Source organism: Rutidosis leptorrhynchoides, chromosome 4 (genome assembly GCF_046630445.1).
Source record: "Rutidosis leptorrhynchoides isolate AG116_Rl617_1_P2 chromosome 4, CSIRO_AGI_Rlap_v1, whole genome shotgun sequence".
Lineage (NCBI taxonomy): Eukaryota > Viridiplantae > Streptophyta > Magnoliopsida > Asterales > Asteraceae > Rutidosis > Rutidosis leptorrhynchoides.
Window position 1 is genome coordinate 64473280 of NC_092336.1, and position 72089 is coordinate 64545368.

Sequence of the window (72089 nt, forward strand, 5' to 3'; positions counted from 1 at the left end):
CAATGTTTTGATCACCTGCAGACCCTGAATGATCAGACCCTGCATGTGATTCCCCTTCAGACCCTGATTGCTCATGATCTAAAGGTTGATCTGGTTGACCAGGTTGAGCTGGTTGACCATTGTTGATCCATTGAAGCATAGCTGGAGTAAGTCCAATTTCATTGTTGTTGATGTGATTGTGAAACATCCTTGTGCTACACTCAGGAACAGCCGTAAACTCATAAACCCTGAACACCCTCAACCCGTCATACAAATCAGGAGTCATAGCCTGTTCTATCATCAAACTTAAAACCCTTATGAATGGAACATTATGATCCCTGGGTGTTCTTTCAGCTAGCAACAACATCTCATTGAAATACAATCTGGCAAAATCTATATTCCTCCCAGTAACAATAGCATGAAACAAGAAAGCCTCAAAATCATTGATTTCAGTCAAACTACCACTTTTGAAACTCAAACTCCTTACAATATTAGACAATATAAACATCCAACGAGGTGAAAACATACTTGTTTTAACAGTTGAATCGGTCAATTGTTGACCAACCATATTAAAGCTTAACCTAGCAGCTGATTTAGATGTTGTTCTAACATAATCATTTCGCATTGGTAAGTTTAAAGCTAACCTTAGATGATTTTCAGTAAGGACAAGAGTGTTGTTACCATTCCTGTATGTCCCTGTAAGCGTTCTTGCCTCCCTATTACCAACACATGTGTACCAAAACTCAGCTAACAATTCAGGATACATTGTGGTCGTTTTGAAGAAAGCCTCCCTTAGTGGATGATTATGCATGAACTCAATCAACTCTTCATAGCCCTCATTCACAAAATTCTCTGGAATAGTGTCACAAGCAACTCGATTGTTTGCAGATACCATAACATCTTTATTTGCTTTGATCTCCACAGCTCGGATCATGTTTGGGGTGGGAACTAGAACAAAAGAAATGTACTTTGTGCGTGCCATTATGTAAGATCAAAGAAAAATTGCAGTAAAATTGAGGGAATTTTGAAGTTGAAGATCGTAAAGGGGATTTAGGGTTTTAAAAATTGAAATCGATTTGAGAGATGGAGGGATATTTATATCCTAACAAGATTTCAAAAAGTTACTTTTAACCCTCCAACTTATTTACCGTTTACCCCTTTTAAAATAACTCGTTTTCTTTTTAAAACAAAATCAAAATACACTAAAATACATAAGAAAATAAATAACCTCAGACTCTGAAAGATATTACGTCATCCAGACTCTGGAAATCAGACTCTATTTTTTTTTTTTTTTTTTTTTACAACAACATGATTAGAGAGTATCTTCACTTGTCAACATTTCTGTTGATGGATTTATCATACCAAGTTTTTCAAGAAGATAAAAATGCCTCTCTTTAGGAAGTGCCTTTGTGAAAATATCTGCCAGTTGATCCTTAGTGCCAATATGCTTTAAAACCACTTTGCCTTTCTCAACACAATCTCTTATAAAATGATGTCTGATCTCTATGTGCTTGGTTCTGGAATGAAACACTGGATTTTCCGTAATAGCAATAGCACTTTCATTGTCACACATGATTGGAGTTTTGGTTAAAGTTAATCCAAAATCCAATAGTTGATGCTGCATCCAAAGCAATTGAGCACAACAACTCCCTGCAGCTACATATTCAGCTTTTGCTGTTGAAGTAGCCACTGAATTCTACTTTTTACTTGACCAGCTCACCAATTTGCCACCTAACAATTGACAACCACCAGATGTGCTTTTTCTGTCTAACTTACAACCTGCATAGTCTGCATCTGTGTAACCAATTAGATCAAACCCTGAGTCTTTAGCATACCAAAGACCCAGGTTAGGAGTACCTTTCAGGTACCTAAAAATTCTTTTCACAGCCTTATAATGAGACTCTTTAGGATCTGACTGATAACGTGCACACATACATGTAGCAAACATTATATCAGGTCTACTGGCAGTTAAGTATAACAAAGATCCAATCATACCTCTATAGGTTGATTGACAAGTTGGTTTTCCAGATTCATCTTTATCAAGTTTTTCAGAAATACTCATTGGAGTTCTTAAAGAGGAACAATTTTTAAGACCATATTTGGTAAGCATATCAGAAACATAATTACTTTGGTTAATAAAAATACCCTCTTGACTCTGCTTAATTTGTAGCCCAAGAAAATAGTTTAGAGTACACAAATTACTCATCCTATATTCTTTTGACATTATATCTGAAAACCATTTTCTCAAAATTGGATTAGTAGACCCAAAAATAATGTCATCAACATAAATTTGAACCAGTAACACATCACCTTTCTCCTTTTTGATGAATAGAGTCTTGTCAATAGCTCCTCTAGAAAATTTCTTTTCTAGAAGAAATGTTGACAAACTATCATACCAGGCTCTGGGAGCTTGTTTCAGACCATACAGTGCTTTCTTCAACCTGTAGACATGCTTGGGAAACTTCTTATTTTTGAAACCAGGAGGTTGCTTTACATACACCTCTTCTTGCAATATACCATTCAGAAAAGCACTCTTTACATCCATTTGAAACACCACAAAATCTTTATCTGAAGCATATGCTAGAAACAATCTGATTGCTTCAATTCTAGCAACAGGAGCAAAAGTCTCATCATAATCTATACCTTCTTCTTGTCTGTACCCTTGAGCCACTAGTCTTGCTTTATTTCTAACCACAATACCATCTTTATCAACCTTGTTTCTGTAAACCCATTTAGTACCAATTGCAGTTTTACCTTCAGGTTTTGGAACTAATTCCCACATATCATTTCTTTCAAACTCAGTTAATTCTTCAGTCATAGCTTCAACCCAATCATTAAAAGCCAATGATTCATCTACTTCTTTGGGTTCAATGAGTGACAGAAAATTTGAGAAGAAACAATAATTTGCAATAGCAAAATCAGACACAGGTGTCTGAGATGAAGAACCAGTTTTAGGTAAACCAGTAGGATCTACAACATAATCTTCAAGATGCTTTGGTGAAACAATATTTCTAGAAGATTTTCTGATTGGAACAACAGGATTAGAAGGTTGATTATCTTCTTGAGTAGCAATTGGCTCATCTTCTTGTTGAACTTCTTCAGTGAGAGCATTATCTGCAGAATTATTTTTCAATCCAGACAAATTAAATTCATCTGTCTCAGACTCTGAATCTAGAGTCTGAACACTGTTACCAGAAATTAAATTTGACAATTCACCAAATGCAGAATGCTCAGAACTAGATGATTGATCCATTTCAATGGGACTTTCATCAAAAGAAACATTAACGGATTCTTCAATTTTCATTCTCCTCTTATTATACACTCTATAAGCTTTAGATACAGAAGAATAACCAATGAACACACCTTCATCAGATTTTGGCCTCATCTTTTCAAGCTGATCCCTTTGATTCAAAATATAGCACTTACATCCAAATACATGAAAGTAATGAATGGTAGGCACCTTTTTATGATATAATTCATAGGGAGTTTTGCCATGTCTCTTAACAATCAATGACCTGTTTTGAGTATAACAAGCTGTATTGACAGCTTCTGCCCAGAATCTGAGTGCAACATTTGATTGGCATAACATAGTTCTGGCTGCTTCAATAAGTGTTCTATTTCTTCTTTCAGCAACTCCATTTTGTTGTGGAGTTCTAACAGCAGAGAAATTTTGACCAATTCCAGACTCTTCACAAAATTCAATTAGAGTAACATTTTTGAACTCAGTGCCATGATCACTCATCAATTGTTTAACAAGAACACCTTTTTGAACCTGCTCTTTCTTGATCAAATTAATGATTTCTTCAGGAGCATCACTTTTTGCAGCTAAAAAGATAACCCAGGTAAACCTAGAATACTCATCAACAACAACCAAAGTATATCTTTTCCCACCTAGACTACTAGTGTTCATTGGACCAAAAAGATCCATATGAAGCATATGAAGTGGATCACTAATAGTAGCTAGGGATTTTGAGGGAAACTTTGTTTTGGTTTGTTTACCCATAATGCAAGCAGAACAAGGTTTATCTTTCTTGAAAGGTTGCTGAGGCAAGCCTCTAACAAGCTTCTTTTTGGAAAGCTCATTAATATTTTTAAAATTCAGATGAGATAACCTTTTATGCCAAAGCCAATTAAGTTCTGGAACAGTCTGAGAATACAAGCATGTTTCAATTTCAGAATCAACAGAATCCAAATCCAGCATATACACATTTTGAAATCTCCAGGCAACAAGAGTTGGTCTTCCTTTTGGATCATAAATAATTCCAGCTTTCTTTCTTATTCTGATTTCACAATCTTCATCAGCAATTTGACTCACACTTAGCAGATTATGCTTTAACCCTTCAACTAAAGCAACTTTCTTGAATGAAACACTTCCAGCAATAACAGTACCATAACCAATAGTCTTTGCAACAGAATTGTCACCATATCTCACAGAAGGACCCTTTTCTTCTACAAACCCTACAAGATGCTCTTTGCATCCAGTCATGTGTCTTGAGCAACCACTGTCCAAATACCATTTATTACCCTGCTACACAAGACACAAGCAAAAGAAAAATGATTAAATCTTAGGGGGAACCCACTTTGCAGTGGGTTCAGATGGAGTGCATTTAACCCTCCAGACAAAAGCTTTATTACCAATCCAGATCAACTTATCCACAACTGTTTTTAAAACACCTTTATTTTCACAAACTTTAGGTTTCCATACCTTTTTAAAATTTTCAGGAAAACAAGATGATTTTGAGAATTTTTCTTGACCCATCAATCTTTCATTAAGCTTTGAAATTCTCCTTTTCAGTTTTTTAATAGTCTTAGCTTGTTTTGACTCTGACTTTCTTTTAGTTGACCTTTTAGGATCTGGACAAGTGTCACTATCAGAAGATGATTCAGTATCACTTTTGCTACTTGATTCATGGGTGTCAGATTCTAGGTCAGAACAAACATTTTCACTATTAGAGACTAAACTGTTAGAGTCTGAAGGTTTCAAAAGTTCAGACTCTGAGGGATTTATGCAGTCTAATATTATAGTCTCTGAAGGTTTAACAGGATCTAATGATTTTACAAAATCTGATGATCTTACAAAAGCATTGGTTAAAATCTTTTTATCACCATCAAATTTAACAAAAGTGTTAGGTAAGATATCAGGTTTAAATATACTAGGATCAACTTCCACATTATTATCTAATATGTAATTTTCTCCTAATATAGCTTTGACATCATTTGGAACCTGTTTGGCAATAGCATCTGAATTCTTTTTGGAAGAAACACACCAAGATTTGCAAATATTTTCATAATGGTTTGCCTTTTTAATTGATCTTCCTAATTCAGTATTTAACCTTTTAGTTTCTTCTGAATATGCCATTTTATATGTGTCAAGTTTTACCTCACACTCTTTTAATACTTTAATTTCAGCATCTTTATCTTTGATGGTGTTCTTAAGTTCAAAGATTTGTGTTCTTAACCTGTCACTATCCTCTAAGCACCAATTGAAATCAAGCAACAAATACTGAAACATTCTCACTTTTTCATTATCAAGATAGTTTACAAAGTTTTGTACCTTATAGGCAGAAACTTTATTACAAGTAGAGTCTTTATCCATCTTCTCAATAGCTTTCAAATCTTCCTCAAACTTGCTAGAACCACTATCCTTTTCAATTATAGCCATCAGACACTTATCCTCTTCATCATCAGATGATGAATCTTCATCTTCCCATGTTTCTGTGTACAATGCTTTCTCCTGTTCTTTATTCTTTAACTTTTCTGCTTCACTTTTCATCTTCTTGTACTTGAGCTTATACTTTCTTGCTTTGTCAACAGGCTTATTAAAGTTTGAACCTCCTTCACTCTTGGACCAGCAGTCAGCAGCTATATGACCTATCTTGCCACACTTGAAACATTTAGCTTTCTTTGGATCAAATGTACTCTTGCCTTTACCCTTCTTAAAACCAAACTTCTTCTGCTCAATCCTTTGTGTCAAAAGAGCCACTTGACTTTCCAGATCCTGAATCTCCTCATCTTCATCAGAATCACCATCATCAGAAGTTTCATCACTTTCAGAATCAACCTTACTAGAATAACTTGAGAATAATTGCTTATTCTTCTTAGTAGTAGCTATTAATGCAGCTTCTGGATCTTTAACCACCTTCTTAACATTGATCTTGTTCTTCAATTGTGATTCTTCAAAGTTTGACAGTATGCCAAACAATTCACTCAATTCATAATTGTCTATCTTCTCACTGATTACCATGGATGTAATCACAGATTCAAAGTTTGAAGGTAGCAATTCAATGAACTTTTGACACAACACTTGTTGTGTTTTCTCTACACCAACACTTTCAAGATCATTAATCAGAACCTGAAATCTTGAATGAAGATCACTCAAGGATTCTTTAGGCTGAGCAGCAAAATTTTCATAACACCTTATCAGATTCTTCTTCTTCTGAGTCTTAACAACTGTGACTCCTTCATAGTCATTAAGCAAGAGATCCCACATAGCTTTTGCAGTTTTAGCATGACTGATCTTCTTGAGAATTGGAACAGTAACACCATTACCTATAATACTCCTTATCTTGCTATCAAGCTTGAACTTTATGGCTTCTGCTTCTGTCCACTTATCTCTTGGTTTTTCACGAAGATAAGCAGGTTGAGCAGCAGCAGTACTTGTAGCAGGAACAGCTTCAACCATTGTACCAGGTATAATAGGTCCTACTGTAAGAACTTGTTCAGCATCTTCATGAATCGAACCAAGAAACCATAGAACTTTTAGCTTCCAAGTTGCAAAGTCTGTGCCATCGAAAATTGGCACACCTTTTCCATCCATAACTGGAGTTGGGATGGTACTGGAAGACATCTTAGATCAAAGTATGGATCGTTTTAAGATTACCAAGTTGGATTTACACCAAACCCGCTCTGATACCAGTTATTGATTCACAATCCTTGATTATGAACACAAGACTCTCAATAAACAATAAGTAAGAATTATATAAACAAGAAATTGAGAGAACACGAATTGATAATATAAGATAGACAAAGTATTCGTGATCAAGAGATACAATACACAGAATCATCATACCCCTATTTATACAAGGTTAAACCAAATCTCCAAGATTTGGTTTCCAAAACTACCTAGCTATAACTTAGGAAAAGATAAACTCAAAACTATTAAATATTCAAAACAATGCAACGTTTATCTTCTAGAGATAATATCAAATCAAAACGTGATCTTCTAATCAATTATCTAGATCTCCAGAATTCCCATAGCTTTATTAACAAGAAATCAAAACGTTGACCAGAACAGAATCTGCATCTTCAGACTCTAACTCCCAGACTCTAAACTCCTGCAAAACATTTTGACTCATCAGATCATATTCCAACAGGTAGTGCTAGTTACTTGTTGCTACTTGCATGGCATTCTTGCTAGCTAACTATCAGGTACAACAAAAGGATGATCCTAGTGAAATGTCCCGTTCTTATTGATTAAAAACGTTCCATATTAATTGATTTCGTTGCGAGGTTTTGACCTCTATATGAGACGTTTTTCAAAGACTGCATTCATTTTAAAACAAACCATAACCTTTATTTCATCAATAAAGGTTTAAAAAGCTTTACGTAGATTATCAAATAATGATAATCTAAAATATCCTGTTTACACACGACCATTACATAATGGTTTACAATACAAATATGTTACAACAAAATAAGTTTCTTGAATGCAGTTTTTACACAATATCATACAAGCATGGACTCCAAATCTCGTCCTTATTTAAGTATGCGACAGCGGAAGCTCTTAATAATCACCTGAGAATAAACATGCTTAAAACGTCAACAAAAATGTTGGTGAGTTATAGGTTTAACCTATATATATCAAATCATAATAATAGACCACAAGATTTCATATTTCAATACACATCCCATACATAGAGATAAAAATCATTCATATGGTGAACACCTGGTAACCGACATTAACAAGATGCATATATAAGAATATCCCCATCATTCCGGGACACCCTTCGAATATGATATAAATTTCGAAGTACTAAAGCATCCGGTACTTTGGATGGGGTTTGTTAAGCCCAATAGATCTATCTTTAGGATTCGCGTCAATTAGGGTGTCTGTTCCCTAATTCTTAGATTACCAGACTTAATAACAAGGGGCATATTCGGTTTCGATAATTCAACCATAGAATGTAGTTTCACGTACTTGTGTCTATTTTGTAAATCATTTATAAAACCTGCATGTATTCTCATCCCAAAAATATTAGATTTTAAAAGTGGGACTATAACTCACTTTCACAGATTTTTACTTCGTCGGGAAGTAAGACTTGGCCACTGGTTGATTCACGAACCTATAACAATATATACATATATATCAAAGTATGTTCAAAATATATTTACAACACTTTTAATATATTTTGATGTTTTAAGTTAATTAAGTCAGCTGTCCTCGTTAGTAACCTACAACTAGTTGTCCACAATTAGATGTACAGAAATAAATCGATAAATATTATCTTGAATCAATCCACGACCCAGTGTATACGTATCTCAGTATTGATCACAACTCAAACTATATATATTTTGGAATCAACCTCAACCCTGTATAGCTAACTCCAACATTCACATATAGAGTGTCTATGGTTGTTCCGAAATATATATAGATGTGTCGACATGATAGGTCGAAACATTGTATACGTGTCTATGGTATCTCAAGATTACATAATATACAATACAAGTTGATTAAGTTATTGTTGGAATAGATTTGTTACCAATTTTCACGTAGCTAAAATGAGAAAAATTATCCAATCTTGTTTTACCCATAACTTCTTCATTTTAAATCCGTTTTGAGTGAATCAAATTGCTATGGTTTCATATTGAACTCTATTTTATGAATCTAAACATAAAAAGTATAGGTTTATAGTCGGAAAAATAAGTTACAAGTCGTTTTTGTAAAGGTAGTCATTTCAGTCGAAAGAACGACGTCTAGATGACCATTTTAGAAAACATACTTCCACTTTGAGTTTAACCATAATTTTTGGATATAGTTTCATGTTCATAATAAAAATCATTTTCTCAGAATAACAACTTTTAAATCAAAGTTTATCATAGTTTTTAATTAACTAACCCAAAACAGCCCGCGGTGTTACTACGACGGCGTAAATCCGGTTTTACGGTGTTTTTCGTGTTTCCAGGTTTTAAATCATTAAGTTAGCATATCATATAGATATAGAACATGTGTTTAGTTGATTTTAAAAGTCAAGTTAGAAGGATTAACTTTTGTTTGCGAACAAGTTTAGAATTAACTAAACTATGTTCTAGTGATTACAAGTTTAAACCTTCGAATAAGATAGCTTTATATGTATGAATCGAATGATGTTATGAACATCATTACTACCTTAAGTTCCTTGGATAAACCTACTGGAAAAGAGAAAAATGGATCTAGCTTCAACGGATCCTTGGATGGCTCGAAGTTCTTGAAGTAGAATCATGACACGAAAACAAGTTCAAGTAAGATCATCACTTGAAATAAGATTGTTATAGTTATAGAAATTGAACCAAAGTTTGAATATGATTATTACCTTGTATTAGAATGATAACCTACTGTAAGAAACAAAGATTTCTTGAGGTTGGATGATCACCTTACAAGATTGGAAGTGAGCTAGCAAACTTGAAAGTATTCTTGATTTTATGAAACTAGAACTTTTGGAATTTATGAAGAACACTTAGAACTTGAAGATAGAACTTGAGAGAGATCAATTAGATGAAGAAAATTGAAGAATGAAAGTGTTTATAGGTGTTTTTGGTCGTTGGTGTATGGATTAGATATAAAGGATATGTAATTTTGTTTTCATGTAAATAAGTCATGAATGATTACTCATATTTTTGTAATTTTATGAGATATTTCATGCTAGTTGCCAAATGATGGTTCCCACATGTGTTAGGTGACTCACATGGGCTGCTAAGAGCTGATCATTGGAGTGTATATACCAATAGTACATACATCTAAAAGCTGTGTATTGTACGAGTACGAATACGGGTGCATACGAGTAGAATTGTTGATGAAACTGAATGAGGATGTAATTGTAAGCATTTTTGTTAAGTAGAAGTATTTTGATAAGTGTCTTGAAGTCTTTCAAAAGTGTATGAATACATATTAAAACACTACATGTATATACATTTTAACTGAGTCGTTAAGTCATCGTTAGTCGTTACATGTAAATGTTGTTTTGAAACCTTTAGGTTAACGATCTTGTTGAATGTTGTTAACCCATTGTTTATTATAACAAATGAGATGTTAAATTATTATATTATCATGATATTATGATATATAATATATCTTAGTATGATGTATATACAGTTAAATGTCGTTACAACGATAATCGTTACATATATGTCTCGTTTCGAAATCATTAAGTTAGTAGTCTTATTTTTACATATGTATTTCATTATTAATACACTTAATAATATATTTACTTATCATTTAACATAAATAACCAAGTGTATCAATATATTAATATGATTCATATGTACCTAGTAAGACGTTGTTATAACGATAATCGTTATATATATCGTTTTCGAGTTTCTTAAATTAATAGTCTCATTTTTATGTATATAACTCATTGTTAAAATACCTAATGAGATACATACTTATAATAAAAAGATGTTAACTATATATATAACCATATATATGTCATCGTATAGTTTTTACAAGTTTTAACGTTCGTGAATCACCGGTCAACTTGGGTGGTCAATTGTCTATATGAAACATATTTCAATTAATCAAGTCTTAACAAGTTTGATTGCTTAACATGTTGGAAACATTTAATCATGTAAATATCAATCTCAATTAATATATAATAACATGGAAAAGTTCGGGTCACTACAGTACCTACCCGTTAAATAAATTTCGTCCCGAAATTTTAAGCTGTTGAAGGTGTTGACGAATCTTCTGGAAATAGATGCGGGTATTTCTTCTTCATCTGATCTTCACGCTCCCAGGTGAACTCGGGTCCTCTACGAGCATTCCATCGAACCTTAACAATTGGTATCTTGTTTTGCTTAAGTCTTTTAACCTCACGATCCATTATTTCGACGGGTTCTTCGATGAATTGAAGTTTTTCGTTGATTTGGATTTCATCTAACGGAATAGTGAGATCTTCTTTAGAAAAACATTTCTTCAAATTCGAGACGTGGAAAGTGTTATGTACAGCCGCGAGTTGTTGAGGTAACTCAAGTCGGTAAGCTACTGGTCCGACACGATCAATAATCTTGAATGGTCCAATATACCTTGGATTTAATTTCCCTCGTTTACCAAATCGAACAACGCCTTTCCAAGGTGCAACTTTAAGCATGACCATCTCTCCAATTTCAAATTCTATATCTTTTCTTTTAATGTCAGCGTAGCTCTTTTGTCGACTTTGGGCGGTTTTCAACCGTTGTTGAATTTGGATGATCTTCTCGGTAGTTTCTTGTATAATCTCCGGACCCATAATCTGTCTATCCCCCACTTCACTCCAACAAATCGGAGACCTGCACTTTCTACCATAAAGTGCTTCAAACGGCGCCATCTCAATGCTTGAATGGTAGCTGTTGTTGTAGGAAAATTCTGCTAACGGTAGATGTCGATCCCAACTGTTTCCAAAATCAATAACACATGCTCGTAGCATGTCTTCAAGCGTTTGTATCGTCCTTTCGCTCTGCCCATCAGTTTGTGGATGATAGGCAGTACTCATGTCTAGACGAGTTCCTAATGCTTGCTGTAATGTCTGCCAGAATCTTGAAATAAATCTGCCATCCCTATCAGAGATAATAGAGATTGGTATTCCATGTCTGGAGACGACTTCCTTCAAATACAGTCGTGCTAACTTCTCCATCTTGTCATCTTCTCTTATTGGTAGGAAGTGTGCTGATTTGGTGAGACGATCAACTATTACCCAAATAGTATCAAAACCACTTGCAGTCCTTGGCAATTTAGTGATGAAATCCATGGTAATGTTTTCCCATTTCCATTCCGGGATTTCGGGTTGTTGAAGTAGACCTGATGGTTTCTGATGCTCAGCTTTGACCTTAGAACACGTCAAACATTCTCCTACGTATTTAGCAACATCGGCTTTCGTACCCGGCCACCAAAAATGTTTCTTGAGATCCTTGTACATCTTCCCCGTTCCCGGATGTATTGAGTATCTGGTTTTATGAGCTTCTCTGAGTACCATTTCTCTCATATCTCCAAATTTTGGTACCCAAATCCTTTCAGCCCTGTACCGGGTTCCGTCTTCCCGAATATTAAGATGCTTCTCCGATCCTTTGGGTATTTCATCCTTTAAATTTCCCTCTTTTAAAACTCCTTGTTGCGCCTCCTTTATTTGAGTAGTAAGGTTATTATGAATCATTATATTCATAGATTTTACTCGAATGGGTTCTCTGTCCTTCCTGCTCAAGGCATCGGCTACCACATTTGCCTTCCCCGGGTGGTAACGAATCTCAAAGTCGTAATCATTCAATAATTCAATCCACCTACGCTGCCTCATATTCAGTTGTTTCTGATTAAATATGTGTTGAAGACTTTTGTGGTCGGTATATATAATACTTTTGACCCCATATAAGTAGTGCCTCCAAGTCTTTAATGCAAAAATAACCGCGCCTAATTCCAAATCATGCGTCGTATAATTTGTTCGTGAATCTTCAATTGTCTAGACGCATAAGCAATCACCTTCGTTCGTTGCATTAATACACAACCGAGACCTTGCTTTGATGCGTCACAATAAATCACAAAATCATCATTCCCTTCAGGCAATGACAATATAGGTGCCGTAGTTAGCTTTTTCTTCAATAACTGAAACGCTTTCTCTTGTTCATCATTCCATTCAAATTTCTTCCCTTTATGCGTTAATGCAGTCAAGGGTTTTGCTATTCTGGAAAAGTCTTGGATGAACCTTCTGTAGTAACCAGCTAGTCCTAAAAACTGGCGTATGTGTTTCGGAGTTTTCGGGGTTTCCCACTTTTCAACAGTTTCTATCTTTGCCGGATCCACCTTAATACCTTCTTTGTTCACTATGTGACCGAGGAATTGAACTTCTTCCAACCAAAATGCACACTTTGAAAACTTAGCGTACAATTCTTCCTTCCTCAATACTTCTAACACCTTTCTCAAATGTTCACCGTGTTCTTGGTCATTCTTTGAGTAAATAAGTATGTCATCAATGAAAACAATGACAAACTTGTCAAGGTATGGTCCACACACTCGGTTCATAAGGTCCATGAACACAGCTGGTGCATTAGTTAAACCAAACGGCATGACCATAAACTCGTAATAACCGTAACGTGTTCTGAAAGCAGTCTTTGGAATATCATCTTCTTTCACCCGCATTTGATGATACCCGGAACGTAAGTCAATCTTTGAATAAACAGACGAGCCTTGTAGTTGATCAAATAAGTCATCGATTCTCGGTAGTGGGTAGCGGTTCTTGATGGTAAGTTTGTTCAACTCTCGGTAGTCGATACACAACCTGAATGTACCATCTTTCTTCTTGACAAACAAAACAGGAGCTCCCCACGGTGATGTGCTTGGTCGAATGAAACCACGCTCTAAAAGTTCTTGTAATTGGCTTTGCAGTTCTTTCATCTCACTGGGTGCGAGTCTGTAAGGAGCACGAGCTATTGGTGCAGCTCCTGGTACAAGATCTATTTGAAATTCAACGGATCGATGTGGGGGTAATCCCGGTAATTCTTTCGGAAATACATCGGGAAATTCTTTTGCAATGGGAACATCATTGATGCTCTTTTCTTCAGTTTGTACTTTCTCGACGTGTGCTAGAACAGCATAGCAACCTTTTCTTATTAGTTTTTGTGCCTTCAAATTACTAATAAGATGTAGCTTCGTGTTGCCCTTTTCTCCGTACACCATTAAGGGTTTTCCTTTTTCTCGTATAATGCGAATTGCATTTTTGTAACAAACGATCTCTGCTTTCACTTCTTTCAACCAGTCCATACCGATTATCACATCAAAACTCCCTAACTCTACTGGTATCAAATCAATCTTAAATGTTTCGCTAACCAGTTTAATTTCTCGATTCCGACATATATTATCTGCTGAAATTAATTTACCATTTGCTAATTCGAGTAAAAATTTACTATCCAAAGGCGTCAATGGACAACTTAATTTAGCACAAAAATCTCTACTCATATAGCTTCTATCCGCACCCGAATCAAATAAGACGTAAGCAGATTTATTGTCAATAAGAAACGTACCCGTAACAAGCTCCGGGTCTTCCTGTGCCTCTGCCACATTAATATTGAAAACTCTTCCGCGGCCTTGTCCATTCGTGTTCTCCTGGTTCGGGCAATTTCTAATAATGTGGCCCGGTTTTCCACATTTATAACAAACTACATTGGCATAACTTGCTCCGACACTACTTGCTCCGCCATTACTCGTTCTGACACCATTTGTTCCTTTCGTTCTGTTAACCCCTGGTCCGTAGACATCACACTTCGCCGCGCTATGACAATTTCTTTTACACTTGTTGCAAAATTTGGTGCAGAACCCCGAGTGATACTTTTCACACCTTTGGCATAGCGGCTTCTGATTGTTGTTGTTATTGCGGTTATTATTGTTGTTAAGATGATTGTTGTGGTTGCTGTTGTTGTTGTTGTTGTTGTTGTTTGGCCGTTTGTTGTAGTTGCGATTGATGTTGCGATTGTTAGGATAGTTGTTGCGATTATTGTTATAATTGCTGTTGTTGTTGTATTGGTGATTCTTATCACCGTTTTCCTCCCACTTTCTTTTGACTTGCTTCACATTGGCCTCTTCAGCAGTCTGTTCTTTAATTCTTTCTTCAATCTGGTTCACTAGTTTGTGAGCCATTCTACATGCCTGTTGTATGGAGGCGGGCTCGTGTGAACTTATATCTTCTTAGATTCTTTCCGGTAATCCTTTCACAAACGCGTCGATCTTCTCTTCCTCATCTTCGAATGCTCCCGGACACAATAGGCACAATTCTGTGAATCGTCTTTCGTACGTGGTAATATCAAATCCTTGGGTTCGTAACCCTCTAAGTTCTGTCTTGAGCTTATTGACCTCGGTTCTGGGACGGTACTTCTCGTTCATCAAGTGCTTGAATGCTGACCACGGTAGTGCGTACGCATCGTCTTGTCCTACTTGCTCTAGATAGGTATTCCACCATGTTAACGCAGAACCTGTGAAGGTATGCGTAGCGTACTTCACTTTGTCCTCTTCAGTACACTTACTTATGGCAAACACCGATTCAACCTTCTCGGTCCACCGTTTCAATCCGATCGGTCCTTCGGTTCCATCAAATTCCAAAGGTTTGCAGGCAGTGAATTCTTTGTAGGTGCATCCTACACGATTTCCTGTACTGCTAGATCCAAGGTTATTGTTGGTATGTAGCGCAGCCTGTACTGCGGCTATGTTTGAAGCTAGAAAAGTACGGAATTCCTCTTCATTCATATTCACGGTGTGTCGAGTAGTCGGTGCCATTTCCTTCAAAATAGTTAAATGGAACAAGTTAATCATACAGAATATTAAGAGTAGTTAATAGTATTTCGTAGCATAATATGAACTCATTTATAAAAGCTTTTTCTTCATATTAGCGTTTTATAAGTTTAAATTCGGGTAGTACCTACCCGTTAAGTTCATACTTAGTAGCTAATATACAATTCAACTACTACAATTCTATATGAAAAACTGATTATAATAATATTTCGCGTTCAAACTTTTATACAATATTTTACAAACTTACAATACCGCTTATTTTACATAAAGCATGAAATATAGCACACAATAACTTTGATACAAGATAGTTGTGAAGATAATTCTAGCTAGTACACAAGTCGTTCAGCAAAGGCAATAAAGACACGTAATTCATACGTCCAGAAACAAGTCATGCATTCTGGTTTTACTAGGACTACTTCCCATCCTTGGTCTTGTGCAACATAACCGTTATGGCCGTTGATAAGACAGCGTGTTGTAACGTCGTCAAAGGGACGAGGGTTACGTAATGTCCAACAGTCCCGTAACAATCTAAAAACCTCATTTCTTACCCCAATTACCGACTCCGTCACTTGTGGGAACGTTTTGTTTAATAGTTGTAGCCCGATGTTCTTGTTCTCACTTTGGTGAGAAGCGAACATTACTAATCCGTAAGCATAACATGCTTCTTTATGTTGCATGTTAGCCGCTTTTTCTAAATCACGAAGTCCAATATTCGGATATATTGAGTCAAAATAATTTCTTAACCCATTGCGTAAAATAGCATTTGGGTTCCCTGCAATATATGCGTCAAAGTAAACACATCGTAACTTATGGGTTTCCCAATGTGATATCCCCCATCTTTCAAACGAAAGTCTCTTATAAACCAAGACATTCTTGGAACGTTCTTCGAATGTCTTACAAACTGATCTCGCCTTAAATAGTTGTGCCGAGGAATTCTGACCGACTCTAGACAAGATTTCATCAATCATGTCTCCGGGTAGGTCTCTTAAAATATTGGGTTGTCTATCCATTTTGCGTTTTTATACTGTAAAATAGACAAGAGTTAGATTCATAAAAAAAAATACTTATTAATACAAGCAATTTTTACATATATCATAAAGCATAAGCACACTACATTACATATATTACACCACATGAATACAACTATCTTATTCCGACTCGCTTGTTTCTTCTTCTTCGGTTTTGGTTCGTTTTGCCAAGTTTCTAGGGATATATGATTTTCCCCTAATACGAGCCGTCGTTATCCACATTGGTTTAGAAAAACCTGGTGGTTTAGAGGTTCCCGGGTCATTGTTACAACTTAAGGACTTCGGGGGTTGACGATACATATAAAGTTCATCGGGGTTGGAATTAGATTTCTCTATTTTTATGCCCTTTCCCTTATTATTTTCTTTTGCCTTTTTAAATTCAGTTGGGGTAATTTCTATAACATCATCGGAATTCTCGTCGGAATCCGATTCATCTGAGAATTGGTAATCCTCCCAATATTTTGCTTCCTTGGCGGAAACACCATTGACCATAATTAACCTTGGTCGGTTGGTTGAGGATTTTCTTTTACTTAACCGTTTTATTATTTCCCCCACCGGTTCTATTTCTTCATCCGGTTCCGATTCTTCTTCCGGTTCCGATTCTTCTTCCGGTTCCGACTCTTCTTCCGGTTCCTCTTCGGGAACTTGTGAATCAGTCCACGAATCATTCCAATTTACATTTGACTCTTCATTATTATTAGGTGAGTCAATGGGACTTGTTCTAGAGGTAGACATCTATCACATAATATCAAACGCGTTAAGAGATTAATATATCACATAATATTCACATGTTAAAAATATATAGTTTCCAACAAAATTTGTTAAGCAATCATTTTTCAAGTAAACACGGTCGAAGTCCAGACTCACTAATGCATCCTAACAAACTCGATAAGACACACTAATGCAAAATTCTGGTTCTCTAAGACCAACGCTCTGATACCAACTGAAATGTCCCGTTCTTATTGATTAAAAACGTTCCATATTAATTGATTTCGTTGCGAGGTTTTGACCTCTATATGAGACGTTTTTCAAAGACTGCATTCATTTTAAAACAAACCATAACCTTTATTTCATCAATAAAGGTTTAAAAAGCTTTACGTAGATTATCAAATAATGATAATCTAAAATATCCTGTTTACACACGACCATTACATAATGGTTTACAATACAAATATGTTACAACAAAATAAGTTTCTTGAATGCAGTTTTTACACAATATCATACAAGCATGGACTCCAAATCTCGTCCTTATTTAAGTATGCGACAGCGGAAGCTCTTAATAATCACCTGAGAATAAACATGCTTAAAACGTCAACAAAAATGTTGGTGAGTTATAGGTTTAACCTATATATATCAAATCATAATAATAGACCACAAGATTTCATATTTCAATACACATCCCATACATAGAGATAAAAATCATTCATATGGTGAACACCTGGTAACCGACATTAACAAGATGCATATATAAGAATATCCCCATCATTCCGGGACACCCTTCGGATATGATATAAATTTCGAAGTACTAAAGCATCCGGTACTTTGGATGGGGTTTGTTAAGCCCAATAGATCTATCTTTAGGATTCGCGTCAATTAGGGTGTCTGTTCCCTAATTCTTAGATTACCAGACTTAATAACAAGGGGCATATTCGGTTTCGATAATTCAACCATAGAATGTAGTTTCACGTACTTGTGTCTATTTTGTAAATCATTTATAAAACCTGCATGTATTCTCATCCCAAAAATATTAGATTTTAAAAGTGGGACTAAAACTCACTTTCACAGATTTTTACTTCGTCGGGAAGTAAGACTTGGCCACTGGTTGATTCACGAACCTATAACAATATATACATATATATCAAAGTATGTTCAAAATATATTTACAACACTTTTAATATATTTTGATGTTTTAAGTTAATTAAGTCAGCTGTCCTCGTTAGTAACCTACAACTAGTTGTCCACAATTAGATGTACAGAAATAAATCGATAAATATTATCTTGAATCAATCCACGACCCAGTGTATACGTATCTCAGTATTGATCACAACTCAAACTATATATATTTTGGAATCAACCTCAACCCTGTATAGCTAACTCCAACATTCACATATAGAGTGTCTATGGTTGTTCCGAAATATATATAGATGTGTCGACATGATAGGTCGAAACATTGTATACGTGTCTATGGTATCTCAAGATTACATAATATACAATACAAGTTGATTAAGTTATTGTTGGAATAGATTTGTTACCAATTTTCACGTAGCTAAAATGAGAAAAATTATCCAATCTTGTTTTACCCATAACTTCTTCATTTTAAATCCGTTTTGAGTGAATCAAATTGCTATGGTTTCATATTGAACTCTATTTTATGAATCTAAACATAAAAAGTATAGGTTTATAGTCGGAAAAATAAGTTACAAGTCGTTTTTGTAAAGGTAGTCATTTCAGTCGAAAGAACGACGTCTAGATGACCATTTTAGAAAACATACTTCCACTTTGAGTTTAACCATAATTTTTGGATATAGTTTCATGTTCATAATAAAAATCATTTTCTCAAAATAACAACTTTTAAATCAAAGTTTATCATAGTTTTTAATTAACTAACCCAAAACAGCCCGCGGTGTTACTACGACGGCGTAAATCCGGTTTTACGGTGTTTTTCGTGTTTCCAGGTTTTAAATCATTAAGTTAGCATATCATATAGATATAGAACATGTGTTTAGTTGATTTTAAAAGTCAAGTTAGAAGGATTAACTTTTGTTTGCGAACAAGTTTAGAATTAACTAAACTATGTTCTAGTGATTACAAGTTTAAACCTTCGAATAAGATAGCTTTATATGTATGAATCGAATGATGTTATGAACATCATTACTACCTTAAGTTCCTTGGATAAACCTACTGGAAAAGAGAAAAATGGATCTAGCTTCAACGGATCCTTGGATGGCTCGAAGTTCTTGAAGTAGAATCATGACACGAAAACAAGTTCAAGTAAGATCATCACTTGAAATAAGATTGTTATAGTTATAGAAATTGAACCAAAGTTTGAATATGATTATTACCTTGTATTAGAATGATAACCTACTGTAAGAAACAAAGATTTCTTGAGGTTGGATGATCACCTTACAAGATTGGAAGTGAGCTAGCAAACTTGAAAGTATTCTTGATTTTATGAAACTAGAACTTTTGGAATTTATGAAGAACACTTAGAACTTGAAGATAGAACTTGAGAGAGATCAATTAGATGAAGAAAATTGAAGAATGAAAGTGTTTGTAGGTGTTTTTGGTCGTTGGTGTATGGATTAGATATAAAGGATATGTAATTTTGTTTTCATGTAAATAAGTCATGAATGATTACTCATATTTTTGTAATTTTATGAGATATTTCATGCTAGTTGCCAAATGATGGTTCCCACATGTGTTAGGTGACTCACATGGGCTGCTAAGAGCTGATCATTGGAGTGTATATACCAATAGTACATACATCTAAAAGCTGTGTATTGTACGAGTACGAATACGGGTGCATACGAGTAGAATTGTTGATGAAACTGAATGAGGATGTAATTGTAAGCATTTTTGTTAAGTAGAAGTATTTTGATAAGTGTCTTGAAGTCTTTCAAAAGTGTATGAATACATATTAAAACACTACATGTATATACATTTTAACTGAGTCGTTAAGTCATCGTTAGTCGTTACATGTAAATGTTGTTTTGAAACCTTTAGGTTAACGATCTTGTTGAATGTTGTTAACCCATTGTTTATTATAACAAATGAGATGTTAAATTATTATATTATCATGATATTATGATATATAATATATCTTAGTATGATGTATATACAGTTAAATGTCGTTACAACGATAATCGTTACATATATGTCTCGTTTCGAAATCATTAAGTTAGTAGTCTTATTTTTACATATGTATTTCATTATTAATACACTTAATAATATATTTACTTATCATTTAACATAAATAACCAAGTGTATCAATATATTAATATGATTCATATGTACCTAGTAAGACGTTGTTATAACGATAATCGTTATATATATCGTTTTCGAGTTTCTTAAATTAATAGTCTCATTTTTATGTATATAACTCATTGTTAAAATACCTAATGAGATACATACTTATAATAAAAACATGTTAACTATATATATAACCATATATATGTCATCGTATAGTTTTTACAAGTTTTAACGTTCGTGAATCACCGGTCAACTTGGGTGGTCAATTGTCTATATGAAACATATTTCAATTAATCAAGTCTTAACAAGTTTGATTGCTTAACATGTTGGAAACATTTAATCATGTAAATATCAATCTCAATTAATATATAATAACATGGAAAAGTTCGGGTCACTACACCTAGTTGCAGTGGCGGAACTAGAATTTTTTCTCACCGTGGGCAAAAAAAAAATTAAAACCGTAGCAATTTTTTGGGACAAAATATGGAGGTTTTGGGGCAAAAATTGAGGTTTTTAGGCAAATTATGAAGGTTTTTGGGCAAAAGTTGAAGGTTTTTGGGCAAAAGTTGAAGGTTTATGGGCAAAATTTGAAGGGTTTGGGGCAAAATATGTAGGTCTTGGGGGTAAAAAAAAAATCCACCGGGGGCAAAGTCGAAAGACTCAAATTTTTACACTGAGAAAAATCCAACGGGGGGGGGGGGGGGGGCGGGGGCGGAGGGGCGCCTATGCCTAGAGTTGCGCTTCTTTTTTGCTTCCGTTTCCTGCGTATCTACCAAAGAAACATGTTTTACAACTAGTTTTGAACAAATTGATGGAACACAGTCAACAATCATTTTTTTTTTTTTTTGTATTAGTCTTTTACTGTAGAACAAATTGAAGTAATTATTTTATTACGTTTATCTTTTGATTGGAATAGTGTCCTTTTGGATGTGGTGTGTTCCTGGCTGCTGGTTGTCACTGTGTTTGGTCTTCGCTGGTCAAGTTTTTGAGGTGTCTGAGGTTCTAGAATGTCTGAGCTGGTTCCTGTAACAGGTTAGTTTGTTATTTTGGGGTGTTGTTTAGGCAAATGCCAAAGACGGTAAATATAATACTGTCATTTAAAGATTAAGCATTCCTAAAGTGAGCAAAAATAACTCTCATTCAGAAATTAAACGTTCTTAAGTCCACTGATACTGAAAATGGAATAGTTTTATAGAACAACTGTGTGTACCTGGATTGGTAGCTGGTGTGGGTGTTGCGGTGGTGGTTATGTCAAATGTGTGTTCGACGAACTCTGGTGGTGCTTTTTTGGATGTGGTGTATTTAAATTGAAGTATATTTTTTTTTCAATTGCTTTGACAATATCTGGTAGTTGATATGCGTTTTTCTGTCTCATCTCTTCAACCACTGTTTGGCAGACTGTTTTAACTATGTCGTTTCCTGTTTTTGAGAAGAACGTGAAGGTACCTGTAGCGGTCTCCTCGTAGGCGGTTGCTGTGAAGCAAACCATTTAAATAACATAATGAGACCATTAATTCACTTCTTTGTCTATTGCTGTGCACGTTTTGCTTTTTGTTTTATTGCCTTAATTATATTCACACTGTCACGTTCGGTTTAACACCTGCATGAACACAAAGATATAACCTTTAGAAAAAAACTATAACAAACAAAGAAGTGAATGAACGGTCTGATTGGTGGGATTATTATTTTGATGAATAAAAGATTGTTTGTGGGCTTGAGGATGTTTATAATGGTCACTATAGTATTATTGGGATATTGCTTGGATATGCAATTACAATTGACCTGTAGTAGGAATGAGACAATGATTGGTTTCTACAAAGGAAGTACTTTACTAACCATTTGTATTAAATTGGATTAATAAAGCAACTTAAAAATCTTTGTTCTTGAGTTCCTCTAATTAGAAGTGGCAAGATGGAGGCGTAGGGTAACGTGTCAAAATAGGTCATATTTTAGTGGGTCAAATCAAGTCACATTTTGGTGTGGGTTAAAACAGGCCCGTTGTCTAAACTGTCACATTTTGGTGTGGGTCAAAACAGGCCCGTTGTCTAAACTGGTAACATATGCGCACACTATTACTCTAGTACAGTCGAATTGCATCTTCATAAGATGAATAGCTAGTAGTAAATGTATTTTCTTTGATGAAGGATTAATTACATTCCTAGTTGAGTGGCTACAGAAATAAGTTCTCAGATTTCAGGTAATTTATCAATAAACATATAGTGTGTAATGATTGTACAGAAACTATACTTAGTTCTTTCTAAATGTGTAACTCATAATAAGGTGTCATCTCGAAAGCTGAGTGATGCTATCTAAATAATTACCACAGCTTAATACATAATTGGTTAGACACCACGATCGCAAATCCATTTGTACAACATTTAATACTTTGAAATACTTAAACAACAAAACAGTCACTTCATTTAAAACGAAAATAGCATATATAAGAAACATAAAAACATAGTATTGAAACACTTAAAGAACAAAACAACCACTTCATCTTAAACAAAAGAGTACAAGAAACACAAAAACTAACATAGTAACAAACCTGTGGGTACCACACTACCACGCTGGAGACTGTACGTTTGTGTTGTAAATTCGGATAGATAAAGCTTGTGTAAGTCCAGTCCGTTTACTCTTGTAATGGTTGAATTTTCACTGATTTGTGAAAATTCTTTATTAATTTAATCTATGTTTTTTTGCCAAAAACAAAAAAGAAAAAAAAAGTAGTACTCATGTCATTATTGTTTGTACTTATTTTATCAAATGACCCACTCCTACACCCAAACTAGATAATCATTCTGGGACATTACAAGAAGTCGCTACATATCATGAATAAACATTTTAAACAATATTTCTATCTTAAAACTAACAACAACATGTTCCTTTTAAAATGGATTGATCAGGTGCACTACAAGTCTACAACCCAGAGAAACTCTGAATTGAAGGGAAAGCAACAATTGTGACTAGCAATTCCAGTCTGATCAATTTATACGTGTTTGGCGTTTACAGGACAACCCAAAATGCCTCTCGATCATCGTTTGCTTTTAAGGGCTAAACATCAAGTGCACATATACCTTACAGACCATATATATCTGATACATACATGGACACAATAGCCTCCTTTGAAATTAAAATACTTCACTAATCATACTACTTACACGTTGATGCATGACGATTGTTTGAAACGTCATATCTATCAAGCATAAAATATTAAAATCCAGCAAGTTATTGGATTATTTGGGTACGTTTTAGCATAAGTTTAATATAATAACGCTTAATTTTGTGAGCTATTGATAATAGTTTCTACATAACTAATGAGTCACCCAATCTGACATAGGCATAACCCTATTCGAAATAAAGAGACTGCTTTAGCAAAGAACCTCCGATCGACCCAACTTGATAATAATTTCTGACGGTAGAGAATAACTGGATACATTTTCAAGAGCAATGTTAGGCTTACATAATTTTTTTTTTTTTAAATGTTAGGACCAACCATGTAAATAGAGAGAATTAATGAAGAGACCAAAACATATTTTTTTTCAGAGTTAATCATCACACACAACTTTTTGATCCATGTACACCTAATTACCTATTATATCTTTAGTTATACTTAGAATAATAATATAAGTTCAACTTCCTAGTTAATTCAGGGGTATAACTGTAAATTTATAAAATAAAAGTGTACATGGATCAAAAAGTGATGTGTGAGAATTACCTCCCATATTTTTTGATTGGTGAAAATTTTATAGACAAAATTAGACGGATAGTCCTTGTTTGCAAAAAAATCACACAGATAGTCCACTTTGATTCTTTAACATTTTTAGTCTTTTAGTATACATTTTCTTCACGGATAGTCCAAATTGCTCACTGGCGTTAAATTGATTCTGTTAACCTAGGCATATGCAATGTACACGAGGATATTTTTGTCATTTTATCCAAGGTTGGACTATCCATACACTTTTTTTTCTTTCCTAAACTTTTCCTTTTAATTACATCAATCAACAACCTGCAATTTAATTTTTAACATCATAATCACCTAATCTTTAGCTAATAAATATTTTATTTTATTTTTAGACAAAATTACACAACATAACTGAACACCACCCTCACCTATCCTCACCTAATTGAAATCGGCGCTAAAATTACACCAAATATATGTACATGCTTTATGTTCATGTCTATGCTAAAATGAACACCGCCCTCACCTAATTGAAATCGATCGTTGTTACAAAAGAAGTAGTTCTTGTTTCTCTGATGAACCTACAAAGCTTAGATCTGTTCATCATCGCAACCACCGTCGGCTGGATTCACAACCGCCGTCGGTAATGGAAAATGCACGTAAGTACGTAACCATCCCTGTTATTTTCTGCAATTACACCAAATTAGATCTAACTTTCACAAATCACCATCATTGTCATCTTCATTGCACGAAATAAGCAGACGAAGAAAGGTATTTTCGGTAGATTCGGCCATTGCAAGTTCCATCTAGTCTCAGATTCGAACATTGGTGCCATCTCCGATCACCGAACATTTCGTCGCTGCGGTTTTCATTTCCGTCACCAGTCTCTAAAATAACCATTGCAGCTTTAGATGATTTAAGGGTTTGTGTTGCATTTAATATTCTTTGCAAACACATGTATGCAAAATGTAAAGAATATAAGATGCTGTATTTATTTAAACGCATGTTTCGAACCTGTTGACTTCATTTCCAAGTTAAAGTTTTGGTGCTTCGTATCTGTTCTTTGTATTGGGTGTTTTTATTAATACTAGTTTAAGGACTCGTGAATTCACGAATTTGTTGAAAAAAATTACTTATTTATATATACGTGCATAGCTACCATTGTTGTTAAAGAGATATGTGATTTAATATAATAGAAACTAATGATCTAAACTGAATTTTAGTTTAATTTTAAAGATAGATTGAGAATAAAACAAATAAAGAGGATCACAGATATAATGTTGATTATAATTCTATTTTTAATTTAATAAAAAGTTTATAGATGTGATGAATTTATTACATCTGACTTTATTTAAATTTATTATTTTATCTAATATAATAAAGTTTTAACATATATGAACATAGATATAGATACTTGTTTGTTATGAAAGATTAATTCTTTTATAAAAGATATATATCATATTTTTAAGGAATAAAATCATACTTGACAGAATCTTTGATAAAGAATTAAAAATATAACTATTGAAATGTTAAAAAAAAATCCAGTATAAAGTTACAAACATGTATCTTATGTTGAACGTAGAATGAAAAAAGTCTCTCACCTGCAAAAATATGAAAAAAGTTGTGATACATAATGACCAATAAAATATATAATGGCAGCAAAATTTAAGAAATGATTTTAATTCTCAAGGTTTTTTTAACCGTATTTAATTATTCCAAGGTTTTTTTTTTGTTTAAATTTCGTGAATTAGTTAAGAAAAAGTTTGTTGATTGTATTGCCTTATTTGAATTCAGAAGTAAAAACAATTAAAGTCATTTAAATTAGGCGGAAGTTATTTATCTATTTTTATAAATTTTCTAATTAAAAATTATAGTAATTAATTAATATATATAGGTGATATATGACATCAGCACAAGTCCTCATATTGCGACACGTGTCAAGCCCTTTGTTTAAGATGACATCATTAAGTTAGCATTTTAATATATAGTATAGATAATCCTCGATTGCTTTTTTAGAAAATTTATTTGGGGCAAAATCTCTTTTGTTGAGTGTTGATCTTTTTAGTTTATGTAATTGGGTTGCAAGGTAATTTTGTCTTTGATTCACGTGAATGTAAATTGTTATTGTTGATGTAATGAGAAAAAAACAAAAAATAACTATGTGATAGATGAGAAAAAAAATAAAGAAAAAAAAATATAGTAAATGTTATGTGGGGGTGGAGATTCAGACCAATAAGGGACGTAGGAATTGCCCTTAACTGTCCGGAATGCTAAAATAGCTTTCTCGAGTGCAGTGGCTTGGAAGCAAGCTACCTTGAGCATCTTCTGAAGTCTAAATAATCTACTGATCAAAGGCTGTAAGGATAGACTACTCTACAGAATGAAGGGTTGAGTTGCAGGTTACTCCTTAAGAAAGAAAGGGAAAAGAGAGAAAAGGACGAAAATACTCTCATGTGCATGTCTTGTGATGCGAGAAAATCGGGCAATTTAACGTCTGTGAGTTTTTTGGACTATCTGTGAAGAAAGTACATACTAAAAGACTAAAATGTTAAAAAAAAAAAAAAAAACAAATCAAGTTTGGACTATCCGTGTGATTTCTTGCAAACCACAAGGACTATTCGTGTAATTTGGTCAATTTTATATATAATTATAGGTCAGCTAAATCGGTGGTGGTTGTGATTTATTTCAAAGTAAGAATAATTAAGTTATACCTTATAATGTATTTGGACTCCCTCCTCCTTCTATGATTAACCGTCAAAAACTAAATCTAAGTCAATTATATATAGATCTGAATTGAGAAAGTCCATATCAATTCTACACGAAGTATTAACTAGATTGTCGGATATACCACTAAGGTATTTTCTGAGTGGTTTCCAATCCTTAGTAGGGGAACCCGCGATTAGTTGTCAAGCAACCCGGGTCCAATTCAGATAAGGGGATGTTTTATTCAGGATTTCGCGATTAGTTGCCAAGCAACCCGGAACCCGCGATTAGTTGCTAAGCAACTCGGGTCAATCCTTGGAGTTTCCTACCTAGCGTGTGTGGGTCGCAAATGAGAGTATTCGATGCTAAAATTTGTCGTTAAAAAAACAAGATTTTCGGATCCTTTCAAGTTTCATTCCCATTCCATTATTCATCAAAGACTCAAATTATGGGTGCATTTGAATGAAACTAGCTGGAGCTGGAGCTTATAGATGGAGCTTATGAGCTAGAGTTGGACTTGGAGCTTATTATTTTTTTATAAGTGTTTGGTAAACTAGCTGGAACTTATTTTTTACTTCATAAGCTCTACGTTTTTTCATAAGCTACTAGAAATTTGGTGTGTTTGGATGAAATTAGCTGGAGCTGGAGCTTATGGGTTAGAGCTGAAGCTGGAGTTTATTTTTAAAACTGGTACCTGGAGCTTATTATTTTTTATAAGTGTTTGTTAAAGTAGCTGGAGCTTATTTTTCAGTTCATAAGCTCTACTCTTTTTCATAAGCTACTAGAAGTCGCTTATTTTTTAAGAGCTTATGATTTTCATAAGCTCTACTTTTTATGTCTACCAAACAAAGCTTTTGACTTGGAGCTTATTAAAATCATAAGCTCAAGCTCTAATAAGCTCACATAAGCTTCAAGAAGCTTGTGTGCCAAACACACTCATAGCTTATTTTTTAAGAGCTTATGATTTTCATAAGCTCCTTATATTTGGCACGCGAGCTTGTGGGAGCTTATGAGAGCTTATAGGAACTTGAGCTCATGATTTTAATAAGCTCCAAGTCATATAAGTTTATGAGGATTCACTTTAAAATTAGTTGGTGTTCATCAAATTTATATATTATCCTTTAAATTTTTCTTAAACCAATTTGTGATTGAGTTTACCCCCTATAAATTATTTGAGATAAAGTTGAAGGTGATGTTAATCCAAATCCCACACTCTTAATTACAGTTTGGTATACTTATATTATGATGAGATATATTGATTAATATCGTATATTAATTATTAACTAATATTAAAATATTAATATAACATTGCAATTGCAAGGAGACATATAAGCCAAAACACAATAATAACCATCTCATGCCATAAAATTAATACATTTGTTTAGTGAACAATTGCATGCTTCTAGCTCCTTGGTCATTAATCCAACAATGGTACCAATATTACCGAAGTATTCAAGTGAACCTAAAGTATACTCTTAATTAATTAGTATAAAACGCCCACTAACCCAGAAACTGATGGAAAATCGTGTGTACTTTTACCAAATCAGATTAGCGCAGCGGATAGTTAAAATAATAATCTTTAATTATTTTATGAACAAAATTTATACAAGATTAAATTTTCACTTATTTAATGAAACATGCACACAATTAATCTTTCCCAATGATCCAGTTACACCATAATAATTGTCATGAATATAAAATAAAAGAGGAGTTAACGATATACCTTTCTTGGAGAAATTGATGAGACGGAGAGAAACTTACGATAAAAAATATGACCGTCTCTTAGGATAGTCCACACTACACTTCAAACAACGTCAATGGATGCTAGTCCAAACCCAAGTAATAATTAATCAACCTTTGATTAATATTATGAACTCAAAATAATATTCTTACTTACTCTCTTTTTAATTCTCTCGTATCCTCTTATGAAGGCAAAAGAAAGGAATATATATTACACTTTAGAAACACCCGTGAACCTTATATCAATCCGTGAATATTTTACTTTTTGAAAGAATCTTTACTTTTTGAAAGAATCCAATTTAGGATATTGAATTTGATTTACGTAATATCATAAAGTCGTATTTCTCAAATACTTCAGGGGTAGTTTATGAAACTTATAATTAATAATTTCTATCATGTCACTTTCATGTGAATAGTAAATTAATTAATTTCGTTTCATTTACTATTCATATGAATAGTAAATGAATTAATTTCGATTTACTATTTTGTTACTTGAGTAATATATATACATCATATATATATTTATTTGACGTCTCGGTGTATATGTGTGTGACCCCGAAGGATCAAATGAATTTGGCCATATAGTTATATGTTGTACCTTGCACATTAATCCTTCAGACTCCCACTTGTGCATGGCACAACACCAAGTAACTATACAAACAATGGTAAGCGTCTAGCAACACGCCATTGTCCCCAAATTCACGTGAGGGTAGTTTCTCGAAACTGTTTATGGTAAGTGTTAAATGTCATTCGTCCTTTTGTTTCAGATACTTTAGTTAAACTTGAGATATGGATCATCGGTCATTCTCATTTGTTTAACAATTTTGTTTCTCGATCTTAGAACTGAATTAGATCACCAAATTAATTAAGTATAATCTTAATCACATCTGGGTGCGGCCACAGAAATATCTTATTCATTCATCGAGGAGCTCAAAAAGTATCTAACTCCAAACATTTTAAAGGAACAAATCCTATATTGCATACACGTGTCTATCACGAGCTTTACATTATACCCAATAATGGCCTTTATAACAGCCTTATTCAGGACAGCGTTTAACCATATCAAAATACAATGCTACACTCATCAAGACGGTCGCGCATCTCAAGTCTAAGGACACAAAGACATAATCACTAAAAGATTCACTACTGACTACGATCCATGTAGTGACATCTCATGGTTGGGTCATTCCAATATTCATCATCAATGAATATATATGAATTTTGGTCTCAACAAGTTAACTATTCATCATCAACGAATATAACCAAACTTCACATTAATCTTAATTCATGTTATTCCCATAACATGACCGATTATGGAGATTTTGAATAATCAACAATTATTCATGAATTAAACATACTAATATAGAACACAGTGATATAAATGAAACTGATCATACCAACTATATATCAATTTATTAAGATAAAACTGCTTAATGTTCCAAAAATATCCAAATACTAAATTACAAATTAAAAAGATCAGCAGCATAACGAAGTCCAATACTACTAGCATGATCATCATGCTTGTTGTGTGTCATGGGCTTCGTGAACGGGTCAGCCACATTATCATCTGTATGAACCTTAAGAATACTAATATCATTCCTCTCAACGACTTCTTGAATGTAGTCAAATTTTCAAAGAATATGTCTGCTACCTTTACGTACACGTGATTCTTTCGCTAGTATAATAGCACTTGAATTATCACAATACATTTCCATAGGGGATTCAATGCTGGGAACTACTCCAAGTTCAGCAATAAACTTCCTAATCCAGACAGCTTCTTGAGCAGCTTCTGAGGCAGCAATGTATTCTGCTTCTGTTGTAGACTGTGCAACTGTGCTCTGCTTTGAGCTTCTCCAATCAACTGCCCCGCCATTCATGACAAAGACATACCCTGACTGGGATCGAGAATCATCTCGATCAATTTGGAAACTAGCATCTGTATAACATCTAATACTCAACTCTTCTTCCAAACCACCGTAAACCAAGAACATATCTTTAGTTCTCCGCAAATACTTAAGAATGCTCTTAACAGCAATCCAATGTTCTTCACCTGGATTCTGTTGATAACGACTCGTCAAACTCAAAGCTAACGAGACATCAGGTCTAGTACATAACACGGCATACATAATGGATCCTATAGCCGAAGCATACGGAACACATTTCATTCGTCTTATCTCATCAGGTGTGATAGGACTTTGAGACTTGCTCAAGGTTATGCCCTTTTGCATGGGCAATGCTCCGCGCTTGGAGTTTTGCATGTTAAATCTTCGCAAGATTTTGTCAATGTATGTACTTTGACTCAAACCAATAAGCCTTTTGGATCTATTTCTATAGATCCTGATTCCAAGAATATACTTAGCTTCTCCAAGATCTTTCATGGCAAAACATTTTCCAAGCCAAGATTTGACATCTTGCAAAGTTGGAATGTCATTTCCAATAAGTAGTATGTCATCAACATACAAGATCAAGAAGACAACTTTGCTCCCACTAGCTCTAATGTAAACACAGGGCTCATCTTGGTTTTGAGAAAAACCAAACTCTTTGATTTTCTAATCAAACTTAAGATTTCAGCTCATGGATGCTTGCTTTAATCCATAAATGGATTTTAGAAGCTTGCATACTTTAGTAGGATGCTTAGGATTCACAAACCCTTCCGGCTGAACCATATATACGTCCTCGCTTAGGTCGCCATTTAGGAAAGCGGTTTTGACATCCATTTGCCATATTTCATAATCATGAAAAGCAGCTATGGCAATAAGTATCCTAATTGATTTAATGCTCGCAACTGGTGAATAAGTTTCCTCATAATCAATTCCCTGAGTTTGAGTATAACCTTTTGCCACCAATAGAGCCTTAAAAGTGTTTACATTACCGTCCATGTCTGTCTTCTTCTTAAAGACCCATTTACACCCCACTGGTTTACAGTTGGGTGGAAGATCAATCAAGTCCCATACTTGATTATCTTTCATGGACTGCATCTCTGCATTCATAGCATCTCGCCATTTGTCAGATTCTGGATCTGATATGGCCTCACGGTAGCTAGAGGGTTCATCATAATCCCCTAGATGAGGTTCATCTGAATTAATCAGAAGATTCAACTTCTCAGGTCGATGAGAAGTTCTACTAGATCTACGAATTACAGGTGCAACACGTTCTGGCTCACCAACAATGTGTTCAGTTTCAATGTGCGGTTGGCTAGTGCCTTCAGAAGGTATGTTACTTTGTGATTCTTGAATTTCTTCAAGATCTACTTTACTCCCACTGACTTCTTGTAAGAGAAGATCTCTTTCAAAGAATTCAGCAAATCGAGCAGTAAACACTTTGTTTTCAGCTTGGTAGTAAAAATAGTAACCCATTGTTTCCTTTGGGTATCCCACAAAGTGACATTTGATACCTCTGGGTTCTAACTTGTTTGAAGTGTCACGTTTCACATACGCTTCACAACCCCAGACTTTCAAATAAGACAATTTAGGACTCTTTCCATGCCATAACTCATATGGTGTCTTTTCTACCTTCTTGGTTGGAACCATATTGAGTATGCGTGCAGCAGACTCTAATGCGTAACCCCAAAAAGACATTGGTAGAGTAGTTAGACTCATCATAGATCGAACCATATCAAGCAAAGTTCGATTCCTCCGTTCCGACACACCATTGTGCTGTGGTGTGTAAGGTGGAGTGAATTGTGAGACAATCCCACGATTCTTCAGGTGGTCTAAAAACTCTTGACTCATATATTCCCCTCCCCTATCAGAGCGAAGGGCTTTAATGGTCTTTCCAAGTTGATTCTCTACCTCATTTTGGAAGATTTTGAATGTATCAAAAACTTCATGTTTATGTTTCAGCAAGTAAACATAACCATATCTACTATAATCATCAGTAAATGTAACGAAGTATGATTCAACATATCTAGACATAGTTCTAAAAGGGCCACACACATCAGTATGTATTAGTCCTAAAAGATCTTCAGCTCTCTCACCTAAACCGGAGAAAGGAGCCTTTGTCATCTTTCCACATAAACATGACTTGCATACATCAAATGACTCAGAGTCAGTTGATTCCAAAAGCCCATCCGATTGGAGTTTTGAAATGCGTTGTTTATTTATATGACCAAGACGACAATGCCATAGATAGGTCTTGTTCAAGTCTTGCTTGAATCGTTTGGCAGTACAGGTATATACATAATTATTATTTGAAATCACGCCATGCATATCAATTTCAAAAATACCATCACGTGGAATAGCATTAAAATAAAATACATTATTCTTAGAAACTGAAATACCAAAGTGCGTAAATGTAAGTTCAAAACCAACATTTTTCAAAACAGAAACTGAAATTACATTGCTCGTAATACTTGGAGCATAATGACATTGCTCCAACAAAACAATAAGACCACTAGGTAGAGTAAGCTCATAGGTGCCAATAGCTTCAACAGCAGCTCGAGCCCCATTGCCCACTCTTAAGTCTAGTGTGTCTTTCTTCAGTCTCTTACTTCTTCTCATTCCCTGCATATTGTTACAGATGTGAGTACCACAACCAGTATCAAAAATCCAGGAATCACTAGAAAAAGTATATAACTGTATATGAAATATACCTGACTTGCTGGTCTGGCCAGCTTTGCCTTTTCTCAACTCAGATAGGTATGAAGGACAGTTTCTCCTCCAGTGGCCAACCTTTCCACAGTGGAAACAGTCGGCGTCTTTAGCTGGGTTTTCTTTCTTGGGGGGTGGTGGAATTTTCTTCTTAGCAATTGACTTGCCTTTGCCTTTTCCTTTTCCCCAAGTTTTCGGCTTATTCTTTTTCACCTTACCATCCCTAATCATCAGGACACCCGGATTGGAAACCTTAGATGGAATATTCTGTTCAGCAGTTTTAAGCATCGAATGCACCTCTGCCAGAGATTTCTCCCAACCTTGCATATTGTAATTCATCACAAATTGGTCATACGATTTTGGTAGTGAATTCAAAACCGTGTTCACAGCCAAGTTAGGCGGCAAGGTAGTTCCAAGTTTTTCCAATCGGTCAATGTAGCTTTTCATTTTCAAGACATGAGAGCTCACTGACTGACCCTCCTCCATTTTACATGTTTGAAGAAGCTTATAAGTTTCATACAACTCTTGACTAGCTTGTTTCTGAAACATATTTTTCAGCTCAGTCATCATATCATATGCTGTACGATCTTCCATTTCCTTTTGGAGGTCAGGAGTCATACTAGCAAGCATGATTAAAGCTATCTTCTCTTGCTCATCGAACAACTTCCGATAAGCATTTTGTTGAGCAGCAGTAGCTGTCTCAGGAGGAGCATCGGGTAAGGGTTCTTCAATTTTGTTCAACTTCCCTTCATATTTGAGAACGATTCTCAAGTTGCGCTGCCAGTCTAGGAAGTTTGAACCATTGAGTTTCTCCTTCTCTAACAAAGAACGGAGATTGTTTTGGTTTACGTTTTGATTGTTTGACATCTACAAAAGAACAAGATTCAATTTAGTATTTTTGATATAAAACTTTAATAAATTAACTACCCAAGTTTTTATATATTTTAAAAACAATTAATTTACGAAAGCCTAAGATCCACATAGAGGTTCCATAACTACATCTGTTGATCAGCTAGTAGTTATAGAGTCTATTGGTAGGTAGCGGTTACCAATTGCATTACAAGTGCAACTCTTAGATCTTTATGGGACTCAGAAATATGTGTAGTTCAACAAACCACTATTATCTACTAGCATGTTTGTCCCATCCTTGCCTCGAACTCAGGTCTCACCGTGAATACGATTAAGTCGTCCAATTTGAAAACAGTGGAAATTCAGCCTAGTCTCACTCGTAACTGAAAATCCACCTCGTGGCTATAATTCGATTAGGTCTCACCGTAACCAAAAAATAACGAGGAGTGTTTGCAAGCTCATTGGATGGCATGACTTAAATTTGACGGGTATTTTGAAAATGTTTGTGTAAACGAATAATGCATGCACACAAGATTCGCTACACTATTTGTTAAAAAACATTTTAACCATTTTATATATGTCGAACGTGTTTATGCGTCTAGTTTGTTATTTTATTTTATATATAAAAGTTACAAATACACAAACGTGTATCGTTTTAAAACAATTTTAAAAGATTTCGATCATATATAATTTGTGTTTCAAAAATCATTTAACTTTAAACTCGTTAGAGTTTAACTTTTTAAAATCATCAATTTTAATCTTAAAACTCGTTACCGGTTTTATTTGATGTTTTCATCAAAAACATTTAGCATATATTCTAATCAACAATTATGTATAATGCAAAAATAAAACACAACCATATCATGCATCACACACACATAGCCTAGCCCAAAAATCCTATGCTTGATCCCATGAGCCGACATGGGATCAAGAGGTCAAACTAAGGGTAATATCGTAGCTCCCACTTAATTCAAGAATTAAGTGAAAACTTAACAAAACGCCATCGTTGCCAATTTGACCTGTTCGCCATCTTCTAAGCCAAAAGCATGTTGTATTGTATCTTCAATCTTCATCTTGTTACATTTATTTAAATTTGAAATTACAACTAAACTAATACTTTTACAAATTGAAATAAACTTAAATACAATACTATGAAAAAGAAAAATAAATATAATACAACTTTGGCTTCAAAATGGCCTTTCTAATAATACAAATAATCAACATGACATAATATTGTCGTAATCAACAATCACAACAATCATACATAGGTCGGGGCAATATGGCTATGTGTGCAATCACAATTTTAATAACTACATTATTAAAACATACATATGGCTTGTCCATGGTTACAATGCATGTGTACAACCATGGAATATAACAATCAACAATTATAATAAATATTCAAGCCATAACAATTAAATCTACAATTTAAAATAGTGATATTCTTTCAATCATATTTGTGCGTCATGAGGTTAAGTCTAAATCAACCGTGTTGACTTTAAAAACCAAAAAGGTTTCGACTTTTACCAATTCACCACAAAGCTAAATTTAAAGAAAATCACGCGACAATTAAGATGGTGTAAAAGCGGCTCGGATACCACTGTTGGAAAATCGTGTGTACTTTTACCAAATCAGATTAGCGCAGCGGATAGTTAAAATAATAATCTTTAATTATTTTATGAACAAAATTTATACAAGATTAAATTTTCACTTATTTAATGAAACATGCACACAATTAATCTTTCCCAATGATCCAGTTACACCATAATAATTGTCATGAATATAAAATAAAAGAGGAGTTAACGATATACCTTTCTTGGAGAAATTGATGAGATGGAGAGAAACTTACGATCAAAAATATGACCGTCTCTTAGGATAGTCCACACTACACTTCAAACAACGTCAATGGATGCTAGTCCAAACCCAAGTAATAATTAATCAACCTTTGATTAATATTATGAACTCAAAATAATATTCTTACTTACTCTCTTTTTAATTCTCTCGTATCCTCTTATGAAGGCAAAAGAAAGGAATATATATTACACTTTAGAAACACCCGTGAACCTTATATCAATCCGTGAATATTTTACTTTTTGAAAGAATCTTTACTTTTTGAAAGAATCCAATTTAGGATATTGAATTTGATTTACGTAATATCTATTTCTCAAATACTTCAGGGGTAGTTTATGAAACTTATAATTAATAATTTCTATCATGTCACTTTCATGTGAATAGTAAATTAATTAATTTCGTTTCATTTACTATTCATATGAATAGTAAATGAATTAATTTCGATTTACTATTTTGTTACTTGAGTAATATATATACATCATATATATATTTATTTGACGTCTCGGTGTATATGTGTGTGACCCCGAAGGCTCAAATGAATTTGGCCATATAGTTATATGTTGTACCTTGCACATTAATCCTTCAGAAACTGACTTAATAACCCTATAAAATTTTCTACATTCCACATGGCATCTATTGAATTAACACCATCTCTCACCCTCGCTCTACGAACCAACCCTGTAACGAAATTTGACAAAATTTAAGTAGTTAACAAAATTTGACTAACGTTCATTAATAAGTTGGATAATATTACTTCAATTTCACACTTTTAAAATAATAATCATTTTTGGAAATGAAATAAAATATATGATCCTTTTAGGACATTAGAAAAAGCATATTACCTTGATTGGTAATTTTAGACACTTATGTTACTCTTTTAGACCATTTGCCCTTTCAAGAACTTGCATACATATTTCACTCAAATTCGATAGAACTAGAATGTTGTACTCTTTGGAGGTCTGCATATTTTGAATCATGTTATAAAGTCTTTTAGGAAGTGAGATGATGATTGTCAAGTCGTATTTTTTGTGAAGTCATCATATTTGTTCGAGTTATGATTAAAAATTGTTGTAATGACTAATTTCTCTTTACAATTTTTGACTGAGTCAATCAGTGAAGACACACAATTAACCTAGGTAACCACTTTTCCCCGTGCTCTTATGTTGGTGTCCGTGTCGATTTTTCAGTGTCAATTTCAGTGTCCATTTTTGACACTGAAATTGACTGACAGTGTGTAAGGTGGAGGTGTCCACAGTGTCGATTTCAGTGTTGATTTCAGTGTCCATTTTTTATTTTTTATTTTTTAAATTGAAATTTAAATATTGTATTTAACTAATTTAATATAAAAACAAAATAATCGATTAAAATTCTTAAAATAAACTAATACATTAATTAAAATTCATAAAATAAACCATTACATTTATTAAAATTCATAAAATAAACTAATACGTAATAAAATTCATAGGTCGTCACGAAGATCCCACAAACGTTCAACCAAATCAGATCGTATGCCTTCATGCACTTCTCTATAACGTAACTCCCTCGTTCTTCTTGCTCGAGCGTCGCACCTATCGATTCACGTACGTTGTATATGTTGGACGGGCTCAACTACCCAATCATTCTCAGCAAGGTTGCATCCATTGTCTTCGATAATGATGTTGTGTATCACGATGCATGTGTACATTAGTTGTCTCATTATATTCACCTCGTAAGCTCGTGCGGGTTGCTGAAGAATATGCCAACGGCCTTGAAGGATCCCAAACGTTCTTTCAACATCTTTGTGAGCACTCGCTTGTTTCTTTGTAAAGTAAGTACGTTTTTCGTCAACGGCACTTGAAAATCCCTTAACAAATGCCGCCCAAGTTGGGTAAATGCCGTCAGCTAAATAATACCACCTGCTATAATGAACCCCGTTTATTTCATAAGGAACGTCCGGCATTTCCTCATTAAGCATTGAGTTGAACAAATCACTAGTGTTTAGCACATTAATATCGTTATTTGAACCCGCTACACCAAAATACGCATGCCAAATCCAATTATCATACGAGGCGACCGCTTCAACCATGAATCCTTTCATGACCTTCATACAAACGATGAATGTCGTGCAAAGTAGGCTCTCTTAGGTACACGTTAGCATACAAATCAATGATACACCTACAAAAGTTATGTAGAGATTCCCGAGCAACTCGTTCGGACATTTGAAGATACTCATCCAACGCATCCGGTGTATAACCGTATGCTAGCTGACGTAGCGCGGCTGTCATCTTCAAATGTGGCCTAATACTCCACTTACCACATGAATCTTTTCTTCGATGAAACCATCTAAAATAATACGGCAATGGATTTGCTGCGTAGCTTAGGATATCATTCATAATCCTAAGAAAAACACGTCGCCGCATTCGAAATCTTCGTTTGAAATTATCAGCCGAATATTTGCAACCCTCGTTAAAATAATCGTCCATCAAACGATCATGTGCTTCATAATGATTTCGACGTATATAACGACGTGAGTTAACTTCTTCTTCATCGGATAAATTTTCAATTACGTTTATTGTGTACTTCGTGAACGAGTCGCCGGAAGAACTCGAAGAAGACGACATATTTTGGGAAAAAGATAAAAAAAATTGATGAATAAAGATATAAAGTGGTGAAAGGTGAATAATGAGTGTGTGTCTGTTAAAATGTAGTGTTATTTATAGTGTAAAAAGGAAAGAAGAAAAAAAACCCAAAACTAGCCGTTAAACGGCTAGTTTTTTCAAAAAATCAAACATTTCATCCGTTGCCACCAGCGTCGGTTTGTGGAGGTTGAAAATCGACGGCAGGATCGACGCCGTGCCGGTGTCGACCGACCGTCGATCCCGGCGTCGATTTGGGGTTGACGGTCGATTTTAACATGGACACCGAGAGCTCTAAATGGTGGCATTCCCTTGCCAATTTTTTTTTACTATGTATTAATCAATTAATTAAGGTGGGTCCATGTAATGGTGAGGAGTTATTTCATGGACATTATTGAAATGTGATAAGTTAGTGATAAAGATAACATACTCAGATGATGCTGATGATCCCGGGTACCGTCGATCGGGTTCAGGTTTTCGTTCGAACGTGTGTGTTACGTGCAAATGATGAAGGTTTTGAAATAGATGATCTACTGATGCCCAAAATCGCCGTTAAAAAAATTGAAATTAAAAGAAAAACCCAAATCTTCACGGATACATTCTTTTTGGTCGGGTGGGTGTCCTTTAAGTGTGATCCCATGGCGTCACATTCTTAAACCTCACCTCGATCTGTCTCTTTCTATTCTATCTCTAATCTCTCGGGTCATGACCTAATCACCTAAAAAGCATGGAGAAAATATTACTAGTATATATGTGTCATTTATATATACACTAAATAAATTATTACTAATTATACATATATAATTATATATTGATCTCATGTGGTCTCTATCAGTAGCTGGTGGCGGATGGTGGAGCATTAGTATTAGAAAATATTAATTAATTAATAATTAATACTTTAATACTATTAATATAATAATATGACCACCACCTTTTTCCGCATCATCTTCCTCCATTTTTTTAGCAGGAAGCTTTTACAGCAATCTAGCTAGCTCTTCATATCTTCACATTTACAAAAATATAACTACTCTATATTAAGTAAGATATACGAGTATATTATATACCATATATTATAATCATCATCATCATTTTGCTTTATGTTCTTCAAACAAAATATAAACATTAGTTTTTTGTGACTTTTTTTTTTTGTCATTAGGTTTAATTTCAGTGGGATCTGATGTCATTTGAGACAGCAAAAGAACAAACTTCTTTTCACTTCAATTCCCAAGGAGATTAAAATTCTTTTGGGTCCCAAACATTCCTTTTGCTATTTGCTTTTTATTTCTTTTTTTGTCTCCTTTGCTTGCTTATTAATTGAACAAGCTAAGAAGGGATCTTATATTAAAAGAAAACTCTCTCTCTCTCTCTCTCTCTCTCTCTCTCTCTCTCTCTCTCTCTCTCTCTCACACACACACACACACACACTACTCTGTCTCTGATCATCTTCCACTTGTTGAAGAACTACAAGATCCATTGGGATCAAAAAGAAACAATCTCAAAGGTCTAACTAATTTTCTATGTTTTATCTTCTTCCTAACCTTCTTTATAGTACGTGTTTTGTTTTGGTTAAGGTTTGGTAATATAATTTAAGCTTTTTCATGGTTATATATCAATCACATGATCTGATATATTCTTTCACTTTATGTTTCAGTTAGTTATTGGTTTACATACATATATTAAACAAGCAAACAGATTTGATTGATATTAGTATATGTTTAAACCTAAACAACTTTGTAGTTGGACATTTTATGCATCACAAGATAATGATATTTGTTTTTTCTTTTACTTTTTCTATTTTCTATTTTCTGGTGCTTCTTTTCTTCATTGAGCTTATTCTTTTGTAATTCTGTGATGAGATTTAATTTTTAGCTACATCATTAAAGGCGGACGATGATGAAATGAATTGAAGGACTTTGATCTTGATTGCCTCCTTGCAGTTGTATATGTGTTTATTTTGATGCCTTTTGTATATATGTCAAGGACACCAAGTTGTATTCTTTTAATTATGCATCATCATCATCATCATCATCATCATAAGGTATTTGCTTTTGTTGAGTGGTTCAAAACTTGAGTGACTTTCATCCAGAAAAAGCAAACTTGAGTAGTTTTTATCTTGATCATCAAGGCACAAAAATGGTGCTTCTCTCTAGCTCGAGAATGCATGGCAAAAACATAATCCACAAATTGTATTTCATTTTTTTTTTCACATCATTCGCATTCTATCCTGCACATTTTTTCCCCCTCCTATCTTGTTTTTCTATTTCTTCTTATAGATTAGCAATATTTTTTGCATAAAAAAGAATGCACCAATTAAACCAATTTTGTGCCTTTTTAACAGATAAAAATACCTATTTGAATTCTGATGATTAGAATTATATGAAACCTCCTTTGAAATCCATGAAGAAATTGTATGCAAAGATTTTGTTTTTTCAACCCCGGCAAAAAAATGACATCCTTAATCATGTGTATTAAAATCTATATGCCAAATATGTGGCTTGATGTTAGTGTGAAGAGTAATGACTTTTTGAGTTATATTCAATTCCCCAAGGGGCTAAATTAGAGTTCAAATTGAGAACTGTTTTATGCAGACTATGTTAAGGTTTATATTGAAAATTCGTAAATTATAGACTATTAGATTCTCTTCAATTCTCTTCATAAAATTACCTTTTCTAAACATGTTTCTTGGGTCTGTCCATGCATTATATTTAGAAATGCCTCTATTAACAAGAATTTTTTTAGCTAACTTTTGTGTGTTGATTTAAGCTAATTGTGAAATTGATACATGTTTGATATTCATTATATGCCATTAGCTAGTCCAAGAACACTAACTGAATAATTTTAAAATGGTTACTTCTTATGGAACTCATATAAATCAGGATTTGCAGTGGCTGTTACCTAAATGTTAATTAAGTTGCTAGAATGATGAGACAACATATGTTACTGTCACTCTAGCATCTAACACATTTCCCAAAAGGAGTAAGCATTCATACATGGTTAATTGTTAGGAATGATTTTGTAATCTTCAAGCTTCTTACTTAAATAGTCTTTTGCTATTCAAAGAAAAGGAAAAAAAATAAAGAAGGTATAGGGAACGCTTTAAGACGAATCTGCTGAATCTCCTTCCATATCTTCACCTCCATGCAGTACATAAGATATGTATTGGTCCATTTTCAGTTGAGTTTGCAATGTAGTGATTGATAGATACAGATACTATGCATGTACTATATATATGCAAATGGAACAAATAGGAAGTGTTTAATTGCTTTTATCTCTATGCCCTTCTAGCTATTTAAGTGAGAAGTTTTATCTCATACTAGTTGAAAATTTGGCATTAAAGCAACTGCAATATTGTCTTTTTATTCTACTTGTATGACATATCAATATTGCGAATCAGACGAGCTTTTCGATACATGCTAATTGAGACTATATATATCGACCGAATACATAACCTATCTTTTTTCAATTGTATATGTACAATTACTGACAATTATACATTTGAATATGTATTGCAGATTGTAGATCATCCTAACTTTGAGAGTATGGATACTCTTACACATGTTCCCCCTGGTTTTAGATTCCACCCAACGGATGAAGAACTCGTAGATTACTACCTAAGGAAAAAGATTGCATCCAAAAGAATCGATCTTGATGTTATTAAAGATGTTGATCTCTACAGAATTGAACCATGGGATCTTCAAGGTATAAAATAAAGCTCTGAAATTTGCATTGATTAACTTAAGAATGCATTACTCATCTCATGTATTCATGGATGTAACATTTAACTGCAATGTCTTAGTCACTTATGCTATCATGATTAACCTAAAATAATTTTTATTTAATTAAAGTATCTTTTTTTTTTTTGTCTGTTTTTATGTTATCTTGACAGAATTATGCAAGCTAGGAACTGAAGAGCAAAATGAGTGGTACTTTTTTAGCCACAAGGACAAAAAATATCCAACGGGAACTCGAACTAATAGGGCTACAAAAGTTGGCTTTTGGAAAGCTACCGGAAGAGACAAGTCCATATACTCGAAGCATAATCTTGTTGGTATGAGAAAGACGTTGGTCTTTTATAAGGGCCGAGCTCCTAATGGACAGAAATCCGATTGGATCATGCATGAGTATAGGCTAGAAACAAATGAAAATGCGATGACTCAGGCAAGTACATAGCATCTTTTGTCACCTTAGTCTAGTATCAAAGAAACAAATTTGTTCTTATATTATTTAAAGGATTTTTGCTAACGACGGCCCTAGGACTATACTGACGCTAACATGAAGAAAAAACATGTATCTGGTGGTTACTTGGTGGTTACTGTTGACTTTTTTATCCTAGTTATCAAGCTGTACAAACATTTTTGCACGTTAACGACAACCATAAGGGATGTCGTTAGGAAAATCCTCATTTAAATTATTATTTTTATCGATCTTTTTCTTCTTATATATAAAAAGAAAGTCATAAATATGTCATCTTTTGTGAAGATATTAAATATTGAGCTAATTTTAATGAGTCCGTAACTCTGATTTTAATTTTTGATTTGAATAACGATGTTATAATTTTTTTATTTTGCTCTAAACGCATGAAATAAATTTTATTGATGCATAAACGTGAGTACTACTTAGGCCTTTCGAGATATAGTGTGCTTTGGTACGTCAGCTAGCTAATTCACGTTTTACGTTTAATTTATTCGCTATAGGAAGAAGGATGGGTAGTATGCAGAGTATTCAAGAAGCGAATAACAAGTGTACGTAGAATGGATGAACACGATTCTATGTGTAACTGGTACGAAGATCAAGTTTCTTTCATGCCTGATAATTATGAATCCCCAACTGATCAAGTTTCTCATCCTTACACTTCAAATACTTCATACCACCATCAACTGAATCGAAAAGCAGAACTAGATCAAATTATGCATTACAACTTGCCTCATGAGCACTCATTCCTTCAGCTTCCTCACTTAGAATCTCTCAAATATCAACAGTCGCACATCAACTTGCTTTATGGTAATAATAATAATAGTGACATTAATAATAATAATGATGGTGAACAAGATCTTCAAGTGACTGATTGGCGAGTGCTCGATAAATTTGTTGCTTCTCAGCTTAGTAATGATCAAGATGCAGTAGTAGCCAAGGAAAACAATTATTTGAATCCTTCTACATCATCAATTCAAATGGGTGATCAACAGATGAACATGCTTTTAAGTGATTCTAAGAGCGAGGAAATCGCTTCAGAAGGCGCCTCAATATCCACATCCACTTGCCAGAATGATATGTGGAAGTAATTAATCAATTCATTAAGGGAAAAATGAGACATACCATTATGATGAATAGATTCTATTGTAATAATATTAAATTGTTGAACTAATTTTTGTACATAATAAAACTTATAATGATAATGATGAAGCAGTTTTATCAATTTGTTGTGATAAGTTATGCTATAGATAGAAAATAATTTCCAAATTTATTTTTCAAGACAAACTAACAAGGGAAAGAATGCCTTTTTAGCTTCCCCGCCGAGCTTGATGTTTGTGTGTTATTCCTATCTATGGATAAAACCGATAATAAAACTGTAACAGAAGTTGGTTAGCTTCATGTTTCAACCGGCCAGTTATGCGTAAGTAGTCATATTTTTTATGTAATATGTCTCCTGTAACTTATCTTCCTTATTCTAAACCTATACTCAGTTTTTAAGACAGTATTGCCATTAAAATATAAAACATAAGACAACATCAAGATCCAGAATAAGTACTTAAATATTAATTAAATTAATTAACCAAGAACTTCAATTATGGCATCTTCTTGGTGTTGTAGATCGATTAACCCATGCAACATGTCCTACATATAAGGACATGAGTTCCCTAAGGGAGGTTCCTTAATTATATGCATACATAATTTTTTCTACTTTTGATGTGGGATGGTTTGTATCTTTTTATAACCGATTAACTCCAACAGGTGTGGATTAAAAGAACCTGGAAGCAATATTTTATAATCTTTAAAACCTATAGATTGGTTTACACTACAAGAAAATGATGAATTAGAGACGACACTTTTAGGGACGACATCCAGTCGTCCCCAAAAGAAAGGAAAACGACAAAAAATGTCCCAGCTTTTTCTGAAACGTTTGACCAGTTTTGTTGGGACGACATTTAGGGACGACATGTCGTCCCCAAAGAAATTACCTTTTTTATTTATTTTATTTCGTCAAAACTGGCTCCAAAAAGTGAAAAAATTCCCGCCAAAACTTTTAGGGACGACATGTCGTCCCTAATAGTCGTCCCAAGGAAAAAATTATTATTTAATTGTTTTTTGGAGCAGAAATATTTTAGCTCCAAAAGTGAGAAATTTTTGCGCCGTTTCTTTGGGGACGACATGTCGTCCCGAAAACTTTTAGGGACGACAATTTGGTCAGATTTTCTCTTATTTAAGCACATAATTATCTCAAACATTACTCACACTTTTAACACACTAAAAACACATCGAAAATGTTGACCCTTGCACCGATGATCGTCTCATTGGAAGTGTATTACGGAAGTGAATTCCGTAATGAAATTAGAGTTTACGATTATGCCCGTAGTTCTCAGTCTATATTCAGAGAAATTGACGTTCGCCACGCAAGTTTAGAGGACCTGTTTTGCTTTTTGAAAGAAATGGTTCCGTTCGAACACACGAACGTGTTGTATTACGAAGATGACTATGTTCCGGAATTGTCCGCTACATATCTCCGCAGCGAAGAGCAGTAGAACGGTATAAAAGAGACACTGAACTGGCGTTCCAATCGCATTTCTCTTTATTTAGTTTTCGAAGATTAAGAAATGTATTTTAATTTCCGTCAACTAAACTGTTAAGTTTAGTTAAGTTTGGTATTATTAGTATCGTTTTTATGTTGTATCGTTTGTGTTATTGTCATTTTCTAGTTTTCAAGTATTGATTGTATCGTTTTATAAGATATGTTGAATGAAATTGTCATTTTTTTAAGTTTACTATAGTTAACATCGGACAAACGACAAACATTCAATCGAATATTATACAAATATTGTGAATTAAAACACTCCAAATGACAAACATTAAATAAAGGTCATACAATGTTACTGAATTAAACACAAACTTCAACGGAAATTATTAAATGATGATCTTAAAAAGCTACCCAAACTAGATCACACTACTAACGGCGACGACGAGGATGGCTACAAGCATCCGACCTAGTAAACGATTCATAAACGCTCCATATGGAAGAGATCTTTTTGAGTTATAAAGACCATTCATTCGGGAAGCGACTAAATGAGCATTATTAACTCTACCGTACTTAACGTACTATGGTCCTATATGGAACAGCAGTACGGCATAGAAGTGCCCTACTTTCATATTTTGGAATAAATTCAGGAAGAGCTTGAAGTTCAAAACCGGGATGATATATATTTCTACCATCAAATGGAACGCCCAATGGTGTAATGTTGGTTTCCCGCCCAAAGGTTTCACGCCCAAAGTTTTCCCGCCCAAAGGGTCCCATCAAATGTAATAACGTTTAAGCTTTAATTATAATTTTGTTTTTAAATTTAAGTGACCTTATGGTTATGTTTGTATTTAAGCTTTAATTAAGGTTTCGTATTACTATTTTGATGATGAGGTGTTAAATATCGAATTGTATTAATGACTGGAGAGATGCTACCATAATTAATTTGAGCAGAGTAACATTAATGCATCAAGTGTTGTGAAATAAATGATCTTGTCTACGTATTTATAGATGTTATGAGGGAATGGTGATGTGGCATATGTCCCTTTCATTGTTGTAACAAACTTTTTCAATCCCGAGGGGTGACGTGGCACATGTCCCTTTCATGGGAATAATCGAGCAGATCTTAACAAACTTTCCTAGATTCATGAGCTGATGTGGCATGCACCTTGTTTGTGTGTTTGTTCCGGGATCAAGTACTCGTTCTGGGACAGTGCACTCATTTCAGTGTGAAGTGTCTGCTCCGGGACATCGCACTTGCCCCGGGACAGGTTTTTGTCTCGGGACATTATCCTTGGTCGGAATACTAAGCCGGGAAGTTGTGATAATTCCGGCAGTGTGGTGGCCCCGACTAGGTCATTACGGGTGAATGCCTTGATTAGTCGGGAGGGGTTTTGCTTCGTATTCACTCCGAGTATTTCTTCACAGTGTCTGCCATGATCTGGGCAGAATAGTTGTCGGGGGGCTTATTTGTGTTAATATAGTTTGTCTTCTTAATGCCCTTTGCATTCGCCTAGATGATGCCGGTAGCGTGTACGCTTAACCGAGCTGGATTTTATATGGTATTCCCATCTAGCCGTTGTCCGACGTGGTCCCTCCCAGGTACATGCATAAGTAACCTTGTATGGAACACAAGTACGGCATATAAGTATGGTCATTTCATGTGGTACGATACCCTCGGAAAGATCTTGAATGTCTTCACCGGGATAATAGATATTTATACCATCAAATGGAACGCCCAATAGTGCACCGAATTCTTGAAGAGTATACTCATATGGAACGTCAAAGATTCGAAACCTCACTGTTTGTTCATTAATGAATTGAAAGTTTGAATAGAAGTGATAGACGAGTAGAGGAAACGAGTACTTATTAACCCGAATGAAAGGAAGTCAACCCATTCTTTCAAATTCTTGCTCGATTTCTGGAAGATCTTGTAGATTGAACTCACAACCTTCACTAATAGGTCTGGTTGGATTTCTTGGTGGTGCATATGGATTATGAGGGTGTGATATTGCTCCAACTATATATGCTTTATTCCGCAATATTGCCCTCATTTTATTCGGTTTTGATGATAGTTGGGCCCAAAAGTTGTTTTTCTTGCGCCAAAGTGTCGACTCAAGGCAAAAAGCCTAACTTGGTGTAAAATTGACCAAGTCTTGCTCAAAAGTTGCAAAGAAAATGTCAAGCGTAGGAATCAGCTTAAAAAGCGCCGCTCCTTGTAAAGGAGCGCCGCTATCGAAGGTCCAAAACGTCGTTCCTAATGGAAAAGCGGCACTCTCATGCATGATTTGGCTCCATTTTTCATCAGTGAGCAGAAGCGCCGTTCCTATCTGCCAAATGCGTCGCTCCTGCCAAGCCAAAAGCGCCGCACCAAATCTAAAAGTGATATCAAATTGGGTAAAACAAGGGCAATCCAAGTATAGAGAGGATTAGATAAGTGAACACTCTTTGTCTTATTGATTAAATCTCAATTTCTTAGTTATTTGTTACTTGTGCTAGTTAAGTTTAAGTTTGTTTAATTGAAAAGGTTTAGCTGTTAGTTAAAAGCTCTCGCAGAACCCCCAATCAAACAAACCCCTAGGATAACTATTAATTTCAAGTATTCAACTTACACCGCTCTCTTGGGACGAACTTGATAAGAATACTTACATTAAGAGCTATAATAACCGGGTTTTAAGTGCTCGATAGTTGTGCGTGCTTATTTGTAATATTTGAATCTTGTATAAATTTTGAGGGTTAAAGATGTATTGTTCCCCATACACATCAGGGTGATTCATGGTGTTAATATTAAGAAAGACTTACTTGAATGTGTAAATAGAAGAAACAAAACTGGGTATAAATGGAAGGTGATTTCTCACCAAAAGTTAATTAGCGCCAAAAAATTGCCCGCCCAAAGTTTCCCACCAAATATAACGGGGTTTAATTAGGGTGTAATTAGGGTTTATAGTTTAATTAGCGCTTGATAGTTTAATTATGTCTTGATAGTTTAATTAGGGCTAAAGTTTTTCGCCAAACCGGATCATTTAGGGGTTGTTGCAGTCACGACTTAGATTATGATTTAATTAGGGTTTAATTATGATTTAATTTGTATAATTTATAAGTAATTACAAAAAATATTTAAGTGATTAAAAAATTTGAATGTTAAATTAATAATTATATATGTTAAATAATAAATATATAAAATTAATAATTATAAATAGAGTTTTAAATAATAAATATTTATAGAAGTAAATATAAATAAAATTGTATATAATTAAATATTTTATAAAATATTAAGTTTATAAAAATTTTAAAAAGTAAAATTAATAAACATATATGTTAAATAATAAATATATATGTTAAATAATATATATATATGTTAAAAAATAAACAAATGTTAAAAAATTCAAAAAATTCGTGAAAAAAATGGCGGAACCCAAAATTTTCCCTCCACACTAATCAGGGACGACATGTCGTCCCTGTATGTCGTCCCTAATGAACTAACCTGCTAAAACCAGATCCATCCACCACTTTACTCATTTTACACCGCATCTCTCTCAAATATAGCGAAACTTCGGCGATTTGCAGTGATTTCAGGTATAAAAACACCAAATTAAAGCTTTTCTTCCATCTTTAATCACTAACAATTATGTTCTTCATATTTTTCTTTCAAAATTAAAGTTTATTGTTTTGAGTTTGTTAAGATCCGAATTTAATTGCTGCGATTTCAGGTTCAAAGAACACCAATTCCAACCATTTCTTGCATCTTTAAACACTAAAAAGGTATGTTCTTCATTTATTTTTCAAATTAAAATTTTGGTATTTTGGTTGCTTTAAATCCAATAATTGTGGTTGTGTTTTGGAAGATTGTTGTATTTGATTATGTTTAGGTAAATGATTTTCATGCTTTAATTATTATTTTGCTGTTGTTTGATGATTTTATGAAATTTTTGTTGATTAAATCCGAATTTTGTTATAAAAGTTGTAGTTTTTGTTATGAAATTATCAAGAACATGTTGATTAAGCTTTGTTGATTAAATCCGAATTTTGTTATAAAGTTGTATAAGTATAAATGTTATTGTTTATGTTTATGTTTATGCTTATGCTTATTGTTTTATGTGTATACGAAGGTTTGGAACACTTAAACTAGGTTGCATTTGATGTTCAAATTGTAGTATTTCCTTTTATGCAAAGTGGGTATTGTCCTCTGCTTCAAAATTTGCCATTTGGGGAAACATTAACATACATACATGAACTTTGAATCAATTGTATGTATGTTTATGACTAATTAGCACATGGTCAACACTTTCTTTCTCACAAGAATAAATTGAACATAAGTGATTCACCATTCAAACAGAACATATCTCACTATTGACACTAATACTTTTTGCTATTATTGTTTCTTTCTAGATAAGAATTATGGAAAGTGATAAACATTCAATTAATCATCTTAAGTATAATTTTGAATATGTATACCAAAAACGCTACTGTGTCTATACATGTGCTATCTTAGAACGATGAAGTTGAACCAACAAAATAAAATTAAGATGCATTGCATCGTTCTGAAGATACATGTTCATGAAAGGCAAAAGCAATCATACTTGTATGTAAATAAATATTTATGTGGGGCTTGCACAATATTGTATGAAATTGGCATTTTTAAATGTTTCAAAATTCATGCATTTATTTAGATCGTTAAAAAGAAAAAAAGAAAAAAAATCATTCACATACATTTGTTGCTGTATTTGTGAAACATCAATTGGGAATTTAACATTTTACTCTTCGTAAATATGTATATAAGTATACTTATGTATGTTTATGTACGTAACTATAAGTATACTTATGTATGTTTATGTTTCTATACTTGTCATTGTCATATATACACATACATACAGTGTATAGTTGTTAAAAAAAGAAAAAAATATAAGTATATATATATATATATATATATATATATATATATATATATATATCAATATCAATGTTCTATTGACTTATTTGTATTTATGCAGATGTATAAGTTTTAGCTCGCTTCTTATGATGCTCGGTTCAACTAGCCATATTTACATATATACACATACATATAGTGTATAGTTGTTAAAAAAAGAAAAGAAAAGTATAAGTATATATATATATATATATATATATATATATATATATATATATATATATATATATATATATATATATATATATATATATATATGTATATATATATATATATATAGTTGTTAAAAAAAGAAAAGAAAAGTATATATATATATATATATATATATATATATATATATATATATATATATATAATATCAATGTTCTATTGACTTATTTGTATTTATGCAGATGCTCGGTGCAACTAGCCACCATAGGGACGGGGACAATGACCCCCCTCGACGTAATAATAACCTAGAGCGTGGGCACAACATTTGTAAGAAATTAAATAATTAATACCTTGTACCTCGTGATCATATTATTTATTCATTTTGTTTATTATTTAATGTGTAATTTATTGGTTTGAATATGCAGCTCAACCTTCCCGAAAGGGTGGTCGTGGCCCAACAACAAACAATAGACTACGTAAAATGGTGGCTGAAAGGGGTCCATTGTCGATTGAGTTTGACATTGATGATGAGGGTAACGTTGACCCCAGTGAAGATGATGACGGTGAAGATGATGAAGATGAATATGATGAGGGTGAAGAAGAAAATGATGGGTAAGTATGTAGTTAGACTTGTTTGCTACTTGGATAATATTTAATGTTATGGTTGTAAACTCGGATTTGTTATTTCGAATTTGTTAACTTTTGGATTTGTAAACTCGGATTTTTTATGGTTGTAAACTATGGTTATGGTTGTGTTTATGTTATGGTTGTACAGCATGTTTAGATTATATTGAATTGACCCGTTTTACGGATGGTACGTACATCAGAATCAAAACTACAAAAAAACTTACAGTACCTTTTAGGGACGACATGTCGTCCCTAAATGTCGTCCCAATCCTAATTTGGCATTCTATTTATTAAATAAATATTTATAGCATTATTTTAATATTATTTATTTAGGGACGACATGTCGTCCCTAAATGTCGTCCATATATGTCGTCCCCAGTCCATTTTTATATTTTATTTAATAAATTAATTTTTGTATCATTATTTTAATATTATTTCTTTAGAGACGACATGTCGTCTCTAAATGTCGTCTGGAATTGACCCATTCGTTCGACAGCAGAAAGTCAAAGTGGGGCCCATAGTCGTCTCCAAAGAAATTGATGTCGTTGCGAAAGAGTTTTAGCGACGGCGTATCCGGGACGACAAAAGGGGACGACATGTCGTCCCCAAAAGTTTTTAGGGACGACTTGTCGTCTCTAATTCCAGTTTCATGTCGTCCCTAAAGGTCCGGTTTCTAGTAGTGTTAGGTAAGAAGTTTACGATATGTGTCATATATACGCAATTAGCATGAATACAGTGTAAGTCTCTCAGTACGAGTTACACAAAGTTTTTTGATTCAATAATTAGGTTCACACAATTGTGGCTGTCAAGCTATAACATACGGAGTATAACAAACAACTATTAAATGAAACCGATAATTTTTCTTTGTTCGGCCTACGTACCTGGGGAAGAGGAGTATTGTTTACTTAGATCTACGCGACTTAATCGTGATATCCTGTAACTGTTTTTGACTATTAAATTGAATCTTAAGTGAAAATTGAAAAGGGCAGCCCCTAAATTAAACTGCACTGTATAGCAGATAAGGTTTCGGCCTATAGCTAGAATCCATATATATGTAAATATATATGGCAAACAACGTAATATCTTATGACATGGGCAAACGTATATAGTTGTGTAAAATCATAAAGATGGATAAGACTGATTATTCCTGTTATTCCGAACCAATGGCTCACAGAAATACCGTCTAGTTTACAAAAACAAATGGCTAACGTAATAACATGACCAATAGTCGCTTCTTATGGGCAAATATTATCTACCTTTAGAGACAACATATCACAAACTTGTCAAAAAGTAGCAAAAAATGTGGAGCCTTAATTAATGCATGGCAGCAGTCTAATCTGTTAATATGTTTTACTAAAATGTAGAAAAGCTTACAGAAACATCCCATAAATAACCAGAACAGGACTTAAAGTGGGAAATGGTGTGACAGTAAGTTTGACTTAAAATGGAAATTAAGTGCATAACTTACCATAAATTTAAATCAAGATAAGAATAACCGAAGAATTCTTGGAAGAATTGAAACTAATCTTCACGCATATGTTATATGTATAGTAATAGATAATAAAGGCTCAAGGTATATATGTATGGAGGTGGTATCATGTTTATGAAAATATGTGGAAAAAAAAAATAGAAGACAAAGAATGGCATGAGTTGATGATTCTGTAATGAATCTAAGAAACAAAGAATAATAATGTAAAATGTTTACTTTGTTTGAGGTCAATATAAGAGGTTGGTTGTGTTTTCACAATTTGTTTTCCCTTTTAAGCGATGCCATCTTCTCAGCAGACATAATCATGAGGCGTGCTCATCTTGTTGTACTCATATTTTTACATAGAATAGCTAGAACATATGTATGAATGTATCCACACACAATTATACATATAATTACAAAAAAAAAAAAAATTAAATAAATAAATAAAAAATCAATCGCCACAAATGAACGGCTAACCCAGCTACCTTACAGTGTTCCACCCTTGCACACCCTCTTGTGAGGTTTTAGGGATAACGCCTCTATTAGGGTCTGATATAGGATCGTATAGCTTAACAACATGTTCTACAATCTAAGCTCAAGAGTCTCTCTTTTCTCATGTCTAACATTTGTTTTGTCCCGTGACCGATGTGGAATTTTGGTTTGCACCCTTACACAAAGGGACATGCATTGACTGCTCACCAGGTTCAATGAAGTCGAAATTAAAATTAGACACGTACTAAGAGATGCAAAAAAGATACCGACTAAATTACTATATTTCATGTTCAATTAAAAGTCCATGAGTAAAGGAGGCGCACCCCTTCTGTGATCCTGGGCAATGGCGAAGCTCAAACAAAATTTTTAGGGCGAAAAGTGCTAAATTTAATATGCAAACGGGTAGATGAATAAGGTTTTCTTTCTTCAAATTACTCGGGAGACATGAAGTATATTTATTTAGATATACACATCCAAACCTGGTTATTAAATAACCATTTCCGACCATTTACCTTGGCGCACCAAGATATGCTTCTCGTGAGGTTTAACCTAATAAATCTTGTGAAGTAAATTGTTGATAATGCAAATTATGTGACACTTTTTTCATACGGACTCCAATTTAGTTGATTTAATTAAAAGTCCAAACGTAAGTAACTCAAAGGGCTACTAGTTTCACTACTTTATCAAATTTTATGGGGGCTAGGACCCTTCTAGCCCATGTAAAAGCTCTGCCTCTACTACTAGGTATGACGCTCCTAGGGGGTCCAAGAAGTAAATCCCTTATTGCTGACCAGATTCAATGAAGCCAAAAAACAGTTTTAGACATAAATGTTTAGATAATCATTATGTGGGTGACATTCGTTCATTTGCATAGTTCCATACGCACAAACCACCACGGAAACACATCCGAAATCTGATTTGTGTGCCCAAAACATATTCAATATGTGTAGCTCAATCTCATAGCGAATTTCGTGATTCCATGTATCCACATGATCGAATAAACACTTCCGAAAAGATATCCTTACACAATTCTGGAATATATGCGGTTGAAATCATATACTCTGTACCCAAATTCGCAACATAAGGGAGATGATCATTTACACGATTACAATAAGTACAAGAGAAAATTTATCTACTATTATTTGCAGGTTAATGAAATAAGGTTGAAATCATTCAAGAGGGGCACAACCACTCACAAGTGCATGACAAACTCATTATATGCCTGTTGATGTTATAATTTGATTTTCTAGTTACTATTTAAGTAATCCGTAAATAAGTATATATGGTGAAAGGTGATTGCTGCTGGATGGGTACCTGGATTTGTGATATAATTACACGTGATATCAAGTTGTGTTTTGCACTTGAAAAAAGGGAATGAGTAAAGTTGAAGCAATTACTTAATCTGTTCATAGACTTAATTCTTTACAAATTTAAATATCTTAACTTCACTAATATGTTTATCTTTCAATTGAACGCGTGATATATGATGTTAACTCTTCAAGTTGTCTTAAAATATTTTGTACATAATCCTTGTACTAAAAAAATAATAAGAGTACAAAAAGCTTAAAGTAGACTTCACTCTTGACTAAAAACCAACAGATTTTAAATAGCATTGCCCCTCTCAATTACATAAACAATCAAGTAAAATAAAAGAATGATGGATTACCAGAACCCCTAACAAGAAATGAATTTCTACGAATTTAGAGAAAGATTTAAAAAACTACCTCAACTTAATTAAAGCTTAAATAAGCCTTAACACATAAATTACATGAACAGAGTCAATTAGAGCAGGTTCCTGTTTAGAATCAGAGCAGTAGACCACTCAATATTGCCATTAACAGACCCAACACCACCATTGATCCATGCCCAGTAAACGCTGAAGAAATGTCTTGCGGCCTGAACAATTCATTAATTTTAGTTACAATAAAGATCTTTCACAAAAAAAACTGCATTCGAAAGTCAAACTTTGACCATTTTCTGGAACTCTAGAACTGAATTTGATAAGAAGAAAGTATACTTACTTTTGCATACGACTGAGTGCACCACAGAAAAGGGCATTATCGGGTATGGGTAACTCTGTTTTGTTGTTAATCTCAGGATTAACAATCCTAACATAAGTTTCTTGACCAAGATACCACGAGTCAAGATTTTCGGTTCTTAAATTCCACACTCCAACATTATCAAGAGAGATCAAGATTGCAGTCCATGCCCCGGGATAAACCTATAAAACATATGTAATATAGCCACTAAATACTCGTAATTCAATAAACGTTGTAGAGATGGTGTATGGATGCTTGCATTTGTCACATACACTTTTGCTTGTGTTGAGTGTTTAACAACTTATAATCTTTACTTCCTCCGTCCCAAAAAAAAGTCCTCTGGGAATTTTTGTTGGATTTAAGATATGTATGATAAATGTCAGTTTTGTTCTTATATTTAAGGTAAGTTTGACCGAATTTGTTAAAAATATGAGTGATTGAGAGTAATGAACTAAGGTAAATTGTGGAGTTTAATGACGTTTAATAGTAATTTTTTGCAACTGGACAATTATTTTGGACAATAAAGTAATAATAAAGGTACCTGTGTTGTCGCACGAGCAATACCATCCCACTTATTGTATTGTCCCCTGCTGTCGTTAGTCCACTCACCGTAACCCATTCTGAGATGAAATCACGAATGATTAGTTAACACAAATTAAGATATCATACAACAATTAAAAAAATGGAATTTTTTAGGAAATTGGATGAATTTTGGCATACCCGACTACAAAAAATGAGTATCCATCCATATGGTAACTGTGCATCTTGGTTTCATTGTTTTGTAATACGACTTCCATAAATCCCCGATATGTTCCATTGATAACAGACGTCTCCATACGAGAAGGTCCCGTAAGTGGCTCGTTAGGAAAATCAAGTTTATACGCTTTCTTAACTTTAAACTGGTCGGCAAGCCTAATTGGTGTTGACGGATTCACATACGAGATCCCACTTAGCGTCGCCCTTCGTTTACCATTTATTGTTACATGTGGTTTGTTCTTCAGTATGTACACATCAGTCACATTTATCGAACCGTATTTGAAGGAACCTTGTGGGTTTGGACGAGCCCCACTAGCCGAAATGTTCCACCTGTAATAATAGTGTTTGTGAAATTATAATTAACACATTAACTATTCAAGAAAACATAAAAAGTGGACAAATGAAACCGTCTCATTAAATTAGATGTCCTGTTCGAGACATAAAAATGAGCCCTTATAACGTTAAACTTTTGAATACATAAGATAATACTACTAATCTGTTTAATAAACAAAATTTGTGATTTAAATATATTCGATAAACGATTTTTCGTGAATAAATTGTTTGATAAATGAAGTTTGTGCAATTTGGTTTATGAAAAAATATATAAATAAATGGGTTATTATATAGGTTTTCAAATTTTTTGGGCCTTCAGAATTTTAGGTCCTGTTTAGTTGCACACTTGCACATGCACCAGAGACGCCTCTGTTTGTGGGTCCACCCAACCTCGGGACCAATCCAAAAGGTACTAAAGATATGATTTTTCTAAACACACTAACAAAACAACCCATCTTGCCACATCTAGAAAATTGTAAGAACAATGGGTCAAATGGGTCAATAAACAAAAAAACTGTTAGTCATAATATTGGATTTAGAGTGTAATGTGAACCTACCTGATAGATCTTGCTTGGTTCATCGAAAAAGTATTATCGTACTGATCTTGGGGAGGATCAGGAAGTGGGCCCGATGCCTTCCCTTTGGAGTTCGAGTAATGCAAAATGCCGACACCAGTAACTCGTTGCCAAGTCGATTCGTTTACAAATCTAGCACTAGCAACAATGTAGTAATCACTACTTGCATTTTGATCCATGGTGATTAAGAACGAGTACGTTTGTCCAACATGTATATCCAAACTAGTATAGTTTTGTTGCACTGTGTATGATCCCTCCGATTCAGCTAAAAGCAAATTATGGTTTTGAATCCTAAAGTTCAAACTAGTTGTTGCTCCGACATTGCTAACACGAATGCGATACGTTTTGCCTGCCCAATATGAAATTTGACAATTTTCAGAACATATAACTTATTTAAATACGACTAAGGGTGTGTTTGTTAAAACTGAATGGATAAGCGCTGAATGGTTCATAATAGAAATTAATTCGAAGGTTGTGAATGAAGCTGGTTTTGAATGACAATAACCGGTTTGATAATCATTTTGAATGAACAATGAGAATGATGAAAAATTGCATTATTAACCTTTTGCATGAATAATAAAACAATATAGTTGTTTAATAAGTGTTATTGATATTGATATAATTTATAGAGCATAGTCGCATATTACATAAATTTAGGTAGTTAATGGTTAAAGAGAATATTTCAACTCTGAATAGTTAATAGTTAATGTTGAACCCATAAACACCACATGTCATTCATATTCGTAGGTCATAAACAAAAGCGCTAAATGCTGAATGGTTCAGCATTCACCGTTGAAGCATTAAATTAAAAGGTAATCAATCAAACACACCCTAAATGTAATTATTATTAATCTAATAACTAACCTGGTTCAACATTAATGGTTTCGTGATCGATTCCATCAGGAACAAGAGTATCGTTGTATCTATACGGTCCTTTACCATTGATAAGAACACCGTCAGGCATTCCAAGTTCACGTCCAGCATCAAGCGCCTTTCTTAAAGCCTACACAAACACACATGAATCAAACAACAACACGTACGATTAAATTACAAAGAATCTTCGTGTTGATAGCAGATACTTACGGTGTGGTTCCTAATGTACCAGTCACCAATCAAGATGGTGATATCGCCAGCTGGCGTGTCAAACGGGAGAGGAATGACAGACCTCGGATTAATAATAAAACTACCAAAACCACCTGATGCTCGTTGTAAATTGAGCGATGGGAAGTAAAAATAGCTTCCGATTTGATCCTTAACTTGGAAATTGTAAGTCCAATTCCACTTTGGAGGAATTGGGCAATTAGTACCAAGAACACCATCTTGCCAAGAGTTTCTCTTTTGTTGTACACCAGCCCTGTTTAAAGCAATACACAATTCAATCACACATATAATTATTTCATATTTTTTATATGTATTTCAAGATTTAAAGATAACGAGAGCAAATCATACCAAGTAAGGAGAAGGTTTTCATCTAATTTGTTCCTCACATTGACAACCACATTGTTGTTAGTGGTTGAATTGATAGTAGGGCCTGGAAATTTCCCATTTATAGCAATAACCTACAAAGATTCAAATTTATAGCAATGCTAATCAAAATCACTAATAAGTCAAAATACAAGTCAAATCTCACTTATTGTAATTCGAATTGCATATCCCAGATCTGAGCCTAAAAACTCCATATTTTTTATATCCAAATCGTATTAGGTAGTCCTCAACATTAAGTTAAACAAAACCCACATGAGAAAACTAAAAAAAAAACATATCATTTGATGATAATTAAGCAAAACCCAGTTGAAGAAAACACAGTATTAACCTAAAAATGTTATCTTTTTTAAACATAAAACAAACCCATCAATGCCTAATATGAATTTAACAAACCCGAATGAGAAAACTATTTAATTAATGATTTTTAAGCAAAACCCAACTGATAACCGACATTATAAAACTAACTCATTAATAAAGTTATGAAATTTAACAAAACCCAATTGGGGAAAACAAGAGAAAGTGTAAATTACCTGTTGGGGGACACCAAGAGGTGAAGCAGTGATGTAAGAAATATCAAAATGGTATGAAACAGTTGGATCTTCAGCAAATGTGAATCTTAGAAACAAAATGAAAAAGAGACAAGAGAGAAATCCAAAAGAAGCAGCCATTGATTGTGAACAAAGCTTTAAAAACTAAGGAGTATGTAATAAATGGAATTTGGGTACTTTTTATTCGTGGGGTTTTTTTTACATATCAACAATAGAGAAAGTGAAGAAATTTTAGACAGATTGGAAAGTTTGTGGGGACAAACAGCAAACGGCTTTTATGGTGGTTATTTAATTCAATTTTAATTAATTATTCGTGAATCCAAAATACAAAAAAAAAAAAAAAAAAAAAAAAAAAACTTATAAAAATAAATAATCGTTACATAAATGTCAAATGTAATCGCCACATGAAAATCAAAGTTTATCATTTTCAAAATTTCTTAATGTTAGCTACAATTGTAATTGTTACTATCATAATAATGTAAATGTAAAAGGGTAATAGTAATACTAACAATAGATATGACATTCTGCATGGTCAGATTATTATAATTTTCTTTCTTTTGTCGATCTATCGTTGTCGTTCTGTTACTGCTATGGTGATTCATGTGTTTGTAGAGTTGTAGATGAATTTTAACTTTTATAAAGAAAAATAAAAATGTTCATAGTTTAGGGACTAAAATGTAATTTTACAAAAAACTATGGAGAAAGAGACAGAGAGTGTGAGGAAGTGACAAGACTGACAGCTAAAGTCCAGTTAGAAAGACCCATTACGCGCATGTTATGATTGGATTTATTAACCATATCGGTATACCTAGACAAAAATAGTTTTAAAAAACAGACTCACACTTTTATGCATACATTTTTTTAATGAATAGGTAATATACACCCCTAAACTTACAAGTCGTAAGCAGTGGCGGATTTAGAATTGATGGTCACTAGTGTCACCGGTTAATACCCTAAAAAATTTTCTACTAGATAGATTATTTCAGTGGTGTCACACAAAAAATTTACACTATCAACTAGTATCACTAGTTAAAAACCCCAAAAAAATTCTACTAAATCGCATATTTCAGTGGTGTCCCATGCAACCACTGGTAACACTCTAGATCCGCCCCGCCCCTGCTCGTAAGCTCTTCTTTGAAAAGTTTATCTTAATTTTTTATTATATATTTTTATTTTTATTTTTTTGACAAAAAACTATAACTTTAATACGGCCCTCACAACATTAATATTAATTTAATACTCTCTATTAATAACTACGATTCTTTTTTATGAAACATATAGAGTAGTAATCACTCACTTTGCACCACTTAAATAGTTTACTTGTGTTTTAAGAAAAGAAAAATTAACCTCGAATAAAAATATGAAACACTTCATCAAAAATATAAAATACTCCAATAAAACATACAACCAAACGGCAACAAGCGAAACGAGCTCTACCCGTGATAAGAGCCAACAAGAAACCAGAGCCAAAGTCAGCGGGAAATCAAACGAAACTGCGACAAAATACAAAGACAAAATTAACAAGAAAAATGAGAGGGACTGTAATCAAGACACATCGACGAGAATAATAGTCATCTCCAACTCGGGTAAACCAAATAAATGCATGACCTTAGAATACAAGCAAACAAAATCACATGTCTTTAGCCGAAAAACTTCTCAATTCGACGTGTTAAATAATCTTTTTTTTCTTTTTAGGCTTCTTGAATTTAGACGGCGGTTTAGAGTTAATAAGTTTAGCCTGATCTAACTCCATCCCTTCCATTACCGAATCAAAGAAACCAAACAAAGAACTCGCCTTGATACTCCATCATCAACGTAGCCCGAAGAAAGAATACTTTTCCCTTATTTGAAGAGGCCAAAATGCACTCCTTTGCTCATGCATCCGCATCTAAATCATTAGCGTCAATTTTGTGTATTGAACATCAACATAAATCGAATCCAACTCAATACCAACACCCGATCCAACATCCTTATGGCCTTTATTTGATGTCCATGGTAGCACATTTTTATAAGAAGTCTTTTATGATACCTCATTTGAGTGTACCTCTCATATTTTCATAGATACGTATCAAACAATATCTATGTTCAACACTTGGATAAACCCTTGCCAAAACTATATGAGGCCCAATAAACATCAAGTTAAACAATATATTAGGAAAAGTAAATAACGCATCTTAAACAAGTAACAATATTTTATTATATAGCTACCTTTTTCATATATGAGATGAATGTAAAGTTACTTCTTGAACCTAATTTTAAATCACCGCCAACACACATCAAGAACAACGTCCAATAATATGTTGTTTCAACTTCAACCACTGCATATGCTAGAGGGTATATACCATTGTTAGGATCTACTCCTACAGCTGTCAAAAGTTGACATGTATATGGTCCTTTTATAGATGCACTATCAAGCCCTAACAAGTACGTAGTATCTTTTATAAGCTCTAAATTTTTCTTTAAGTAGCCCAAACAAATGTACACCCTTCTAAGCACCATTGTCTCTGATGATAGGTTTGGTTCAAGATAGTATTATATTCCGGTAGTAGTGGTGGGAATTCTTTGTTACAGCTCCAAAACAATAATCTCTTAGCCTTAAATATTGTTTACTGTGGTCACCAACAATTAACTTTTTTGACTTAGCCCTCTAAGATGTCATCTTCTTGTTACCTAGTTCATATTTTTTAGATATAATATCTTGTATTGCACTTGCCTTAAGATCATGATTGCAACAAGGGTATCACCAATTAGTTTGGAACGAAATGTAAAGGAACATTGCCTAAATTCCCATAAGACATTTATGCTCTTCAATTAAGGTCTTTGAAATGTCCCGTTCATATCGATTATAAACGTTTCATATTAATTGATTTCGTTGCGAGGTTTTGACCTCTATATGAGATGTTTTTCAAAGACTGCATTCGATTTTTAAAACAAACCATAACCATTATTTTATCGACAAAGGTTTAGAAACATTCCAAAGATTATCAAATAATGATAATCTAAAATATAGCGTTTTCACACGACCATTACATAATGGTTTACAATAATATTACACAACAACTAAAGTCTTCGAATGCAATTTTTTAAACAATATTATACAAGCATGTAGACTCCAATCCTGTCTTTATTTAGCATGCAACAGCGGAAGCTCTTAATAATTACCTGAGAATAAACATGCTTTAAACGTCAACAAAAATGTTGGTGAGTTATAGATTTAACCTATATATTTATCAAATTGTAATAATAGACCACAAGATTTCATCTTTCAATTACATGCAATCTGCATAAAAATTATTCATATGGTGAACACCTGGTAACCGACATTAACAAGATGCATATAGAATATCCCCATCATTCCGGGACATCCTTCGGACATGATAATTTTGAAGTACTAAAGCATCTGCAACAATGGATGGGGCTTGTTGGGCCCAATAGATCTATCTTTAGGATTCGCGTCAATTAGGGGCCAGTTCCCTAATTCTTAGATTACCAGGCTAAAAGGGGCATATTCGATTTCGATCCATTCAACCATATAATGTAGTTTCACGTACTTATGTCTATTTTGTAAAACATTTATAAAACTGCATGTATTCTCATCCCAAAAATATTAGATTTTAAAAGTGGGACTATAACTCACTTTCACAGATTATCAATTCGTCGAGAATTAGACTTGGCCACGGTTTGATTCACGAACCTATAACAAATATATATATATATATATATATATATATATATATATATATATATATATATATATATATATATATATATATATATATATATATATATATATATATATATATATATATATATATATATATATATATATATATCAAATTATGATCGAACTATAATTATACCATATTTTATTACATTTTAACGATTTAAGTTTGTTAAGTTGATAGTCCAACGTTTGTAGTCCACAAATAATTGTCCACAGTTAGTAGTACAGAAATAAATCAATATATATTATCTCGAATCAATCCACAACCCAGTGCATACAAGTCTCAGACTCGATCACAACTCAAAGTATATATATTATTTTGGAATCAACCTCAACCCTGTATAGCTAACTCGATCATTACCGCATATAGAGTGTCTATGGTTGTTCCAAATAATATATATAGATGACGTCGATATGATATGTCAAAACATTGTATACGTGTCTATGGTCTATCAAGACATGTATAATACAATATAAGTTAGTTAAGTTATGGTTAGTATGGATTTGTTACAAATTTCACGTAGCTACAACAAGCAAAAATATCCAATTTTGTTTTACCCATAACTTCTTCGTTTTAAATCCATTTTGAGTGAATCCAATTGCTATGTGTAACGACCCGACTTTTTTGACTTTTATTTATATTTATTTCTTTCACAAAACTGTGTATTTGTGCGTACTGAGTTAGATTATATTCTGGGATCATTACATATGTTAATTACATTCGTTACTACCTTACAACGTGTTTTTAAGTACTAGGTTACTTAACGTGATCTTTGCTTTGCTTTTACGACTGTTAGTGTCACTTATTGATTTAAAACGAGCTACGAACTTGGTACACGAAAAACTTTTGCCATGATTGAGATATTATGGCTACGTAAACGTAATTGTTACTTACTAATGACAATTACTTAGTTTTATGGTCCCTTAATTATGCTTAAGTGTTTACTTGGGCTTACTAGTTACCTTATTGGGCTTAACACCTTAGTGGACTTCCATGGCCCAACCTACTCAACTTAAGTGGGCTAGTAATGGGTTAATTAGCCCATGTAATCCTAATTATGCCCATGAGATTAATAAGACAAATAGTGTGCATGCTTAGGAATAAAGGCTTGCATAATGTCTCAAACCACCCAATATATCACTATCACCATGTACCACCACCATGAGCCACACCACAAAATGCCAAATGGTCCCCCCACCCCTTGTGACCGTCGGCCACCCTCCAACACCTCACCATCATTTTTTTCTTTCTTTGATAAATACTTACACTTCATTCATTTTTTCATTTCATTCAAACTCACACACTTCTCTCTACTTTCTCACTCTAAAAACTCTCTCAAATATTTGAAGAACTTGTAAGTTCTTAACCTCTTCTTCTTTCTTTTCTTACTTTGATTCATGTATCATCATCATCATGAACAAAGATTCAAGTTTTGTAACTTGAATCTTCCTAACTTTTATAGATTTACACTTTGCTTTTAAAAGTAACAAGAACATAATGGATTCAAGCTTCTTAGCTTTGAATCTTCATAAACTTGTTAGATCTAAGTGTACAAACTTAAGATCTCTTTATTTATGCTTAATGATCAAAACTCATGTTTATGATCTTCATGTAACTTGAAGATCCAACACTTTACTTTATGGATCTTCAAGAAAGTTTGAAATACAAGCTTACTAGCTTGATGTTTCTATAAAAAGTTAAGATAAGATCAAAGTTTGTTAGTTTATGATCTTCTTTTGTTTGTTGTAGTTTAGATTTGTGACTTGTGATTTATGAAACAAAATATGCAAGCTTACTAGATTGAGATCTCATAAGTGTTGTTAGAAATCCAAGCACTCTAGCTTAGGGTTTTCTTTTTGTGTTTGATCTAAGTTGTGTAACTTATGATCTTCTACTTTGTTTAAGAGAAAGCTTAATTGCTTATGTTCACTTACTTTACAAAATCTAAGTTTCATAGCTTATGGTTGTGTAAAGTTGAAAGTCTAAGTGTTATGACTTAGGGTTTTCATCAAGATCATGAGATCTAGACTTATTAGTCTAAGATCTTTAATATTTAGTTAAGATCTAAGCTCTCTAGCTTCTAGACTTATTAGTCTAAGATCTTTAATATTTAGTTAAGATCTAAGCTCTCTAGCTTAAGGTCTTGATTACTTAGTTTGATTCAAAGATGGTAGCTTAAGGAAACTAGTATATGTGTTGAAACTAAGAAAGTGATGTAACTTTGGTTCATCAATTCGCTCAAACTCCTACATGAGTTGTATATTGTTTTCTTAGTTTTGATTGTTGTGTATTGATGGTAGAACCTTGGTCAAAGTGATGAAAACACATCAACGAGTTGTACACTTGAAGCTATAAGCATCAAGGATGAGAACCGTGATGAGCATCAAGCACCAAGAATCCCACCGGAGCACTTTGCTTACTGTTTTCTGGATTTAATCAGGCTCCTGGTGAAATGTCCCGTTCTTATTGATTAAAAATGTTCCATATTAATTGATTTCGTTGCGAGGTTTTGACCTCTATATGAGACGTTTTTCAAAGACTGCATTCATTTTTAAAACAAACCATAACCTTTATTTCATAGATAAAGGTTTAAAAAAAAAACTTTACGTAGATTATCAAATAATGATAATCTAAAATATCATGTTTACAAACGACCATTACATAATGGTTTACAATACAAATATGTTACAACAAAATAAGTTTCTTGAATACAGTTTTTACACAATATCATACAAGCATGGACTCCAAATCTCGTCCTTATTTAAGTATGCGACAGCGGAAGCTCTTAATAATCACCTGAGAATAAACATGCTTAAAACGTCAACAAAAATGTTGGTGAGTTATAGGGTTAACCTATATATATATATCAAATCATAATAATAGACCACAAGATTTCATATTTCAATACACATCCCATACATAGAGATAAAAATCATTCATATGGTGAACACCTGGTAACCAACATTAACAAGATGCATATATAAGAATATCCCCATCATTCCGGGACACCCTTCGGATATGATATAAATTTCGAAGTACTAAAGCATCCGGTACTTTGGATGGGGTTTGTTAGGCCCAATAGATCTATCTTTAGGATTCGCGTCAATTAGGGTGTCTGTTTCCTAATTCTTAGATTACCAGACTTAATAAAAAGGGGCATATTCGATTTCGATAATTCAACCATAGAATGTAGTTTCACGTACTTGTGTCTATTTTGTAAATCATTTATAAAACCTGCATGTATTCTCATCCCAAAAATATTAGATTTTAAAAGTGGGACTATAACTCACTTTCACAGATTTTTACTTCGTCGGGAAGTAAGACTTGGCCACTGGTTGATTCACGAACCTATAACAATATATACATATATATCAAAGTATGTTCAAAATATATTTACAACACTTTTAATATATTTTGATGTTTTAAGTTTATTAAGTCAGCTGTCCTCGTTAGTAACCTACAACTAGTTGTCCACAGTTAGATGTACAGAAATAAATCAATAAATATTATCTTGAATCAATCCACGACCCAGTGTATACGTATCTCAATATTGATCACAACTCAAACTATATATATTTTGGAATCAACCTCAACCCTGTATAGCTAACTCCAACATTCACATATAGAGTGTCTATGGTTGTTCCGAAATATATATAGATGTGTCGACATGATAGGTCGAAACATTGTATACGTGTCTATGGTATCTCAAGATTACATAATATACAATACAAGTTGATTAAGTTATGGTTGGAATAGATTTGTTACCAATTTTCACGTAGCTAAAATGAGAAAAATTATCCAATCTTGTTTTACCCATAACTTCTTCATTTTAAATCCGTTTTGAGTGAATCAAATTGCTATGGTTTCATATTGAACTCTATTTTATGAATCTAAACAGAAAAAGTATAGGTTTATAGTCGGAAAAATAAGTTACAAGTCATTTTTGTAAAGGTAGTCATTTCAGTCGAAAGAACGACGTCTAGATAACCATTTTAGAAAACATACTTCCACTTTGAGTTTAACCATAATTTTTGGATATAGTTTCATGTTCATAATAAAAATCATTTTCTCAGAATAACAACTTTTAAATCAAAGTTTATCATAGTTTTTAATTAACTAACCCAAAACAGCCCGCGGTGTTACTACGACGGCGTAAATCCGGTTTTACGGTGTTTTTCGTGTTTTCAGGTTTTAAATCATTAAGTTAGCATATCATATAGATATAGAACATGTGTTTAGTTGATTTTAAAAGTCAAGTTAGAAGGATTAACTTTTGTTTGCGAACAAGTTTAGAATTAACTAAACTATGTTCTAGTGATTACAAGTTTAAACCTTCGAATAAGATAGCGTTATATGTATGAATCGAATGATGTTATGAACATCATTACTACCTTAAGTTCCTTGGATAAACCTACTGGAAAAGAGAAAAATGGATCTAGCTTCAACGGATCCTTGGATGGCTCGAAGTTCTTGAAGCAGAATCATGACACGAAAACAAGTTCAAGTAAGATCATCACTTGAAATAAGATTGTTATAGTTATAGAAATTGAACCAAAGTTTGAATATGATTATTACCTTGTATTATAATGATAACCTACTGTAAGAAACAAAGATTCCTTGAGGTTGGATGATCACCTTACAAGATTGGAAGTGAGCTAGCAAACTTGAAAGTATTCTTGATTTTATGTAACTAGAACTTGTAAAATATATGAAGAACACTTAGAACTTGAAGATAGAACTTGAGAGAGATCAATTAGATGAAGAAAATTGAATAATGAAAGTGTTTGTAGGTGTTTTTGGTCGTTGGTGTATGGATTAGATATAAAGGATATGTAATTTTGTTTTCATGTAAATAAGTCATGAATGATTACTCATATTTTTGTAATTTTATGAGATATTTCATGCTAGTTGCCAAATAATGGTTCCCACATGTGTTAGGTGACTCACATGGGCTGCTAAGAGCTGATCATTGGAGTGTATATACCAATAGTACATACATCTAAAAGCTGTGTATTGTACGAGTACGAATACGGGTGCATACGAGTAGAATTGTTGATGAAACTGAACGAGGATGTAATTGTAAGCATTTTTGTTAAGTAGAAGTATTTTGATAAGTGTCTTGAAGTCTTTCAAAAGTGTATGAATACATATTAAAACACTACATGTATATACATTTTAACTGAGTCGTTAAGTCATCGTTAGTCGTTACATGTAAATGCTGTTTTGAAACCTTTAGGTTAACGATCTTGTTGAATGTTGTTAACCCATTGTTTATTATAACAAATGAGATGTTAAATTATTATATTATCATGATATTATGATATATAATATATCTTAGTATGATGTATATACAGTTAAATGTAGTTACAACGATAATCGTTACATATATGTCTCGTTTCGAAATCATTAAGTTAGTAGTCTTATTTTTACATATGTATTTCATTGGTAATACACTTAATAATATATTTACTTATCATTTAACATAATTAACCAAGTGTATCAATATCTTAATATGATTCATATGTACCTAGTAAGACGTTGTTATAACGATAATCGTTATATATATCGTTTTCGAGTTTCTTAAATTAATAGTCTCATTTTTATGTATATAACTCATTGTTAAAATACCTAATGAGATACATACTTATAATAAAAACATGTTAACTATATATATAACCATATATATGTCATCGTATAGTTTTACAAGTTTTAACGTTCGTGAATCACCGGTCAACTTGGGTGGTCAATTGTCTATATGAAACATATTTCAATTAATCAAGTCTTAACAAGTTTGATTGCTTAACATGTTGGAAACATTTAATCATGTAAATATCAAACTTAATTAATATATATAAACATGGAAAAGTTCGGGTCACTACAGTACCTACCCGTTAAATAAATTTCGTCCCGAAATTTTAAGCTGTTGAAGGTGTTGACGAATCTTCTGGAAATAGATGCGGGTATTTCTTCTTCATCTGATCTTCACGCTCCCAGGTGAACTCGGGTCCTCTACGAGCATTCCATCAAACCTTAACAATTGGTATCTTGTTTTGCTTAAGTCTTTTAACCTCACGATCCATTATTTCGACGGGTTCTTCGATGAATTGAAGTTTTTTGTTGATTTGGATTTCATCTAACGGAATAGTGAGATCTTCTTTAGCAAAACATTTCTTCAAATTCGAGACGTGGAAAGTGTTATGTACAGCCGCGAGTTGTTAAGGTAACTCAAGTCGGTAAGCTACTGGTCCGACACGATCAATAATCTTGAATGGTCCAATATACCTTGGATTTAATTTCCCTCGTTTACCAAATCGAACAACGCCTTTCCAAGGTGCAACTTTAAGCATGACTATCTCTCCAATTTCAAATTCTATATCTTTTCTTTTAATGTCAGCGTAGCTCTTTTGTCGACTTTGGGCGGTTTTCAACCGTTGTTGAATTTGGATGATCTTCTCGGTAGTTTCTTGTATAATCTCCGAACCCGTAATCTGTCTATCCCCCACTTCACTCCAACAAATCGGAGACCTGCACTTTCTACCATAAAGTGCTTCAAACGGCGCCATCTCAATGCTTGAATGGTAGTTGTTGTTGTAGGAAAATTCTGCTAACGGTAGATGTCGATCCCAACTGTTTCCGAAATCAATAACACATGCTCGTAGCATGTCTTCAAGCGTTTGTATCATACTTTCGCTCTGCCCATCAGTTTGTGGATGATAGGCAGTACTCATGTCTAGACGAGTTCCTAATGCTTGCTGTAATGTCTGCCAGAATCTTGAAATAAATCTGCCATCCCTATCAGAGATAATAGAGATTGGTATTCCATATCTGGAGATGACTTCCTTCAAATACAGTCGTGCTAACTTCTCCATCTTGTCATCTTCTCTTATTGGCAGGAAATGTGCTGATTTGGTGAGACGATCAACTATTACCCAAATAGTATCAAAACCACTTGCAGTCCTTGGAAATTTAGAGATGAAATCCATGGTAATGTTTTCCCATTTTCATTCCGGGATTTCGGGTTGTTGAAGTAGACCTGATGGTTTCTGATGCTCAGCTTTGACCTTAGAACACGTCAAACATTCTCCTACGTATTTAGCAACATCGGCTTTCATACCCGGCCACCAAAAATGTTTCTTGAGATCCTTGTACATCTTCCCCATTCCAGGATGTATTGAGTATCTGGTTTTATGAGCTTCTCTAAGTACCATTTCTCTCATATATCCAAATTTTAGTACCCAAATCCTTTCAGCCCTATACCGGGTTCCGTCTTCCCGAATATTAAGATGCTTCTCCGATCCTTTGGGTATTTCATCCTTTAAATTTCCCTCTTTTAAAACTCCTTGTTGCGCCTCCTTTATTTGAGTAGTAAGGTTATTATGAATCATTATATTCATAGATTTTACTCGAATGGGTTCTCTGTCCTTCCTGCTCAAAGCATCGGCTACCACATTTGCCTTCCCCGGGTGGTAACGAATCTCAAAGTCGTAATCATTCAACAATTCAATCCACCTACGCTGCCTCATATTCAGTTGTTTCTGATTAAATATGTGTTGAAGACTTTTGTGGTCGGTATATATAATACTTTTGACCCCATATAAGTAGTGCCTCCAAGTCTTTAATGCAAAAACAACCGCGCCTAATTCCAAATTATGCGTCGTATAATTTTGCTCGTGAATCTTCAATTGTCTAGAGGCATAAGCAATCACCTTCGTTCGTTGCATTAATACACAACCGAGACCTTGCTTTGATGCGTCACAATAAATCACAAAATCATCATTCCCTTCAGGCAATGACAATATAGGTGCCGTAGTTAGCTTTTTCTTCAATAACTGAAACGCTTTCTCTTGTTCATCCTTCCATTCAAATTTCTTCCCTTTATGCGTTAATGCAGTCAAGGGTTTTGCTATTCTGGAAAAGTCTTGGATGAACCTTCTGTAGTAACCAGCTAGTCCTAAAAACTGGCGTATGTGTTTCGGAGTTTTCGGGGTTTCCCACTTTTCAACAGTTTCTATCTTTGCCGGATCCACCTTAATACCTTCTTTGTTCACTATGTGACCGAGGAATTGAACTTCTTCCAACCAAAATGCACACTTTGAAAACTTAGCGTACAATTCTTCCTTCCTCAATACTTCTAACACCTTTCTCAAATGTTCACCGTGTTCTTGGTCATTCTTTGAGTAAATAAGTATGTCATCAATGAAAACAATGACAAACTTGTCAAGGTATGGTCCACACACTCGGTTCATAAGGACCATGAACACAGCTGGTGCATTAGTTAAACCAAACGGCATGACCATAAACTCGTAATGACCGTAACGTGTTCTGAAAGCAGTCTTTGGAATATCATCTTCTTTCACCCGCATTTGATGATACCCGAAACGTAAGTCAATCTTTGAATAAACAGACGAGCCTTGTAGTTGATCAAATAAGTCGTCGATTCTCGGTAGTGGGTAGCGGTTCTTGATGGTAAGTTTGTTCAACTCTCGGTAGTCGATACACAACCTGAATGTACCATCTTTCTTCTTGACAAACAAAACAGGAGCTCCCCACGGTGATGTGCTTGGTCGAATGAAACCACGCTCTAAAAGTTCTTGTAATTGACTTTGCAGTTCTTTCATCTCGCTGGGTGCGAGTCTGTAAGGAGCACGAGCTATTGGTGCAGCTCCTGATACAAGATCTATTTGAAATTCAACGGATCGATGTGGGGGTAATCCCGGTAATTCTTTCGGAAATACATCGGGAAATTCTTTTGCAATGGGAACATCATTGATGCTCTTTTCTTCAGTTTGTACTTTCTCGACGTGTGCTAGAACAGCATAGCAACCTTTTCTTATTAGTTTTTGTGCCTTCAAATTACTAATAAGATGTAGCTTCGTGTTGCCCTTTTCTCCGTACACCATTAAGGGTTTTCCTTTTTCTCGTATAATGCGAATTGCATTTTTGTAACAGACGATCTCTGCTTTCACTTCTTTCAACCAGTCCATACCGATTATCACATCAAAACTCCCTAACTCTACTGGTATCAAATCAATCTTAAATGTTTCGCTAACCAGTTTAATTTCTCGATTCCAACATATATTATCTGCTGAAATTAATTTACCATTTGCTAATTCGAGTAAAAATTTACTATCCAAAGGCATCAATGGACAACTTAATTTAGCACAAAAATCTCTACTCATATAGCTTCTATCCGCACCCGAATCAAATAAAACGTAAGCAGATTTATTGTCAATAAGAAACGTACCCGTAACAAGCTCCGGGTCTTCCTGTGCCTCTGCCGCATTAATATTGAAAACTCTTCCGCGGCCTTGTCCATTCGTGTTCTCCTGGTTCGGGCAATTTCTAATAATGTGGCCCAGTTTTCCACATTTATAACAAACTACATTGGCATAACTTGCTCCGACACTACTTGCTCCACCATTACTCGTTCCGACACCATTTGTTCCTTTCGTTCTATTAACCCCTGGTCCGTAGACCTCACACTTCGCCGCGCTATGACCATTTCTTTTACACTTGTTGCAAAATTTGGTGCAGAACCCCGAGTGATACTTTTCACACCTTTGGCATAGCTGCTTCTGATTGTTGTTGTTGTTGCGGTTATTATTGTTGTTGGGATGATTGTTGTAGTTGCTGTTGTTGTTGTTGTTGTTGGGCCGTTTGTTGTAGTTGCGATTGATGTTGCGATTGTTGGGATAATTGTTGCGATTATTGTTGTAATTGCTGTTGTTGT

General features: G+C 33.9%; 3 protein-coding genes across 3 annotated transcripts; 1 reads left to right on the forward strand and 2 right to left on the reverse strand.

The window, feature by feature from the left end:
* Positions 1–37462: 37462 nt before the first annotated feature.
* LOC139840691 (uncharacterized) lies at positions 37463–38486 on the reverse strand. The gene is made up of 2 exons (XM_071830941.1): positions 38073–38486; positions 37463–37966 (listed from the first exon to the last, which is right to left on the reverse strand). The coding sequence occupies exons 1-2, from the start codon at positions 38484–38486 to the stop codon at positions 37463–37465; spliced, it is 918 nt and encodes a 305-aa protein (XP_071687042.1).
* A 3554-nt stretch (positions 38487–42040) lies between these two features.
* On the forward strand, positions 42041–43783 carry LOC139843359 (NAC domain-containing protein 7-like). Its single transcript, XM_071833441.1, has 3 exons — positions 42041–42200; positions 42388–42659; positions 43196–43783. Exons 1-3 carry the CDS (start codon positions 42041–42043, stop codon positions 43781–43783), a joined length of 1020 nt encoding a protein of 339 aa, XP_071689542.1.
* Positions 43784–54545: 10762 nt separating this feature from the next.
* On the reverse strand, positions 54546–58754 carry LOC139839683 (monocopper oxidase-like protein SKU5). Its single transcript, XM_071829816.1, has 9 exons — positions 58617–58754; positions 58051–58160; positions 57685–57955; positions 57466–57604; positions 56584–56950; positions 55658–56023; positions 55479–55557; positions 54920–55119; positions 54546–54794 (listed from the first exon to the last, which is right to left on the reverse strand). The coding sequence occupies exons 1-9, from the start codon at positions 58752–58754 to the stop codon at positions 54704–54706; spliced, it is 1761 nt and encodes a 586-aa protein (XP_071685917.1). The 3' UTR covers positions 54546–54703.
* Positions 58755–72089: the final 13335 nt, after the last annotated feature.

Coding starts and splice junctions, on each gene's coding strand:
- LOC139840691 (XM_071830941.1), bottom strand. CDS start 38,486: ATGTCGTCTTCTTCGAGTTCTTCCGGCGACTCGTTCACGAAGTACACA. Junction 37,967..38,072: donor ATCTTCAAATGTCCGAACGA/GTTGCTCGGGAA, acceptor GTTTGTATGAAG/GTCATGAAAGGATTCATGGT.
- LOC139843359 (XM_071833441.1), top strand. CDS start 42,041: ATGGATACTCTTACACATGTTCCCCCTGGTTTTAGATTCCACCCAACG. Junction 42,201..42,387: donor TGAACCATGGGATCTTCAAG/GTATAAAATAAA, acceptor TTATCTTGACAG/AATTATGCAAGCTAGGAACT. Junction 42,660..43,195: donor ATGAAAATGCGATGACTCAG/GCAAGTACATAG, acceptor TATTCGCTATAG/GAAGAAGGATGGGTAGTATG.
- LOC139839683 (XM_071829816.1), bottom strand. CDS start 58,754: ATGGCTGCTTCTTTTGGATTTCTCTCTTGTCTCTTTTTCATTTTGTTT. Junction 57,956..58,050: donor GAAAACCTTCTCCTTACTTG/GTATGATTTGCT, acceptor TGCTTTAAACAG/GGCTGGTGTACAACAAAAGA. Junction 56,951..57,465: donor AACCATTAATGTTGAACCAG/GTTAGTTATTAG, acceptor CATATTGGGCAG/GCAAAACGTATCGCATTCGT.